Source organism: Meriones unguiculatus, chromosome X (genome assembly GCF_030254825.1).
Source record: "Meriones unguiculatus strain TT.TT164.6M chromosome X, Bangor_MerUng_6.1, whole genome shotgun sequence".
NCBI classification, from domain to species: domain Eukaryota; kingdom Metazoa; phylum Chordata; class Mammalia; order Rodentia; family Muridae; genus Meriones; species Meriones unguiculatus.
The window spans coordinates 49638226-49710314 of record NC_083369.1 but is presented as its reverse complement, the minus strand read 5'-3'; positions in this window follow the sequence as shown (position 1 = coordinate 49710314).

Here is a 72089-nt window from a genome sequence, read left to right as displayed (position 1 = left end):
CTGATGTGGTTATATCCTATGAAGCAGGATAATGTGTGATTGGATGATAAAAGCCATCTCCTGATCATCTTGAATTTTGATGGCTTCATCAAAAACTACATCATTTTGATGTAGTTTTTCTAACACAAATTAAAAAGTTTACCCTTCTGAGACAATCCCTGTTCCCCTAACTAAAGAACCCACTTGGATACTGAATTTTGATGGGCTATATCCAGGCAGGGGTTCTAGGTTATATCCGTTCATGGTCCTTGGTTGGAGAAACAGTCTCAGAAAAGACCCCTGGGCCCAGATATATTTGGTCCTTGTGGAGCTCCTGTCCTCTCCAGGTCATACTAACTCTCCCTTCTTTCATATGATTCCATGCATTCTGCCCAAGGTTTGGTTATGAGTCGCAGCATCTGTTTTGATACACTGCTAGGTATAATCTTTCAGGGGCCCTATGTGGTAGGTTACTGTCCTGTTACTTGTTTTCTCCTATTTCCAATGTCTATTCCATTTGTCTTTCTAAGTGAGAATTGATCATCTTACCCCAGGTTCTCTTTCTTCTTTATCTTCTTTACGTGTACAGATTTTAGTATGTTTATCGTATCTTATAGGTCTAGTACCCACTTATAATGGCAGCCTCTTTGACCTCCCCCCTCCCCCTGCGGGAATAGCATCCTTGCTAGGCCACAGAAGAGGACATTGCAGCCAGTCCTGAAGAGACCTGATAAGCTAGGATCAGATGGAAGGGGAGGAGGACCTCCCCCATCAGTGGACTTAGAGATGGGCAGGAAGGAGATGAGGGAGGGAGAGTGGTATTGGGAAGGAATAAGAGAGGGGGCTACAGCTGGGATACAAATTAAATAAAATGTAATTAATATAAAAAATAATAAATATTTTTTTTAATTTTTTTGTTTATTTTTTTAATTTTTGATTAATTACACATTATTCATTTTGTATCCCCCATAAGCCCCTCCCTCCTCCCCTCCCGATCCCACCCTCCCTCCCCTTTCTGCATGCATGCCACTCCCCAAGTCCACTGATAGGGGAGGTTCTCCTCTCCTTTCTGATCTTAGTCTATCAGTTCACATCAAAAGTGGCTGCATTGTCCTCTACTGTGGCCTGGTAAGGCTGCTCCCCCCTCAGGGGGAGGTGATCAAAGAGTAGGCCAATCAGATTATGTCAGAGGCAGTCCGTCTTCACATTACTATGTAACCCATTTGGACACTGAACTGCCATGGGCTACATCTGTGCAGGGGTTCTAGGTTATCTCCATGAATAGTCCTTGGTTGGAATATGAGTCTCTGGGAAGTTCCCTGTGTTCAAATTTTCTTGTTCTGTTGCTCTCCTTGTGGAGACCCTGAAGTTTACCTTTTCTTAAAGTCTTCCCCTATGGGATTTTCATCCAACAGAGAAATTTGTTTTCTGCCTACATGCTGTTCAAGCAACTGTGTCCAGCTAATATGTGGATAAATGAAACCAGGCATAGCCAGATTTTATGTAAATGAGTAACCATCCCCTTGATCCTTCTTGCTTGGTATATGAGCTGAAGAAGACCCCAGTGAGCTCCTTAAGGCTGCTGGAAGACTTAAGAGCATTTCTTTACTGCAATGGTTACACACTATGCTAAGGGCTGAACACCAAACCACTCAAATTCCAAGGACTCAGAGAAGTGAATTAAGACTTTAGAGTCAGGCTTATGCTAAGTGAAACTAAGTAGATTTTTATTTCTTAAGTTCTTGTAGTATTTCTCCTTAGTTAGAAAAATGGTTTTTCTAAATGGGATAGAATATATTTTCTTTCTAAAACTTAATCATTGTATTAATCTGATTTTTTTATTATTATAACAAAATGAAGCTGGTAACTTTATAAACCTAAATAAAAGGTTTACCTAAGCTCTGAGTTCTAGATGTTTAAGAATTCACAACTGGTGATAGTATTTTTTTTTTATGTCAGAGTCTTTAGGTAAAATAGCATAACATGGTAAGATAAAGGGAGAATATATGTCCTCTCTCTATCTTACATTATGAAGCCATCATTATTTAGTTACATGGGCTCCAATGACATTGATTCCTCCTAATCACCATTTGAAAGCTTTGAATCTATATATCATAGATTAATTGTTTACCCTCATGTTACTTCACAGACATAAAACTTGGAGGATCTAATTAATCCATACCCAGACTATGCAGTTTCTTGAATTCTTGGAATGTTTCTAGGTATGTGCAGTGGGGTAGCTTTCTAGTGGTAATATTTTCGTATATGATATGAGGCATTTAAAAAATTCATGACTTTAAAGATGTTAAATTTTAAATACAGGTTCCTCTCATTTTTGACTATGGAAAAGTGAATGTGTTGTAGAATTAGTAAAGCATGAACAGGTCTAACAGGTGGGAAAGCAATTTAGACATGTTAAAAGTGAGGTCCTCCCCTATCAGTGGACTTGGAGAGGGGCATGGGAGGAGATGAAGGAGGGAGGGTGGGATTGGGAGGGAATGATGGAGGGGGCTAAAGGTGGAATACAAAATGAATAAACTATAATTAATATAAAACATAAAAATTTAATTTAAAAAGTTAGATGCTTACATTTCAACCAATTTGATAAAACTCAGCTATTGGGTATTTTGAGAGTGGTCAAAATGTACAGGTCATGCTATCAATGTGAAGAGGAATCCAAATTTTATTGCAAAGGACACCTAGGTAATAGCAGTAAGTTTTCACTCAATTCACTTTCAAATTCTAATAAATTCATTTACTTATAGTAGCACAGAACATTATATTTCATTCTAGAATGTTATTTTTACACTTCACTCTTACTAGTGATAACATTTTCCAACACAAAGAAAATCCCATGTTTACATTAAAACACACCATTTAAAGTTCAATTTACATCACTCACACCAAGGCCCGGAGGGACTTTTTCTTGTGAGAATTTACAAATGTCACAGTTTTTTTTTTTTTTTTTTTTTTTTATGTCCCTCTATCAACCTTTCAAGGACAAAATTCCTCTTAATTAAGAGTTTAAGTTGTGAGGTAGTATGTTTCAGTGGTCTGAAATAAGGTCAATGTGCCATAGTATGCCAGGACATCTGTTTGGAACATGGCTCACCTTCACATCCAGTTAATTTATACTGCTAGTCATAGCTTTCACTTTCCTAAAGAGGTCATACGTGCCTGCAGGCAAACTTACCAGTTGAGAATATACTTTCATTATGCCTGTCTCCACATTGCTTCCCTAGTATTTTTCAGTTCAAAAAAAGAGTGAACAAGTACAACTAGTTCAAGGTTAATAAACTTCCTTGAGAAAGTGCTGTATCTTCTGGTCCATGGCCTGTCTTCTAAGAAGATTCCTGAGCAACTCAATTCTTCTGGAAGTGTGCTGTTTACATTGAATAACATTGTCCCAACATTCCTTCTGTTACATAATTTATTGTTTTGTATTTCAAGATTTAAGTTCTAGAAAGATTGTTAAAATGCAAATACCCTAAGGACATGGGTCAGAATTGTCATCTAATAATGTAGCAGATTTGAGTTTGGTTTTTTCCTCTCTCTCTCTCTCTCTCTCTCTCTCTCTCTCTCTTTCTCTCTCTTTTAATAAGACCAAGCTGGCCTCGAACTCAGAGAGATCTACTTGCCTCTGCCTTGCAAGTGCTGGGATTAAAGATATGTACCACCATGCCCAGCCTGAGTTTGATCTCTTGCAAGTTGGAATGTGTCCTGGAATTGTAGCCCTTAGACATACAGTTTAAGTAAGAACTTTTAGGAATAATAATATTTACCATTGAAAAGTTAAGTAAATGTTTTGGGGGGAGGAATATGACAAATTTCAGGCCCTAAAATTTTACTAGTCTCATAATCAGTCTTCCTCTGGTCTGCAACAGTGATTATCCATCTTTAGAGAGACTAATCAGAAATATGTAAGTAGTTTGTTAAACATCAGTTTCTCTATGTCCAACCTATAAGATTACATTTCAACAAATCTGAGTTGAAGCACTGGGACCCCAGGGTCCAGGTGAATCACAGGTATACTTGGATTTTATTTATTTATTTTTTCAATGCAGTTTATTCAGGAACCTTGAACAATCATCAGACCCTGGGGAAAGCCAGCCCACAGTTTATATAGCCTCTGGGTAGCCAACCCCAGTGTGCCACGTGGGCAATGCAGATAGGTCCACATACATGGAAGCAAGCCAGATCCTCAGCCTTAGCCAAATGTGGAGTTGTTTGTGACAGAGAGCACTCACCATCGGGAAGGTGGAAGGCGAAACCAGCTCCATCTTTAAGGCATGGCATTACGCAGCTCTCTACAATTCCCCCTTTTTATTTTAGACACATCAGGCAAGAGTAGAGGTCTGATCTCTGATATTAGAAATAAATTGGGACTTTGTACAGATGTTCATTTAGGTGTCATCCACCCAAAGAGCATGAGACCTGTCCGATACCTTTTTCTCAGAGGCGGGACCTGGGGCATAAACCCGCATGCAATCAGACTTGCTCCTCTCTGGGTCGAAAGCGGCTGTCCCTGAGTGCAGTGCTTAGCCTCGCATCCTGAGCATAACATTTTAGCTTTTTATGGTAGCCAACCATGCTTGGGGAGACTGTCCTGCTTCGATGGCTGTAAAGGCCTGAATGATCATGGCTGCATTACGCTGTTGTGAGACTCTAATCTTGCAAAAACACCACAGGCAAACCAAGGAGACCAACACCAGAAGGCATGCTAATGCTCCCATAACCGCCCATTCCTTCAGATGATTCATGGCTGCAGCAATCCATGGTGATAATCTTGTGGCTAGTACTGTGTCCACTCTGGTAGAATTTACTGTGATAATGGCCACTCTCAGCTGCTCCATCGTAGTATCCGTAGTATCAAATTCTGAAGTCCAATTACCTAAAATGTAGGTAGACAATTGTTTACACAGATTTGCAGCACAGGAAAAATTCTCATGTTGTATGCTAGTGACACAAAGTCCAGCATACTTTCATTGACAGCCAGGTTGAGCGATTTACCATAGGGTATCAATTTGCTCCTGCACGAGGTCAATCCTGTGATTGAACGCCATCAAGCCTCCTTTTAGTTGAGCATTAATTCCTTTTTGTACATCTAAGGCATGAGCTACATTGGCTAAAAGATTATTCAGGGTCTCAGCAGTCTGCACAGTATGACTCACGGCTAATGCCACGGTGGTACCTCCAACAGCCGCCAATGAGATGGCAGTAACAGTGGCGGCTGTAGTTCCAAGATCCCTTTTCTGTCTGAAGAGAGTCATAGAGTGAGGGGCATCAATGGGCACAGGCAACCAACAAGGCATGCGATTAAGCAGGGCATACCTAAATTCACTAGCATTCCAGCATTGGGCAAAAAAGCAAGTATCATCACCACAATTACTTGGCTCTATCTGGCTAATAATGAATAAAAATGGGGGATATAAACAAACAGGTGTGGGCTTATAGGAAATATTATGAGTAGCCTTAACCCGTTCATTGGAACATCTTGCATCAGTTCTAGAACTAGCAGTGCTGGTGTCTGAGGTCTGAGTAGGTACAGGAGACCATTGCCCCCAGGGGGAGACGTGCTCCATGTAAATTGACTAACTCCATGTTTTGCTCCACTTTTGAAAGTCATTTAAGGTTCTTAAATTATTTTTTTCCCATTTTTTAAAAATTTTCCTCAATTACACTTTATTCATTCTGCATCCCCCTATAAGCCCCTCCCTCCTCCCCTCCCAATCCTACCCTCTCTCCTCCCTCTGCATGCATGCCACGCTCCAAGTCCACTGATATGGGAGGTTCTCCTCTCCTTTCTGATCTTAGTCAATCAGTCCACATCAAAAATGGCTGCATTGTCCTCTACTATGGCCTGGTAAGGCTGCTCCCCCCCAGGGGGAGGTGATCAAAGAGCAGGCCAATCAGATTATGTCAGAGGCAGTCCCTCTTCACATTACTATGTAACCCAATTGGACTCTGAACTGCCCTGGGCTACATCTGTGCAGGGGTTCTGGGTTATCTCTATGAATAGTCCTTGGTTGGAGTATGAGTCTCTGGGAAGTTCACTGTGTTCAAATTTTCTTGTTCTGTTGCTCTCCTTGTGGAGAGCCTGTCCTCTCCAGGTCTTACTATTTCCCAGTCCTTACATAAAATTCCATTTACTCTGCCCAACAGTTGCCCATCAGGCTCAACATCTGCTTTGATAGTCTGTGGGGCAGAGGGTTTCAGAGGCCCTCTGTGGTAGGTTCCTAGGTTGTTTCCTGTTTTCTTCTTCTTCTGATGTCCATCCTCTTTGCCTTTCCGGATGGGGATTGGACATTTTAGTTTGGGTCCTCTCTCTTGCTTAGTTTCTTTAAATGCACAGGTTATAGTGGGTTTGTCCTATATTGTATGACTATATGAGTGAGTATATACCATGTGTGTCTTTTTGCTTCTGGAACAACTCACTCAGGATGATCCTTTCCAGATCCCACCATTTACCTGCAAATTTCATGATTTCCTTATTTTTCATTGCTGAGTAATAGTCCATTGTGTAGATGTACCACAATTTCTGCATCCATTCTTCAGTTGAGGGGCATCTGGGTTGTTTCCAGCTTCTGGCTATTACAAATAAAGCTGCTACAAACATGGTTGAGCAAATGTCCTTTTTGTGTACCTGAGCCTCTTTTGGATATATGCCTAGGAGTGGTATGGCTGGATCTTGGGGAAGCACTATTCCTAGTTGTCTGAGAAAGCAACAAATTGATTTCCAGAGTGGTTGTACAAGTTTACAATCCCACCAGCAGTGGAGAAGGGTTCCCCTTTCTCCACAACCTCTCCAGCATGTGTTGTCACTTGAGTTTTTGATCTTGGCCATTCTCATGGGTGTAAGATGAAATCTCAGGGTTGTTTTGATTTGCATTTCCCTAATGGCTAGTGAGGTGGAGCATTTCTTTAAGTGCTTCTCTGCCATTCCGTATTCCTCTACAGAGAATTCTCTGTTTAGCTCTGTTCCCCTTTTTTTAAGTGGATTACTTGGTTTGCTGCTTTTCAGCTTCTTTAGTTCTTTATATATACTGGATATGAGTCCTCTGTCAGATAAAGGGTTGGTGAAGATTCTTTCCCAATCTGTAGGCGGTCGCTTTGTTTTGATGATGGTGTCCTTTGCTTTGCAGAAGCTTTTCAGTTTCATGAGGTCCCACTTATTGATTGTTGCTCTTAGAGCCTGTGCTGTTGGTGTTCTGTTCAGGAAGTTTTCTCCTGTACCAGTGAGTTCTAGGGTATTCCCCACTTTTTTTTATAACCGATTTAATGTGTCTGGTTTTATGTTGAGGTCTTTGATCCACTTGGACTTCAGTTTTGTGCAGGGTGACAAGTATGGATCTATTTTCATTTTTCTACATGTAGACATCCAGTTGGAACAGCACCATTTGTTGAAGATGCTACCTTTTTTCCATTGTATGGTTTTGGTTCCTTTGTCAAAGATCAGGTGTCCATAAGTGTGTGGGTTTATTTCTGGGTCCTCTGTTCAGTTCCATTGATCCACTATTCTGTTATTATGCCAGTACCATGCAGTTTTTAAAACTGTTGCTCTATAGTACAAATTAAGATCAGGGATGGAGATACCTCCAGAAGATCTTTTATTGTAGAGGATTGTTTTAGCAATTATGGGTTTCTTGTTATTCCATATGAAGTTGAGAATTTTTCTTTCCAGGTGTGTAAAGAATTGTGTTGGTAATTTGATGGGAATTGCATTGAATCTGTAGATTGCTTTTGGTAAAATGGCCATTTTTACTATGTTAATCCTGCCAAGCCATGAACATGGGAGATCTTTCCATCTTCTCATATCTTCTTCTAATTCTTTCTTCAGAGACTTGAAAATTTTTTCATACAAGTCTTTGATTTCCTTGGTTAGGGTTACTCCGAGGTACCTTATGTCATTTGTGGCTATTGTCAAGGGTGTTGTTTCCCTAATTTCTTTCTCAGCCCTTTTGTCTTTTGTATAAAGGAGGGCTACTGATTTTTTTGAGTTAATTTTGTATCCGGCCACTTTGCTGAAGGTGTTTATCAGCTGTAGGAGTTCCCTGGTAGAGTTTTTGGGGTCACTCACATATACTATCATATCAGATATACTATATCTGCAAATAGTGATAATTTGACTTCTTCCTTTCCAATTTGTATCCCCTTGATTTCCTTCAACTGTCTTATTGCTCTAGCAAGGACTTCCACAACTATGTTGAAGAGATACGGAGAAAGTGGGCAGCCTTGTCTTGTCCCTGATTTCAGTGGGATTGCTTTAAATTTCTCTCCGTTCAGTTTGATGTTGGCTATAGGTTTGCTGTATATTGCCTTTACTATGTTTAGATATGTGCCTTGTATCCCTGATCTCTCCAAGACTTTAATCATGAATGGATGTTGGATTTTGTCAAATGCTTTTTCAGCATCTAGGGAGATTATCATGTGGTTTTTTTCTTTCAGTTTGTTAATATGGTGGATCACCTTGATGGATTTCCGTATTTTGAACCACCCCTGCATACCTGGAATGAAGCCTACTTGGTCATGGTGGATTATATCTTTGATGTGTTCTTGTATTCCTTTTGCGAGTATTTTGTTGAGTATTTTTGCATCAATGTTCATAAAGGAGATTGGCCTGAAGTTCTTTTTTTTTTTGTTGGGTCTTTGTGAGGTTTAGGTACCAAGGTGACTGTGGCTTCATAGAATGAGTTTGGTAATTTTGCTTCTGTTTCGATTTTGTGGAATAGTTTGAAGAGAACTGGAGTTAGCTCTTGTTTGAATGTTTGGTAGAATTCTACACTGAAACAATCAGGTCCTGGGCTTTTTTTGAGTGGGAGACTTTCGATGACTGCTTCTATTTACTTGGGGGATATAGTAATATTTAATTGATTTACCTGGCCCTGATTTAGCTTTGGTAAGTGGAATCGATCAAGAAAATTGTCCATTTCATTTAAATTTTCAAATTTTGTTGCATATAGACTTTTGAAGTAAGTCCTAATGATTGCTTGGATTTCCTCAGTGTCTGTAGTTATGTCCCCCTTTTCATTTCTGATATTGTTGATTTGGATGGTGTCTAGCTGCCTTTTAGTTAGCTTGGCTAAGGGTTTGTCTATCTTGTTGGTTTTCTCAAAGAAACAGCTCTTGGTTTCATTGATTCTTTGAATTGTTTTATTTGTTTCTAATTGATTGATTTCAGCCCTGAGTTTGATTATTTCCAGCCATCTACTCCTTCTTGGTGTGTCTGCTTCTTCTTTTTCTAGGGTTTTTAAGTGAGCCATTAAGTTGCTTGAATGTGCTGTCTCAAATTTCTTCTTGAAGGCACTTAGTGCTATGAACTTTCCTCTTAGCACTGCTTTCATTGTGTCCCACAAGTTTGGGTATGTTGTGTCTTCATTTTCATTGAGTTCTAGGAAGATTTTAATTTCTTTCTTTATTTCTTCCCTGACCCAGCTGTCTTTTAGTAGCAAGTTGTTCAGTTTCCATGTATGTGTAGGCTTTTTGCTATTTTTGTTGTTACTGAAGTCCAGGTTTATTCCATGGTGATAAGACAGGATACAAGGGATTATTTCAATCTTCTTGTATTTGTTGAGGCTTGCTTTGTGACCAACTGTGTGGTCTATTTTGGAGAAGGTTCCACGAGGTGCTTTGAAGAAGGTAAATTTGTTTGTGTTTGGGTGTAAGGTTCTGTAAATGTCTGTTAGGTCCATTTGATTCATGACCTCTGTTAGAGATATTGTTTCTTTGTTTAATTTCTCTTTAGTTGACCTGTCCTTTGTTGAGAGTGGGGTGTTGAAGTCTCCCTCTATTAGTGGTGGGGATCTATGTGTGGTTTAAGTTTTATCAATGATTCTTTCACAAATGTGGGTGCCCTTGTATTTGGGGCATAGATGTTCAGGATTGTGATGTCTTCTTGGTGGAATTTTCCGTTGATGAGTATGAAGTGTCCTTCCCCATCTCTTTTGATTAATTTTGGTTGAAAGATTATTTTATCAGACATTAGAATGGCTACTCCTGCTTGCTTCTCGTGTCCATTTGCTTGAAAAGCCGTGTTCCATCCCTTTACCCTCAGGTAATGTCTATCTTTGTGACTTAGGTGTGTTTCTTGTATACAACAGATTGCTGGGTTTTGTTTACGCATCCATTCTGTTAGTCTGTGTTTTTATTGGAGAATTAAGTCCATTGATATTGAGAGAGATTAATGACCAGTGGCTGTTAGATCCTTTGTATTTGATGTTTCCTGTGGTCTTATGGTTGTGTGCTTGATTGCTTTTTGTTTTACTGTAGTGGGGTTATTTATTTCCTGTGTTTTCTTGAATGTAGCTAGCTTTCTTGTGTTGTATTTTCCCTTCCAGTGTCTTCTGTAATGCTGGATTTGTTTGTAGGTATTGTTGAAATTTGTTTTTGTCATTGAATATCTTGTTTTCTCCGTCTATGAGGACTGAGAGTTTTGCAGGGTAGAGTAGCCTGGGATGACATTTGTGTTCTCTTAGGGTCTGCATGGTATCTGTCCAGGCCCTTCTGGCTTTCATAGTCTCTGTTGAAAAGTCAGGTGTGATTCTATTGATTTGCCATTATATGTTACTTGGCCTTTTTCTCTTGCAGCTTTTAGTATTTTTTCTTTGTTCTGTATACTTACTGTTTTGATTATTATGTGGCGGGAGGATTTTCTTTTCTGGTCCAATTTATTGGGTATTCTATAGGCCTCTTGTATTCTTATTGGTGTCTCCTTTAAGTTGGGGAAATTTTCTTCAATGATTTTGTTGAAAATATTTTCTGGGCCTTGGTACAGGGAATCTTCTTTTTCCTCTATTCCTATTATTCTTAGGTTTTGTCTTTTTATGTTTTCTTGGATTTCTTGGACGGTCTGTGTCAGGAATCTTTTAGATTCAACATTTTCTTTGACAGATACATCTATTTCTTCCATTGTATCTTCCACACCTGAGATTCTTTCTTCCATTTCTTGTAACCTATTGGTTATGCTAACCTCTGTAGTTCCTGCTTTCTTCCCTAAGTTCTTTCTCTCCACAATTTCTTCCATTTGTTTTTTTTTTTTTTTTTTTTTTTAATTTTTCCAATTCTATCTTCAGGTCTTGAGCTATTTTGTTGGTTTCCTTCCCCTGTCTGACTGTATTTTCATGTTTTTCCATCAATTCCTTCAGCTGTTTGTTTGAACAATCCACTGTTTCTTTTATTTCATTCAGTGATTTAAGCATTTCCTCTCTAAAGGCCACAGACTGTTTGGCTGCAGCTTCCCATATTTCTTCACGGATGGCCATAATCTCCTTGTCTTTAATTTCCTCCATTTCTTTACAGATAGCCATGATCTGTTTATTTTTATCTTCCTCTAATTCTTTTAGTATTTTATTTGTTTCCTCTGTTATCTTCTTCATGAGCATAGATGTTAGGTCATCTCCTTGAATTTCAGTTATGCTGGGGTGTCTAGGGCTTTTTGCCCCTGGATAACTGGGTTCTGGAGATGCCATATTGCTCTGGCTTTTGTTGGTTGAACTTTTATGCTGTCCTCTACCCATTGGGTTATCTTAGTTGTTTGAATTTAGTTTCTGGTTGTTCCTTGACTCTTGTAGTGGAGAGAATTCCTTTGGCAGGAAGATGGTTTTTCCTGAAGGAAGCCTTTCCAGCTTTTTGGGTATAGTCACTGGATGTCCGGTGTTTTTCAGGAGTTGCTACAGCTCACCTCAGGCATAGAGACCTGGGTAGTATCTGTGGTCCTGATTAGTCGAGAGGGCTCTCCTCTCACTGGGAGAAGTCCTGGAGACAGCTGCCCTCCTTCTGGGTTTCTTGCTGTAAATTTAGTGATCAACTGCTGTAACCTGTGTGCCCTGTGGTTTGGTCGGTTTTGTTAGGGATAACTGGTTGCCCCTTGGAGCAGTACCTGTGGGGTTCATCTCAGGGTTCCCAGTCTTTTGTAGGTCTAAGGTTGGGGCTCTGTGCCCCAAAACCCAAGAGGTAATCTGTGACGGGTGAGTACTGCTCTGGTGTCTTGGGGTGCACAGTTCTGCCTGTAAGGTGTATTTGGTACAATGCAGGCCTCTGAGCTGGTGGAGCGTGCGCCCGCCTGCTAGTCTGCAGGAGCTGAGTTTCCGATCACTCTGTGTTCCTTCTTTGGGCCTAGATCTGTGATGGCTGGGTGTACTCACCTGTCTGCGATCTGCAGGCTGCTAGACTTTCCCTAGGTGACCCCAGCAGCACGGTTTCTTTCTTCCATGTGGGGTCCTCTCTGGACAGGGGTTCCCAGTCCCTGTTGTACTGGGGCCCGCAGCTTGTCTGTACTGCTGAGCTGAGCGTGTAGCTCTTTGCGTGGCAGGAGCTCAGTTGTGTTGGCGGTGGGTACCTGCTGTTCTAGAGACCTTCTGGGGAAAGACTGGGTGACCCGTGATCAGTCTGGCAACTTTGCTTCCCTGTGGGGTCCTCCGTGACTGGGACTCCCAGCCTCAGGCACCCTTGTGCTCAAGGATCAGCCTGGGAAAGTGATTGGGACAAGGACGTTTGCGGCTCCAGCTGGGAGACACAAAGCCCGCGTTACCCGGGATTTCTTCCGGGTTCTGGCTGGGTAGCCGTGAGTGGACCCGACCAATTCCCACATTGTGGGAGCCTCCCCTCACCTGGGAAACACGATTGATGTAGTTTCAGGGCCCAGAGTTCAGTCTCCTGGTCTCTGCACGGCGAGTGCTGTCCTGCTTCTCAAATGTGGTGCTCTACTGCGCCGCCATCTTGGCTCCTCCCTATACTTTGATTTTAAACACTCCAAGAGAACACAGCACAGGAAAGATATCTGATAGAAGAAGTAGGACCTCACCCTGCAATATCAAAGAACATGAAGTTTCAGTTATAAATCCAAAGTTCTGGAAGCCTACCATGTACCATGATTCCTAAAGCTGATAACATTTTATGGTATATTTAAAATTTGCTAAGACTGTACTTCTTTGTTAAATGTTCATAGTGCAAAGATAGCCCCTCTCCAAAAATAAACAAGGAATAATAACTCAACATCATTTATAGTAAAAAAGATAGGAAGAAATTTGGGAAAGTGATGGATCTATTTATAGCTTTGATGGTTGTGATGGTTTCATGAATATGTACTTACCCACAAACTCATTGAGATGTGGACAATAAATATAACAATTATGCTTCACTGATGGTGCTTCATAGTAAGACATCTAAGGCACTCCTATCACTAATCTCTTCCTTCCTTCCTTCCTTCCTTCCTTCTTTTCTTCTTGTTTGAGCAACATCTCACTATGCAGTCTAGACTGGCATGAACCTGTGGCAATCCTCGAAACTCAGCCTCCTGATTGCTGACAGAACAGGCATATTCCACTACAAAAAATTCACCAATAACTTTAATTTAAAAAAAACTGAAAATCTCATATATGTGCAATGAAATATGATATCTATCTTTATTTCCCCTCCAACTCCCTTACACTATATTTTCTCCAAAATTATTCCCCTTCCCAACTTTATTGGTTTTGTGTGTGTGTGTGTGTGTGTGTGTTGGTTTTTAAACAGCCAACAATGGCCAGTCAGTTATGTGTGTATATACATAGGTTTGGGTTCATCTACTGGAACATGGGAAGTTAAGTGGTTGCCACATCCTGAAAAAGCAATGAACCTCTTTCTCCTAGCAGCTAGTTACCCACTGTCAATAGCTCCCAAGTAAGGAGCTATATTTAAAAGGTAGTTTAACAGCATGGCCATTTGGCAAACTAACAACAGTAAGCCATACCCTAGGATCTAGGATCTATGAACTTCCAGCCATGGCCTTTCAAATGACATTATGGTATCAGGCTTGGAGTTCCTTCCTGTAGAGAAAGTTGTGCCACAAGGGAAACTCTTAAATACTGATAGCAGGAATATATAATAGTGCAGTCACTTTTGGTTTCTCATGAACTATTTTTAAATAGAACAGTCCTATGACCTAGTAATAGCACTCATGAACACGTAGACAAGAAGCTTGTGTCCTACTGTAGAAACACTTGTATATCTTTTTTTTTTCTTTCTTTAGAGAGATTATAATATAAAAATTTACTACCAATAAGACAACTTTTAGCAATGAAAATGAAGGAAAGTCTGGCACATATCAAATAATAGAAAAAAAAGAAAAGAGAAAAAGAAACTGGTATTTGTGCTCGCTTCCACTTCTAGATTTTATCTGGTTTGAACTTGTGCATGTCTTACTGGTACTGGCTCATTCTGTGAGTTTGTATGTATCTCAGTCCAGTTGTGTCTGGAATACATTACTACCTTGGAGTCAGACAAGATTTACAATTTCGAGAAAACCTTCTATAACATGGCATATTAATGCCATAACATAATAATGTAAGATTATTAACTTTGCAGGAAATTCAGAATGCTCACATTTATCCTATATCTTTCAGGCATGAGAGGTTGACATCACATTAAACACACAAAATTACTCACTTAAAAGAAAGTTACACCAATAAATCTATGTCTTATTTAATTTGTTTACAAGTCTTTTAGACTTATTCCCAATGTATGCAGTTCATACAAATGATGTTATTGCTTTACACTAATAAAAAAATCAATTGATCAATAAACTAATATTTATTTGTAATGAAAAACACTACAGTGGTGTTCATACACTTATTTAAAATACTTCAGTTAAAATTAAAAGGTAGACGATGACAGAAAACTAATGTCCATTTAAAACAAAACAAAACAAAAAAGATCATGATTGAAAATTATCTCAAACTAAATGCAAACACGGTAATATTGATTGCTAGTAACTAGTGTATCTTTTTCCATTGTTCTGTTCATAGTAGCTAGGAAATGGGACCAAAGTGTACATGATTAATGCATCGGATTAATGGATAAGAAAAATGTGGTACATATATACATAATGGACTATCACTCACCTGTAAAGGAAAAATGCGAACAGAATAAAACAGAATTTTCAGGTAAATGAGCAGAAATGAGATCCGCTCCAAGAAATCTGGCACCCTATTCTGGCATCAAAAGAAACAGTTTTATTATTTTACGGAGTATCACCATTTTGATATGTACTATCTACTTTTTTGTATTAGGGAAATTCTTCTTTTTAAATTTATTTATTTATTTATTTATTCACTTATTTATTTCAATTTATTCACTTTGTGTCCCCTATGCAGCCCCATTTCTCATCTCCTTCTAGTCCCACCTATGCTCCCTTTTCTCCCACTATACCCCTTCCCTTCTCCCCTGAAAAAGAGGTCCTCCCCCCTTCTATCTGACCCTAGCCTATCAGGTCCCTTCAAGGCTGGCTGCTTCATCTTTTTCTGAGGCTTGGTAAGGCTGCATCCCCAGGGAGAGATGATCAAAGAGCCAGTCACTGAGTTCATTTCAGAGATACCCCTTACTAGGGAACCCACTTGGAAACTGAGCAGCCTATGGGTTTCCTCTGAGCAGGGGGCCTAAGTTCTCTCCATGCATGGTCCTTGGTTTGAGTATTGGTCTTTGCAGGCCCCCCTGGCCCAGGTAGTTTGGCTCTGCTGTTCTCCTTGTGGAGTTCCTGACCACTCCAGGTCTTTGTATTTACCTCTCCTTCCATAAGGATTCTGGCATTCGGCCCAAATTTTGGCTGAGTCTCAGGATCGCCTTCCATACTCTAGTGGGCTTTCTTTTCCTTTATTTCTTTTTAGATTCATCTATATAATACTCTGTCTGCAGGTATGCATTTATGCCAGAAGAGAGCACTAGATCTCATTACAGATGATCCACCATGTGGGTGTTAGAAATTGAACTCATGAACTTTTGGAAGAGTAGACAGTGCTCTTAACCACTGAGCAATCTCTCCAGTCCACTATCTACTTTTCTTAAAGAACTATGATAAAGATAAGTGAAATCTCTAATGTTATGCCCTAAACGGGTAGTTATTTGCCTGAATATAAAGCAAAGATAAACACTCAGGAAAATGGATAAAAGAGCCATATGGTTGACATATGGATCAAGTTACATTCTCCCAATCTTAGAAAACTAAGATAAATATAGGACAACCAGGAAATTTTTTCTAGCATTTCAGGCTGGCAGTAACAATATAAGATATAAATGACAGGCTGTAGTGATGCATACTTGTAGTGCCAGTATTTAGAATACAGAGATAGGAAGATCACAATTGTGAGGCTAGAGATAGCTCCATTGAGAGATATTTATAGCATGTAGAAGTATGGTCAGTTTATAATAAAGAATGTCATTAAGATATTAAACATTTGATAGAAATTATTTATGCAATGTAGAAGCTAATAGTTTTGTATGTTCTTTAAAATTGTATCACATATTTTATTATTAAAATTTATTTATTTTTTATTAATTACAGTTTATTCGCTTTGTAGCCCAAACTGTAGCTCCTTCCTTTTGCTCCCCCATCCTCCCTCCCTCATCTCTTTCCATGCCCTTCCCCAAGTCCACTGATAGGAGAGGTCCACCTCCCCTTCCGATCTTAGCCCATCAGGTCTCATCAGGACAGGCTACATTTTCTTCCTCTGTGGCCTTTCTCCCTCTGAGGGAGGAACAAGGACGTTCCTCCCTCAGAGGGAGTGATCAAAGAGCCAGCCACTGAGTTCATCTCAGGGACGGTCCTTGTTCCCATTACTAGAGTTACGATTGGAGACTGAACTGCCATGTATTACATCTGTGCAGGGGTTCTAGGTTATCTCCATACATTGTACTTGGTTGGATTTTCAGTTTCAGAAAACACCCCTGTGCCCAGGTTATTTTTTTGGTTCTGTTGCTCTTCTAGTAGAGCTCCTGTCCCCTCCAGTTCTTTCTATCTCTCCCTTCTTTCATAAGATTCCCTGCATTCTGTCCAAAGTTTGGTTATGATTCTCAGCATCTGCTTTGATACCTTGCTGGGTAGAGTCCTTCAGAAGCCATCTGTGTTAGGTTTCTGTCCTGTTCCCTATTTCGCTCTTCTGATGTCCATCCTGTTTGCTTTTCTGAATGAGGATTGATCATCTTCCCTAGTCATCATGGAGATGCAAATCAAAACAACCCTGAAATTTCACATTACACCTGTCATAATGGCTAAGATCAAAAACTCAAGTGACAACACATGTTGGAGAGGATGTGGAGAAAGAGGAACCCTCCTCCATTGCGGGTGGGAATGCAAACTTGTACAACTACTTTGGAAATCAATCTATTGGTTCTTCAGACAATTAGGAATAGTGCTTCCTTAAGATCCAGCTATACCACTCCTAGGTATATATCTAAAAAATTCTCAAGTATTCAGCAAGGACATTTGCTCAACCATGGTCATAGCAGCTATCCTTGTAATAACCAGAATCTGGAAACAACTCAGATTTCCCTCAACAGAGGAATGAATACAGAAATTGTGGTACATTTACACAGCGGAATACTACTCAGCAATTAAAAACAAGGAAATCATGAAATTTTCAGGCAAATGGTGGGAACTTGAAAAGACTATGCTGAGTGAGATATCCCAGAAGCAGAAAGACACACAGGGTATATATTCACTTATAAGTGGATATTAGACATTTAATATAGTATAAATATACTAAAATCTATACACCTAAAGAAGTAAAGCAAGGGGGACTCTGGGTAAGAAACCAATAGTTTCAAAACACAGATGTAGTAATTACATATTGGTGAAATTTGCCTAAATATACACAGATAATAAACAGTTGAATACTAATGTGAACTTCAGTTTATCTGACTCTCCAAACTCATTGTATGTGAATAGTGTTAGTACCTAATAGACCCTTATATTGTCCTAGAGACTGCGCTTAATGCAGTTGAAAACACAATTGTATATCATTAAGGAAATATTTTTGTCTAGCTGATACCAGAAAAAGATACTTATGATTAAAAGTACAGAGTGGTTTATGCACTATAAGTACTTATTATTATAAGTACTTCTACAAACAAATTTATATAATTTAAAATATTTTTATTACTTACAGTATATTTACTTTGCGTCCCACCTGTTGCTCCCTCCCTCCTCCCCTCCCTATCTCACCCTCCGTCCCTTTGCCCTACCCATATCCCTCCCCCAGTCCACTGATAGGGGAGGTCTTCCTCCCATTTCTTCTGATTCCAGTCTATCAGGACTCACCAGGAGTGGCTATATTGTCTTCCTCTGTGGCCTGGTAAGGCTGCTGTCTCCTCAGCGGGGAGGTGATCAAAGAGCAGGGCAATCAGTTCATGTCAGAGACAGTCCCTGTTCCCATTACTAGGGAACCTACTTGGACAGCAAACTGTTAAGGGCTAAATCTGTGCAGGGGTTCTAGGTTATCTCCATGAATGGCCCTTGTTTGGGATTTCAGTTTCAGAAAAGACCCCTGTGCCCAGATTTTTTGGTTCTGTTTCTCTCCTTGTGGAGCTCCTGTCCTCTCCAGGTCTTACTATTTCCCACTTCATTCATAAGATTCCCTGCATTCTGCCCAAAATTTGGCTATAGTTCTGAGCATCTGCTTTGATATCACGTAGGGTATAGACTTTCAGAGGTCCTTGTGGTAGGCTCCTGTTCTGTTTTCTGTTTTCTCCCTCTTCTGATGCTTTTCTGAAGGAAGATTGAACATCTTACCCAGAGTCCTCCTTCTTGATTAGTTTCTGTAGGGATACAAATTTTAGTATGTTTATCTCATATTGCATGTCTAATATCCATATATGAGTGAGTATATTCCCTGTGTGTCTTGCTTCTTCTGGGACACCTCACTCAGGATGCTCTTTTCCAGTTCTCACCATTTGCCTGCAAATTTCATGATTTCCTTGTTTTTAATTACTGAGTACTATTCCATTGTGTAAACGTACTAAAATTACTGTATCCATTCCTCAGTTGAGGGGCATCTGGGTTATTTCCAGCTTCTGGCTATTACAAATAAAGCTGCTACAAACATGGTTACATCAGCATATTTTGGATATGTACTTAGGAGTGGTATAGCTGGACTTTGAGGTAACACTATTCCTAATTGTTTGAGAACGTACCAGCTTGATTTCCAAAGTGGTTGTATATGTTAACATTCCCACCAGCATTGGAGGAGGGTTCCCCTTTCTCCACATCCTCTCAGGTATGTGTTGTCACTTGAGTTTTTGACCTTAGCTATTTTGAAGGGTATAAGGTGAAATCTCAGGGTCGTTTTGATTTGCATTTCCCTGATGACTAAGGATGTTGAACATTTCTTTAAGTGTTTCTCTGCCATTTGATATTCCTCTCTTGAGAATTCTCTGTTTAGCTCTGTACCCCATTTTCTTTGATTATTTTATTTTAAATTTTATCAATTATACTTTATCCACTTTTTATTCCCCCATAATCCCCTCTCTCCTCCCCTCCTAATCACACCTTCCTTCTTCCTTCTCCACACATGCTCTGCCCCAAGTCAACTGATAGAGGAGATCTTCCCCTCGTTCCTTCTGATCCTAGTCTATCAGATCTCATCAGGAGTGGCTGCATTGTCATCTTCTGTGGCCTGGTAAGGCTGCTCCCCTCTCAGCGGGAGGTAACCAAAGAGCAGGCCAATCAGTTCATGTCAGAGGTGGTCCCTGTTCCCATTACTATGGAACCCACTGGGACACTGGACTGCCATGGGCTACATCTGTGTAGGATAACTCCATGCATGGTACTTGGTTGGGGTGTGAGTCTCTGGAAAGACCCCTGTGTTCAAATTTTTTGGTTCTGTTGTTCTTCCAGTGGAGCGCCTGTCCTCTCCAGATCTTACTATTTCCCACTTCTTTCATTAGATTCCCTGCACTCTGCCCAACATATGGCCATAAGTCTTAGCATCTGCTTTGATAGTCTGCAGGACAGAGCCTTTCAGAATTCTTCTGTGGCAGGTTCTTAACTTGTTCCCTGTTATCTTCTTCTGATGATGTCCATCCTCTTTGCCTTTCGGGATGGGTTTGAGCATTTTAGCAAGAGTCCTCCTTCTTGATTAGTTTCTTTTGGTGTACAGATTTTAGTAGGTTTATCTTATATTATATGTCTATATGAGTAAGTATATACCATGTGCGTCTTTCTGCTTCTGGAATGGCTTACTCAAAGAGCTCAACATAAAACCAGACACATTAAATCAGTGAGAATAAAAATTGGGAAGAGTCTTGAACTCATTAGCACAGGAGACAACTCCCTGAACAGAACACCAACAGCACAGGCTCTAAGAACAACAATTAATAAATGGGACCTCATGAAACTGAAAAACTTCTGTAGAGCAAAAGACACTGTCCTCAGAACAAAATGACTGCCTACAGACTGGGAAAGAATCTTCACCAACCTTCTATCTGACAGAGGTCTAATATCCAGTGTACCCCATTTTGAATTGGATTACTTTATTTGTTGCTGTTTAACTTGTTCTGTTCTGTTATATACTGGATATTAGCCCTCTGTCAGATATTGGGTTGGTGAAGTTTCGTTCCTAGTCTGTAGGCAGGTGTTTTGTTCTGACAACAGAGTTCTTTGTTTTGCAGAAGCTTTTCAGGGTGACTGTGGCTTCATAGAATGAGTTTGGTAGTGTTCCTCCCGTTTCTATTTTGTGGAGTAGTTTAAATAATATTGGTGTTAGCTCTTCTTTGAAGGTCTGGTAGAATTCTGCACTGAAACCATCTGGCCCTGGGCTTTTTTTTTTTTTTTTTTGGATGGGAGATTTTGATGACCACTTCTATTTCCTTAGGGTATATAGGACTATTTAAATGATTTACCTGGTCTTGATTCAGCTTTGGCAAGTGGAATCGATCAAGAAAATTGTCCATTTCTGGATATTAGTCCTCTGTCAGACATAGGGTTGGTGAAGATCATTTCCTAATCTGTAGGCAGTCATTTTGTTCTGAAGACAGCATCCTTTGCTTTACAGAAGCTTTTCAGTTTCATGAGGTCCCATTTATTGTTTCTCTTAGAGCATGTGCTGTTGGTGTTCTGTTCAGGAAGTAGTCACCAGTGCCAATGAGTTCAAGGCTCTTCCCCACCTTTTCTTCTAAGCGGTTTAGTGAGTCTGGTTTCATATGGAAGTGTTTGATCCACTTGGACTTTAGTTTTGTGCAGGGTGATAAGTATGGATCTATTTGCATTTTTCTACACGTAGATTGGGAAAGTTCTTCATTAACCCTATATCTGACAGAGAGCTAACATCCAGTATATATAAAGAACTCAAGAAGTTAAACAGCAACAAATCAAGTAATCCAATTTAAAAAAAATGGAGTACAGAGCTAAACAGAGAATTCTCAATAGAAGAATATAGAATGTCAGAGAAATACTTAAAGAAATGTTCAACGTCCTTAGTCATAAGGGAAATACAAATCAAAATGACCCTATGATTTCACCTTATACCCATCAGAATGGCTAAGATCAAACATTCAAGTGACAACGCATGCTGGAGAAGTTGTGGAGAAAGGGGAACCCTCCTCCACTGCTGGTGGGAATGTAAACTTGTGGTACATCTACACAATGGAATATTACTCAGCAATGAAAAACAAGGAAATCATGAAATTTGCAGGTAAATGGTGGGATCTGGAAAAGATCATGCTGAGTGAGCTATCCAAGAAGCAGAAAGATACACACAGTGTATACTCACTCATATAGACATATAATATAAGATAAACCTACTAAAATCTATACACCTAAAGAAACAAATCAAGAGGGAGAACTCTTGCTAAAATGCTCAATTCCTATCCAGAAAGGCAAAGAGGATGGACATCAAAAGAAGGGGGAAAGAGGGAACAAGTCAGGAGCCTGACACAGAGGACCTCTGAAAGGCTTTGCCCTATCAATGCATGATGCTGAGACTTATGGGCAACCTTTGAGCAGAGTGCAGGGAATCTTATGAAAGAAGTGGGAAACAGTAAGATCTGGAGAGGACAGGAACTCCACAAGGAGAGCAACAGAACTAAAAAATCTGAGCACAGGGGTCTTTCCTGAGATTGATACTCCAACCAAGGACCATACATGGAGATAACCTAAGACCCCTGCACAGATGTAGCACATGGCAGTTCAGTGTCTAAGTGGCTTCCATTCTAATAGGAACAGGGACTGTCTCTGACATGAACTGATTGGCCTGTTCTTTAATTACCTCCCCCTGAGGGGGAAGCAGCATTACCTGGCCACAGAAAAAGACAATGCGGCCACTCCTGATGAGACCTATTTGACTATGATCAGAAGGAAGAAGAGGAAGACCTCCCCTATCAGTAGACTGGGGGAGGGGCATGCATGCAGAGAGTGGAGGAATGGAGGGTTTGGGAGGGGAGGACGGAGGGAACCACAGGGGGGATACAAAGTAAATAAAGTGTAATTAATAAAGAATTTAAAATACACAAAAAGCAGAAAATTGTCCATTTCTTTTAGATTTACAAATTTGGTGTATATAGGCTTTTGAAATAAGACCTAATTATTGTATGGATTTCTTCAGTGTCTGTGGTTATGTCCCCGTTTTCGTTTCTAATTTTGTTGATTTGGATAGTGTTTCTCTGCCTTTTAGTTAGTTTGGGTAAGGGTTTGTCTATCTTATTGATTTTCTCAAAAAAACCAGCTCTTGGTTTCATTGATTCTTTGAATTGTTTTATTTGTTTCTAATTGATTAATTTCAGCCCTGAGTTTGATTCTTTCCAGGTGTCTACTCCTCTTTGGTGTGTCTGCTTCTTTTTTTTCCTAGTGCTTTTAAGTGAGCCACTAATTTGCTTGAATGAGATGTTTCGAATTTCTTCTTGATGGTGCTTAGTGCTATGAACTTTCCTCTTAGCACTGCTTTCATTGTGTCCCCACAAGTTTGGGTATGTTGTGTCTTCATTTTCATTGAATTCTAGGAAGACTTTAATTTCTTTATTTCTTCTCTGACCCAGCTGTCATTTAGTAGTAAGTTGTTCAGTTTCCATGTGTGTGTAAGCTTTTTGCAATTTTTTCATTGAGGTCCACCTTTAGTCCATGGTAATCAAGGATTATTTCAACCTTCTTGTATCTGTTGAGGCTTGCTTTGTGACCAAGTATATGGTCTATTTTGGAGAAGGTTCCTTGAGGTGCTGAGAAGAAGGTAAATTCGTTGTGTTTGGGTGAAAGGTTCTGTAGATGTCAGTGAGCTCCATTTGATTCATCACCTCTGTTTGAGACATTGTTTCTTTTTTAATTTCTGTTTTGTTGACCTGTACTTTGTTGACAATGGGGTGTTTAAGTCTCCCACTATTATTTTGTGGGGATCTATGTGTGGTGTAAGTTTCATCAATGTTTCTTTTACAAATGTGGGTGCCCTTGAATTTGGGGCATATATGTTCAGGACTGTAATATATTCCTGGTGGATTTTTCCCTTGATGAGTATAGAGTGTTCTTCTCTGCCTCTTTTGATTAATTTTGGTTGAAAGTCTATTTTATTAGACATTAGAATGGCTACTCCTGCTTGCTTCTTGGGTCCATTTGCTTGGAAAACTGTCTTCCAGCCCTTTATTCTGAGGTAATGTCTATCTTTGTGACTTAGGTGTGGTTCTTTTATGCAACAGATAGTTGGGTCTTGTTTTTGCATCCATTATGTTAGTCTGTGTATTTTATTGGAGAACTGAGTCCATTGATGTTGAGGGAGATTACAGTGGCTGTTAGATCCTTTGATATTGATGTTGGATGTGGTAGTGTGTTTGGCTACTTTTTGTTTTGCTGTAGTGAGGTTATTTATTTCCTGTGATTTCTTGAAAGTAGTTTTCTTGGGTTGTATTTTTCCTCCTAGTATCTTCTGTAATGCTGGACTTGTGTGTAGGTATTGTTGAAATTTGTTTTTGATATTGAATATCAGGTTTTCTCCGTCTATGAGAACTGAGAGTTTTACTTGGTATAGTAGACTAGGCTGACATCTGTGTTCTCTTACGGTCTGCATGATATCTATCCAGGCCCTTCTGGCTTTCATAGTTTCTGTTTTGAAGTCAGGTGTGATTTTGATGGGTTTGCAGTTATATATTACTTGGCCTTTTTCCCCTTGCAGATTTTAGTATTTTTTCTTTTTTTTTTTTTTTTTTCTGTATACTTACTGTTTTGATTATTATATGTCAGGAAGATTTTCTTTTCTGGTCTAATTTATTAGGTATTCTGTAGACCTCTAGTAGTCTTATAGGTCTCTCCTTTAAGTTAGGGAAATTTTCTTCAATGATTTTATTGAAAATATTATCTGGGCCTTGGAGGAGGAAATCTTTTTCCTCTATTCCTTTTATTTCTTAGGTTTTGTCTTTTTATGGTGTCTTGGATTTCTTGGATGTTTTGTGTCAGGAATTTTTTTAGATTTTTATTTTCTTTGATGGATACCTCAATTTCTTCCATTGTATCTTCCACACCTGAGATTCTTTATTCCATCTCTTGTAGTCTATTGGTTATGCTTACCTGTGTAGTTCCTGTTTTTTCCCTAAGTTCTTTCTCTACATAATTTCTTCCGTTTGTGTTTTCTTTAATTGTTTCAATTCTATCTTCACATGTTGAGCCGTTTTGTTGATTTCCTTCACCTGTCTGAATGTATTTTCCTTCAATTCCTTCAGCTGTTTCTTTGAACATTCCTCTGTTTCTTTTATATCTTTTAGTGATTTAGTCATTTCCTCTCTGAAAGCCACAAACTGTTTGGCTGCATCTTCCTGTATTTCTTTACGGATGTCCATAATCTGTTTGTTTTATCTTCCTCTAATTCTTTATGCATTTTATTTGTTTCCTCTATTAACCTCTTCATAAGCATAGATGTAAGGTCATCTTCCTGAATTTCACTTATGTTAGGGTGTCCAGGGTTATTTGCCCCTCGATACTGGGTTCTGGGGATCCCATCCTGCTTTGCCTTTTGTTGGTTGTGCTTTTTTGCTGGCTTCTACCCATCTCGTTGTCTTAGGTGTTGTCTGTTAGTTCCTGGTGCCTGCTGGGTCCTGGGGTAGGCAGAATCCACTTGGCGGGGTTCTGAAGGAGATCTCCTCAGCTTTTTGGATATGGTCAACTGAATATGATATGGTCAACTGTGGTGCTTCTTAGGAATTGTCACAGTTCACTTCAGGCATATGAACCTGTGTGGTAACTCTCCTGTTCAGGAAGGCTCTCCTCTCATCAGGAGAGGTCCTGGTGATGGCTGCCCTGCTGCTGGTTATCTTGCTCTGTATTTAGTGAGCAGCAGCTGTTGCTCTTAAGGTGTAATTGTTAGGTGCAGCCCTAACCAGGCAGTCTCACAGTTTTGTCAGTTTACTTAGGAATAACTGGTCGAACCTTGGAGCAGTATCTGAAGGCTGCTGTAATGGCGCTCTGGCTTTGGTAGGTCTGAGGATACAGCTTTGTGCCCCAGTGCCCTAGTGGTACTCAGCAATAGCAGGTCAGCCTGGTGCTCATGCCTGCAGTAGAAGGACAGAGCCTAGATCTTGTGTGAATCTAGAAAGTCTTCTGGAGCTGGGTGTCCTGAGCGTTGGATCTGATGATCCCCCTGCTGTGGGGTTTTCTCCTGACAGATACACAGAGACTATGCTTTGGGGACCACAGTGCTGTCTTGGATGGAGAGTAGAACTCGAAGGCACAGACGTGTATGGCTCTGCCTTTCTGGCCATTGGGCACCTGTGTGTCTCCTGAAACTGGGTAATTTTTCCTAAGACCTTTTCGGGGTGGTGGTATCAGCTGAGTGCTCCGAGATCAGACCTGCTGTTCCCCTCCCTGTGGGTTTGCACCCAACAGAGAAACTCAGTCTCTGGTGCCCTGGGGTCCACAGCTCTATCTGGGGCAGCAAGTCAGGCATGCAGGCTGGACTCTGTGCTGACACTTGTGTGCTTGGCTCAGCTCTGGGCTGTGGTGCCTGCGGAACCCAGGTCTTTTCCAGGGATTGTATGTGTGACCTAAGGTCTGTCCCAATTTTTCCCTGTACTGTGGGGTTATGTCTGGAAACAGAGACTGGAAGTCCCAGTCTGTGATGTCATGGGGCCCATAGTTCATTCTGGGATAGTGCTCAGAGCACACTGGCGTGTGGCTCTGGGCTGATGCCCAAGTTTCTGGTGGAACCGGGACCTCTTCCACGGTTTAGCTGGGTGAGTTCAAGCTGATTGAATCCCTGACCGTGGGGTATCCTCTTACCTGGGAAACACAATCGCTTGTGTTTTAGGGCCGAGAGTTCTGACTGCTGGTCACTATGCCGATCCTGCTCTGCTGCTGGTCAGAACGAGAATAGTTCTGGCGCTGCCATCTTGGATCACCCTCCTTAGATGAGTGTGTTTTTTATATTGAGGTCTTTGATCCTCTTGTACTTTAATTTTGTGCAGGGTGATAAGTATGGTTCTATTTGCATTTTTTTTTTTTTTACATGTAGACATCCAGTTAGACCAGCATCATTTGTTGAAGATGCTATCTTTTTTCCATTGTATGGTTTTGGCATCTTTGTCAAAAATCAGGTGTCCAAAATTCTGTGGGTTTATTTCAGTTCTTCAAGTTGACTCCACTGATAGATCAGTCAGTTTCTGTGCCAGTACCATGCAATTTTTAGTACTGTTGCTCTATAGTATAGCTTGAGATCAGGGATGGAGATACCACCAGAAGATCTTTTATTGTAAAGGACTGTTTTAGCAATTCTGCTTTTTTGTTGTTGTTGTTGTTATTCCATATGAAGTTGAGAATTTTTCTTTCAAGTCTGTAAAGAATTGTGTTGGTAATTTGATGGGAACTGCACTGAATCTGTAGATTGCTTTTGGTAAGATGGCCATTTTTACTATGTTAATCCTGCCAATCCATGATCATGGGAGATCTTTCCATCTTCTGATACTTCTTCTATTTCTTTCTTAAGAGACTGGAATTTTTTTTTTCATATAAGTTTTTGACTTACCTGGTTAGAGTCACACAAATGTACTTTATGTCCTTTGTGGCTATTGCAAAGGGTGTTGTTGACCTAATTTCTTCCTTAACCATTTTGTCTTCTGTATACAAGAAGGCTACTGATTTTTTTTAGTTAATTTTGTATCCAGCCACTTGGCTGTAGGTGTTTATCAGCTGTAGGAGTTTCCTGGTAGAATTTTTGGGCTCACTTAGGTATACTATTATATCATCTGTGTTGTATTATAATATTAATATTTACTATTGATATATCTTTTAGTAAAGCTGTGGTTAATCCTAAACAGTTGTATAACGGAATTATCACACAGAGAGTAAGATTTTTTTATTTAGTTAAACTAGAACACAATGCTTGGCAATAGTTATTCCATCCTAAACCTCCAAGTCCCCATAGTTTCCTACAATTCAGATTTTTCCCATTATAGTTGCTTTTAGTGATATCTTAGGTCTGATTCATTCCTTCACGTTGTTCCAAGTCCTCTCCTCAAGCTTCTGTTCTCCTAGCTTCTACTCCTGCCACTTCTCCTCCTCCTCTGCTCTCACTCCTTCTTCTCCTTTGGCTCCTCCCCTCTCCCTCCTACTCCTTTCTCTCCATTGCTCAACATAGTGGCTGGTTGTTTTATTTTGGCATGTTTACACAAAGTTGAAGCAGGTAATGCTTAGATTAAGTATCACAATGCAATGGCTGGATTGAAACCAGATAGTGGGTAAGAGAAATCAGCATTTGAATGAGCAAGGGCAAGGCATATACATTCCAAAAGAACATTATACCAACATTTCCCCCTTTAAGTCCAATAAAAGGCTCCTTTTCTTTCAATACAATAGTAATTATGAAATTATGAAAACTGTTAGTTAAAATCTGCATGTGCAATGTCCAGTCCATGTGTATTTAACAACTTAGGAGAGAGTATCTGATTATCCTATCTATCTTGACAAGTTTAAAGTTCTATACCTAAATTAACTTTTATCCCTATTGATATTACCTATATGAAAGCATTTCTTAACTTCTAAACAACTTAAGCTTAATTGTGGCACTATGACTATTTGGTCTTCAACCCCATCAGAGACTTGAGAAAGAATAAAATTTATTATTAGAGTAAATAGGAAGGCATGTTAGCAGCTTCCAAAAAATAAAAAATTGACAGAGACAGTTTGCTGCCTGAACAGTCACCCATAACTCTCTATAAAATTGGAGCATCATCTTCAGCCTTCTGGCTCAGAATATTTGACAGGCATACATGTGAAGCTGGAACTATTTAGGACTTGCTTACCCTGTCTTGGCATAGTTCGGCCAAATCAACTTGTCCTGCATTTAAGCTTGCCCTTTTTTAGGCGATTGGCTCATTTGCCACATTTGAAGCCATGTCAGTATGGAGGTTCATCCAAGCTCATCATGTTCTTTGAGGTAGGTAGGGTGCTGCCAGGAGATGACCTGTCTTATTGTCAAAGAATCTTTAAAACAATAAAGACAATTTTAAATGGCATATTCTGTAGGTCTCTGAAGTTTTTGAAGACTACCTATCTTTATGTAATTGATCTGTGTACAAAATCATATCTATCTGTTAAACCTAAGATGTATATATATATATATATATATATATATATATATTCCTGTGATAAATTACACTATTGTCTGACATGATTATGAGTTGATTAACTAGGAATTATTTGTACTACCTAATATCCTAACCAGTTTTTAATAACAGTTTAAAAGTATTGGAAGTAACCTTGACTTTGTATCAAAAAGCTTTGTATACTAAAGCTTATACCAATGTATCAAAAATAGACTTGTTTTTGCATCAATTTGCAAAATCCTATACCAGAGTTCAAATTAACCTTATTTGAGAATAACAAATAAAACCCTAAGTTGAGTAGATTCAATAATCTACCTTTTGTCTTATTTCTATAAGATATTCCTGTATACTCCTTTCTTTCTTTTTAACCACTTTTCTCCTTATCTAAGAAAGAAAGATAGAAAAAACGAAAAAGGAAAGGTGAAAAATCTCTGAATATAACCTTGTTTCACTCTGAATAAGACCATTAATAATTTATAAACATTTCCCAATGACTATAAAAATACGTAGCCATAGAAAACAACGAAAAACCTACCCAATCCTCTTTAAGGAAAATTGGATGTCATTCTCATGGATTTCTTCTAGCTGACATTTTTGGACAGGCAGAAATCCTGTTAGGATCCCCCTAAAAATTGGGGAAAATTGGTTAATTAAGGAAGCAATAACATTTGTGGTCCAGTCTTTGAATGTTGAGAAATTTCAGGCTTAATAAAAATTCTGTTTGGAACAGTCTAAAATGCTGGACCAATTAAGATTAGTAGCTTTCTTCAAAGATCTCTTGGGATCAGGCTTTAATCAGAAACAGCAATTGAAGCAGTTGAGGCAGGAATAAGCAGAATGCTGGAACATGCAAGATGCTAGAACAGATGTGTCAATGTCTCAGCATGCTGAAGAATGAATCCTGTCGGGTTTGATCCAGTATCTCTGGTGTCCAGTTCTTTTTTACTGCAAACATATAATTTCTTGCAAGCATTATAGAGTTCTAAAATTAGAAATATATGAGATGTGCAGTATGAAGCTAAACTTTATCTATGCCAATCAATAGATAAAAACTAAATTTTATCTATGTCATTTAAAAGAATAGCATAATAATTTTTGAGGATATTATAGCCAAGGATTTATTGGCCATGTATTGTTGCAGTATTGGCTAGAGACATATTTTTGTGTCTCAGTCAGTTTCAGAGTTGTTCCCATGTAAAGGGATCATCAATATAAGTTACCATTATTATTGAACATACAATTATCATGTTGAAATCAATGCAAGGTTGTATATATCAAAGTATCTTTTTTGGGCTCTTGTTGTATTAGGCCAAGCTGTCACATATCTCCTGAAAGAAGGCTTCCCATTAAAGAGACAAGCTGGTTGCCTTGAGCAATAGAAAAGGTATGTTTTGAGTAAACTTTATATAAACTCCTTTTTAATTTAGAATTTAAGCATACTTTAGGCATCTTGTACCTGTTTAGAGGTTTAGGCCTATGTTTTTATATATGTTGTAGCTATTTTTCCTGTCCCCTTTTTTATATAGAATGGGCAGTTACGCTTTTATGGCCAAAGTTTATTTAAACTCCATTTTACCTTTAGCATTTAAGCATACCCTAGGCATCTTATACCTGGGTTTTACATTGGTTGTAGCTATTCTTTGGCTTGCCCCTTTTTATACAGGATGGGCAGGTATGCCTTTCTAGCCAAACTTTATATAAACTCTCTTTTAGCATTTAAATATATTGTAGGCATCTTGTACCTGGGTTTTTACATTGGTTTTGGCTATCTTTGGCTTGCCCCCTTTTTGATATGAGATGAACAGTTTTGCTTTTAAACATATGAATTATAACTTTTGAGTTTTTAGGACTTAACTAGGCTGGCATGTACTTTTCTGTCTGTAAACCTCCTGTGTTTTTTTTGCATCAGGAATGACCAACATTTGTCCCCGGGAAAATGTCTCACGTTCAAAAGGATAAGGCAGTTTCCAGAGTAGTGTGAAATTATCTCTCCTTATGTAAACCTAAAACTGACGTTAATCCAACCTTTAGAGCAGTAAGGACATAACATCTATTATTATGGTAATCTTAATGAACATTTTGTCATTTTGAATCTTAGACTCTCTCTGTAAATGGCTAAACAGCAGGAGTTGCCATCCTGGCTTTTATTATGTAAATTAGCTTGATCCAGAGCTCAGAGATCTGCCTATTTCTTAGTTTGTGTTGGGAATAAAGGCATGTGCCTTCAACAACTTGTTTAAATATTTTTTCTCTAATCCATATTACTGTAACTCAAAGCCTTTAAATGGAAATCAAGCAAAGAGACAAGAAAATTTTAAGTTTGGGATCAGTTGTGCCAATTTACAGCGTAACAAGCAAAGCCCAGTTGGTTATTTTTAGTTGATGTTTCAGTGAATTGGCAGACCATTACCAGAAAGAGCTGACAAGTATCTTGCAGCCAGAGAGCTTTGAAATTTACCCGATATTAATCTAATTATTAGGAAGAGTGCCTTTTTTTTAAAATTTTGTCTGTATCTCAGTATTCCAATCCTTGGCTTTTCCCCCATTTTTTCCTTGAACTATCTTGGAGAAGGCATGGAGAAGAGCCATCACCATTAAACATATGGCAACCAGATCCATGACTATGACAACCAAAACAAAGCCAAACGGGATTAAAACATCCTCTGCGGGCGGAGCCAAGATGGCGACTAGCACACACAGTTTTTGAGTTTTGGGATCTTCTGAGTTGGAGAATGGAAGGACCCCCAACCCAGGAAAACCACAGCAAGGCTTTCTGAACAACAGGGAACATCCCAGGAGGTGAAAACTTTGGTCTCTGGTCACCTGGAGACTTCCTTGGGGAAGGAGAGAAACGATCCTTTGTTCTTGTGGCACTCCCTTCCCCCAGACCTCCTTCCTCCTTGGCACAGTGGCACAGAGGACTCATCTTTCTCAGCGCAGACCTAACTGCCTGGGGTATACAGCTGCTGAGACGGAGCCCCAAGCACTTTAGCGGCAGACAAAAGCCAGCAGTACGTGTCCCGGAGTCCCAGATTCGCACAGCAGCTGCACCATCCTCCCAGGGCGCGAATCTGCTAGACACCATACTAGCTCCACAGGATCCCCATCACTGACGGTACGGCCCGCCCAATCCCACAGTGACAGAGAATACGCTATATACTCACCAAAACCAGGCAGAAACGTCATACAACCTAGACACACCAGGCGCTGGGCCTCCCAAGCTTGGAGAGCACAACTAAAAGACCCGAGGACTTCCCAGAAAGCATTGGGACTAGCAACCCAGTCTCCAGTTACAGCAGGACGTGGCGGCGGAGCAGCACTGAACTGGCGGGGCACCACAGCCCTCCAGTTTAAGACTAACCAGGGCCAAACCAGAGAACAGAGAGCCTGGTTACCCCATCCCTGCTAAAGTGACTACCCTGAAATCTCCAGCTGCAGCAAGACCTCAGAACCTGGCAGTGACAGCAGCACAGAACTGGCGGAGCACATCAAAGAAGCAGGGCCAAACCAGAGAACAGAGAGCCCCAGATACCAAGATCTCTGCCAAGAGACCTGCCTGTAAGTGAGTGCACACTTGAGAATCTGCAGTTCCCCAGATCCTGGGTCCTTCTAAATCAGAAGCCAGGCATCGAACCCCCCTCCCACCCACATACTCACTTTGGGAAACAGAGGGGCACTAGGGACATTGAAGTTCCTGCCCTGTGGGCCTGATTGAGGAGTTAAGACAGTTAATGCCAGAAATTGCGCTGCAATCATCATTAGCGCCTGTGACATATACAGTGCAGAGCCCCTCCCACACACTCAAGGGTTCAACATTAGCCATCACTCTGTCCCTCGAGAAACTCATCCACGCACACTTACACACACAGACACACACACGCTTGCATTTGCCCCGTTTGCGCCTGCGTAGTTCCTCCCACAGGTACAGCTAGTCCTCAGCACACGCTGAGAGTGCTCAGCTTCCTGAAGAACTCTCCAGATACCAGAGAGAGACAGCACCAGTCTGATCTGCAGAATCCAAAAACAAACAGGGAAGGTTTCAGATAAGCCAATGGCCAGGGGTATGCGAAAGAACACTTCCAACATAAATCAGGACATCATGACTTCACCAGCAAACCCCAAAATCAATGGATACTCCAATTCAGCAGAAGCACAGGAAAATGATTTTAAAGCCATGCTTGCCCAATTATTTGAGGCTCATAAGGAGGAAATGAACAAGTCTTTCAAAGAGATGGCCAGTCAATTGGAGGCAAAGAAAGAAGAAATAGACAATATCCTTAAAGAAACACAGGCAAAAATAGCCAAACAAATAGATACACAAGTAGAGGAAAAATTAGTGGCATATAAGAAGGAAATGAAAAAAGAAATGGAGGTCATCGTAGAGAGACAGGAATCCAAATTCAAACACATGAAAGAAATGGTGCAAGGCATGAAAACAGAATTAGAATCAATAAAGCAAACACAAAATGAGAAAACCCTTGAGCTGGAGAACTTGGAGAAAAGATCAGGAACCACAAAAGTAAGCATCACCAACAGAATACAAGAGATGGAAGAGAGAATCTCTGGAGCTGAAGACACACTTGCATAAATGGATACTTCTCTCAAAGAAAAAGTAAAATCAGAAAAGTTCCAATCACAAAATATCCAAGAAATCAAGGATGCTATGAAAAGACAAAAATCTAAGAACAATAGGAATTCACAAAAAAGACTCCAGGCTCCAAGGTCCAGAAAATATTTTCAAGAAAATCATAGAAGAAAATTTTCCCAACTTAAAGAAAGAGATGTCCATAAATATACAAGAGGCCTACAGAACTCCAAATAGACTAGACCAGAAAAGAAACACATCATGTCACATCATAGTCAAAACACTAAATCTACAGAACAAAGAAAATATATTAAAAGCAGCAAGGGAAAAAGGCCAAGTAACATATGAAGGTAGACCTATCAGAATCACACTGGACTTCTCATCAGAAACTATGAAAGCCAGAAGGGCCTGGGCAAGTATCATGGAGACTCTAAGAGATCACAAATGTCAACCCAGACTACTATACCCTGCAAAGCTTTCTATCAACATAGATGGAGAAAACAAAATATTCCATGACAAAATTAAATTTACACAATATCTACACAGCAAACCATCCCTACAGAAGATACTAGAAGGAAAACTCCAATCCAATGAAAACAAATTCACCCAAGAAAACAGGGCATACAGATAATGTCCCAACAAAAATGAAAAGAAAACAAGCAATGAAACAGGGTTAGATCACCGACTCCATTACAAAAGGAACTAACATGCATTGGTCACTATTATCTATCAATATCAATGGACTCAACTCACCAATAAAAAGACACAGGCTAACAGAATGGTTAAGGAAACAGGATCCAACATTCTGCTGCATCCAAGAAACACACCTATGCAACAAAGACAAACACTACCTCAGAGTAAAGGGCTGGAAAACTGTTTTTCAAGCAAATGGTTCCAGAAAAGAAGCTGGAGTAGCCATCCTAATATCTAAAAAAATAGACTTTCAACCCAAGTTAATCAAAAAAGATAAGGAGGGCCACTATATTCTCATCAAAGGAAAAATCCACCAAGAGGACATCACAATCTTGAATATCTATGCCCCAAATACAAGAGCACCAACATTCGTAAATGAAACATTATTAAAGCTTAAATCATACATTGATCCTAATACCTTAAGAGTGGGAGACTTCAACACTCCACTCTCACCAAGGGACAGATCAACTAGACAGACACCAAATAGGGACATAAAAGCACTCACAGAATCCCTAAATCAAATGGATGTAATAGACGTCTACAGATCATTTCATCCAAACTCAAAAGAGTACACCTTCTTTTCAGCACCACATGGAACCTTTTCCAAAATAGACCATATAGTGGGTCACAAAGCAAGCCTCAACAGATACAAAAGGATTGAAATAATCCCTTGTATACTATCTGACCACCATGGACTAAAGCTAGATATCAACAACAACAGAAACAACAAAAAGCTGACACGCACATGCAAACTGAACAACTTACTACTCAATGACAGCTGGGTTAAGGAAGAAATAAAAAAAGAAATTAAAGACTTCCTAGAATTCAATGAAAAGGAAGGCACAACATACCCAAATTTATGGGACACATTGAAAGCAGTGCTCAGAGGAAAATTTATAGCACTAAGTGCCTTCAAGAAGAAATTTGTAACATCACATACAAGCAACTTAATGGCCCAACTGAAAACCCTAGAAAAGAAAAGAAGCAGATACACCCAAGAGGAGCAGACGGCTGGGAATAATCAAACTAAGGGCTGAAACCAATCAACTAGAAACAAATAAAACTATCCAAAGAATCAATGAAACAAAAAGCTGGTTCTTTGAGAAAATCAACAAGATAGACAAACCCTTAGCCAAACTAACTAAAAAGCAGAGAGAAACTATACAAATCAGCAAAATCAGAAATGAAAATGGGGACATAGCCACAGACACTGAGGAAATCCAAACAATTATTAGGTCATACTACAAAAGCCTATATGCCACAAAATTTGAAAATCTAAATGAAATGGATAATTTTCTTGAAAGATTCCATCTACCAAAACTAAGTCAAGATCAGGTAGAAAGACTGAATAGCCCTATATCTCCCAAGGAAATCGAAGCAGTCATTAACAGTCTCCCCTCCAATAAAAGCCCTGGACCAGATGGCTTCAACGCAGAATTGTATAAGACCTTCAAAGAAGTGCTAACTCCAATTCTCCTCAAACTATTCCACAAAATAGAAACAGAAGAAACACTACCAAACTCATTCTATGAAGCCACAGTCACCTTAATACCTAAACCACACAAAGACCCAAAAAAAAAAAAAAAAGAGAACTTCAGGCCTATCTCTCTAATGAACATTGACGAAAAAATACTCAATAAAATACTTGCAAACCGAATCCAAGAACATATCAAAGATATCATCCACCATGACCAAGTAGGCTTCATCCCAGGCATGCAAGGGTGGTTCAACATACGGAAATCCATCAATGTAATCCACTACATAAACAAACTGAAGGAGAAAAACCACATGATCATCTCCTTAGATGCCAAAAAAGCATTTGACAAAGTCCAACACCCATTCATGTTTAAAGTCTTGGAGAGATCAGGGATACAAGGCACATACCTAAACATAGTAAAGGCAATATATAGCAAGCCTATAGCTAACATCAAACTCAATGGAGAGAAACTTAAATCAATCCCACTGAAATCAGGGACAAGACAAGGCTGTCCATTGTCCCCATATCTCTTCAACATAGTACTTGAAGTCCTAGCCAGAGCAATAAGACAAATAAAGGAGATCAAGGGGATACAAATCGGAAAGGAAGAGGTCAAAGTGTCACTATTTGCAGATGATATGATAGTATACATGAGCGACCCCAAAAAATTCAACCAGAGAACTCCTTCAGCTGATAAACACCTTCAGCAAAGTGGCAGGATACAAATAAACTCAAAAAAATCAGAAGCCGTCCTATATACTAAAAACAAAAAGGCTGAGAAAGAAATTAGGGAGACAACACCTTCACAATAGCCACTAATAACATAAAGTACCTTGGTGTGACTCTAACCAAGCAAGTGAAAGACCTGTTTGAGAAAAACTTCAAGTCTCTGAAGAAAGAAATCAAAGAAGATATCAGAAGATGGAAAGATCTCCCGTGCTCATGGATTGGTAGGATTAACATTGTGAAAATGGCCATACTGCCAAAAGCAATCTACAGATTCAATGCAATTCCCATCAAAATACCAACTCAATTCTTTACAGACCTCGAAAAAAAGATTCTCAGCTTCATATGGAGAAACAAAAAACCCAGAATCTCCAAAACGATCCTGTACAACAACAGATCATCTGGAGGTATCTCCATTCCTGATCTCAAGCTGTACTACAGGGCAACAGTAATAAAAACTGCATGGTATTGGCATAGAAACAGAAAGGAGGATCAATGGAACCGCATAGAAGACCCAGAAATAAATCCACACACCTATGAATACTCGATATTTGACAAAGAAGCCAAATCCATTCAATGGAAAAAAGACAGCATCTTCAACAAATGGTGCTGGACCAACTGGATGTCTACATGCAGAAAAATGAAAATAGATCCATATTTATCACCCTGCACAAAACTAAAGTCAAAGTGGATCAAGGACCTCAACATAAAACCAGATACCCTAAATCAACTGGAAACAAAAGTGGGTAACAGCCTAGAACTCATTGGCACAGGAGACAACTTCCTGAACAGAACACCAACAGCACAGGCTCTAAGAGCAACAATCAATAAATGGGACGTCATGAAACTGAAAAGTTAATGTAAAGCAAAGGATACTGTCATCAAAACAAAACGACCGCCTACAGATTGGGAAAGAATCTTCACTAACCCTTTATCTGACAGAGGACTAATATCCAGTATATACAGAGAACTAAAGAAGCTGAAAAGCAGCAAACCAAGTAATCCAATTAAAAAATGGGGAACAGAGCTAAACAGAGAATTCTCGACAGAGGAATATCGAATGGCAGAGAAACACTTAAAGAAATGCTCATCCTCATTAGCCATCAGGGAAATGCAAATCAAAATGACCCTGAGGTATCACCTTATACCCATCAGAATGGCCAAGATGAAAAACTCAAGCGATAACACATGCTGGAGAGGTTGTGGAGAAAGGGGAACCCTTCTCCACTGCTGGTGGGAATGTAAACTGGTACAACCACTCTGGAAAGCTATCTGACGCTTTCTAAGTCAATTAGGAATAGAGCTTCCTCAAGACCCAGCTATACCACTGCTAGGTATATACCCAAAGTTTGTTCAAGTACACAAAAGGGATACTTGCTCAACCATGTTTATAGCAGCTTTATAGCCAGAACCTGGAAACAACCCAGATGTCCATCAACGGAGGAATGGGTACAGAAATTGTGGTATTTTTATACAATGGAATACTACTCAGCAATCAAAAAGGAGGAAATCATGAAATTTGCAGGCAAATGGTGGGATCTAGAAAAGATCATTCTGAGTGAAATATCCCAGAAGGAGAAAGACAAACATGGGATATACTCACTTATATAGACCTATAAGATATGATAAACATAATGAAATCTATACACCTAAAAAAGATAATCAATTGAGCGCACATGGGTTAAGATGATCAATCCTCGTTTAGAAAGACAGATGGGATGTACATTGAACGTATGACAGGAGTCTACTGAACGCATCTGAAAGACGCTAACTAGCAGTGTTTTCAAAGCAAAGACTCATGACCAAACCTTTGGCAGAGTATAGGGAATCATAAGAAAGAAGGGGAGTTAGTCTGATGGGGAAAGGATAGGAGCTCCACAAGGACCAAATATATCTGGGCACAGGGTCTTTTCTGAGACTGACATTCAACCCAGGACCATGTATGGATATAACCTAGAACCTCCACTCAGATGTAGCCTGTGGTAGCTCAGTAACCAATTGGTTTCCCAAAGCGAGGGGAACAAGGACTATTTCTAACAGGAACTCAATGACTGGCTCTTTGGTCTCCCCACCGCTGAAGGGAGGAGCAGTCCTGTTAGGCCACAGAGGAAGGCTTTACAGCCAGTCCTGAAGATACCTGATAAAACAGGATCAGATGAATGGGGAGGAGGTCCCCCCTATCAGTGGACTTGGAAAGGGGCACGGTGGAGATGAGGGAGGGAGGGAGGGACTGGGAGGGAATGAGGGATCGGGACACGGCTGGGATACAGAATTAATAAAATGTAACTGATAAAAAAATAATAATAATAAAATAATTTTAAAAAAAACATCCTCTGCCATGGCATTTTTTATTTAGATGCAATTTTAGGCCAAACTCTGTCTAGAGGTTTGTCTGCCTCCAGTTTCTTTCTTTCCTGCCATGGCTACTGAGCTAAGCAAGCTGAGCCAGCCACAGTATAAAGGAGCCATGCTTGTGTACCCCTCAGTTAGACTGCAGCAGCATCCCATTTTGTTAAGTCCCAGGTCTGCCCACAGTAGACTGACTTTTGCTCCTGGGACTGTTTAAGAGTCTCTCTTAAAGAGACAGTAATTGGCCTGGGAGTTTTTAGGTTTTAATTTTGGGTTGTATTACTGGGAGCTTATTCCCCCCACCAAATTACAATAAAGTATGATTTAAAGGGTGTGAATACTTACATTAATTGGGTACCATTTGTTGTATTATAACATTAATATTTACTATTGATATATCTTTTACTAAAGCTGTGGTTAATCCTAAACAGCTATATAACCAAATCACCACACAGAGACTAGGATTTATTTAGTTAACCTGGAACACAATGCTGGGCAATAGTTATTCCATCCTAAACCTCCAAGCCCACACAGTTTTACTACTATTCAGATTTTTCCCATTATAGTTGCTTTTAGTGATATCTTAGGTCCGATTCATTCCTCCATGTTGTTCCAAAACCTTTCCTCCAGCTTCTGTTCTCCCAGCTTCTGCTCCTACCACTTCTCCTCTTCCTCTGCCTCCCACTCCTTCCTCTCCTTTGGCTCCTCCCTTCTCCCTCCTACTCCTTTCTCACCATTGCTCAACATTGTGGCTGGTTGTTTTATTTTGGCATGTTTACACAAAGTTGAAGCAGGTAATGCTTAGATTAAGTATCACAATGCAATGGCCGGATTGAAACCAGAGAGTGAGGAAGAGAAATCAGCATTTGAATGAGCAAGAGCAAAGTGTATACATTCTAAAAGAATAGTATGCCAACACATTTGCAAATAGTGATACTTTGACTTCTTCATTTCCAATTTGTATCCACTTGATATCCTTTCATTGTCTTATTGCTCTAGCAAGGACTTCAAGAACTGTGTTGAAGAGATATGGATAGAGTGGACAATCTTGTCTTGTCCTTTATTTCAGTGGGTTTGCTTTAAATTTCTCTTTAGTTTGATGTTGGCTATAAGCTTGCTGTATATTGCCTTTACTATGTTTAAATATGTGCCTGGTATCTCTGATCTCTCCAAGACTTTAAACATGAATGGGTGTTGGATTTTATCAAATGCTTTTTCAACATCTAAGAAGATGATCATGTGGTTTTTTTCTTTCAGTTTGTTTATATGGTGGATCACATTGATGGATTTCCATATATTGAACCACCCCTGCATGCCTGGGGATGAAGCCCACATGGTCATAGTGGATGATATCTTTGATGTGTTCTTGTATTCGGTTTGCAAGTATTTTGTTGAGTGTTTTTGCATCAATATTCATAAGGATGATTGGCCTGAAATTCTCTATCTTTGTTGGGTCTTTGTGAGGTTTAGGTATAAAGGTGACTGTGGCTTCATAGAATCAGTTTGTTAGTGTTCCTTCTGTTTCTATTTTGTGGAAAAGTTTGAAGAATATTGGTTTTAGCTCATCTTTGAAGGTCTGGTAGAATCCTGTGCCTTGGCTATGGGTTTGTCGATTTACTTGATTTTCTCGAAGAACCAGCTCTTGGTTTCATCGATTCTTTGAATAGTTTTATTTGTTTCTAATTTATTGATTTCAGCCCTGAATTTGATTATTTCCAGCTGTCTACTCCTCTTTGGTATGTCTGCTTCTTTTTTTTCCCCCTAGGGCTTTTAAGGAAGGCATTAAGTTGCTTGGATGAGATATTTCAAATTTCTTCTAGAAGGCACTAAGTGCTATGAACTTTCTTCTTAGCACTGCTTTCATTGTGTCCCATAAGTTTGGGTATGTTGTGCCTTCATTTTCGTTGAATTCTAGGAAGTCTATAATTTCTTTTTTTATTTCTTCCCTGTCTCAGCTGTCATTTGGTAGTAAGTTGTTCAGTTGTTCAGTTTCCATGTGTGTGTAGGCTTTTTGCTATTTCTGTTGTTGTTGAGGTCCAGCTTTAGTTCATAGTGATCAAATAGGATACAAGGGATTTTTTACTCTTCTTGTTTCTGTTGAGGCTTGCTTTGTGACTCACTGTATGGTCTATTTTGGAGAAGGTTACACAGACATTATACTGTGTGTGTCATGCACACAGTCAGAGTAGTAGCCAAGGCTACTCAGGGCATCAGAAACAGAAGAATGTGAATATATCCAGAAAGAAATTTGTTACACAAAGTTGGGTTATGTGATTGTATAAAATAGTGGGTTCAAAATTTGTACCTGCAGCTTGCTTTAGACCTGGGAAACCCCAAATTCCAGTTCTAGCTGAAAGCCCAGAAGCTTGGAGAGTCGGAAGAACCTGGTGAGTCAAAGATAGGCAAACCTTTAGCTCAATTCAGCCTTCTACCAGCTCTACCCACATTATGGAGGGCTGGCTTCAATACTTGAAAAAGTTTGCAATTCACATGTTAATCTGATATAGAAAAGTTCTGCAGGATGTGTGGGTGATCTGATTGCAACATCTATAACCCCTTTGATCACCATGGATAATATAGCTGATCTAGCTGGCTGATCAGCTGTCACACTTGACCCTCTTTGTTCCTTGCGTCCCTCTTGAAGCCAAGTCCTCTCTGAACCATGATGACTTTACCCAAGAGAGGTGTGCTTTTCAGGTGTGCTTTTCTTTGGTCAAGAGTATGCAAGTAGCTGTGCACCCTCACTAGGCCCTCCAAACAATCTGCAGTAAATGTCCTCAAAGTGATACTTAGAATTAAACATATAAATCTTAACCTTCCTCTTTCTAGTATGAAAGATCAACTTTATGTGAAACAATAGGCCTCCTGTCATATCTATGGTTTCTAGGTACATGGCATAGGGATGTTCTGTGTAGTTTGCAGCCATCAACTTCTATTCTGGGTGATTGAAACTACCCAGTCAAAACAAATACTATTATAAGATCTCCTTAGTAAGCTTGCTATGCTTCCTGTCAGTCAAGTGCTGATGCTCCTGTAAGAATGTTTCATAAGTCCTGCTTCTTCTCCCATCCAGGTAAGATTTATTCTTCCTATAAATATAATAGCACTATGTTCACATTTGCTGTTGTGTACATTATAATAATACCTGCTCTCATATAAGTACTTCAGAAGACTTTTGTTCATTTGTTCCTACTAGTTTTGTCTATTAATTTCTGAACCACTTAAGAGCAGGGGTTGTGTCATTTATCTATACATCTGGCAATGAACCTTGCTCATAGTAGGTGCTCCAATAATATTGGTTGAAACTAACCAAAAATGTGATCGTGAAGCTGCACAGGCCTCCCTAGGGCAAATTAAGAGATAAACTGTTCACAAGCATTCACATGACAAATAAAGTTCTGGAATTTTAAATCTTGATACCTGTGTTCTTGCAGCGCCTCCTAGTGGAACGGTAGCAAAATATCTTGGGTGCAGGTTTCTTTTCACTCCATGATTTCCAGAAACAACAGAAACCCTGCCAAACTGAATGAATACCAGTTCTTCTTAATTTATTTATTTCACAAGCAGAGTTTGTTATGTAGCTCAGGTCGGAGTGGAACTCAGAATCCTCGTGCTTCTTCCTTTTGAGTTTTGAGATTACAGGTGAGATTACAGATTATCAATATGCATTATCTATATTTACCTTTTTACCTTTTTAAACTTTGCAGCTGATCTCATGTTTCTTAAAGCTCTCTCCAGACTGAAGACAGAATTATTTTCTGAGGAGATTTAATCTGTGGGTATAGAGCATGGAAACAGATAGGACCGAGAAGAGAACCAATTGACTACTTCTTAGAACTCACCTATGTGAATAATGGATACTTTTTCATCTCTCTGAATTCTACTACTGCAATTGTCCAGCAGTGTGACAATGCAGTTGCTGTGGAACGCTGCTAGCTAACCCTGAATGTTTTCTCACAATAAGTGTCCCCCATAGACCTCAGCAGCACCTCCTGCTTTGGTCTTCACAGATAGGTCAGATGGCATCAGTCAGCTTGCCTAGTTTATGCTGCTTTACACTCCCTTAAGTTTATGCTTCAGGTAGCCTGTACTTCTGATAAAAAAAAAATCAGTGCTTTGATTTTTACATTTCTCTGTAGAATCATGGCCTCTTTCCTTTAATACCAATGTTTTGAGGGGTTATCTGGATTTCATGTATGCATGTTTAATGATTTGTACTCCTAGGGTTTTGAATGTAGTCTTAAACTGTATTTGTTTACTTATAGAATTTTGGAATTATTAAAGGCAATATAATAGACCTGTGCCCTCCCTTATTTTTAAAAAGGTGTATTGCAATACATATTTTAAAAGCAGACTAGTGGACTGTACCACACATTGCCCAAATCTGCTTTATATAGGATAAAAATCTTCAAATGGAAAAAAATCTTCCTACTTTGCTGTGGGGAAAATAATTAATTGTTTAGCTACTGATCCATACCAGTGAATGACCCTTAGCCTTTCTGAGGTTATGCATAACTCTTGTGTATCCAGCTTCATAAACCATGGAAAGCTTTCTGGAGACAAAAATCTGAGAGTGAACACTCTAACATGAATCAGCCCTCGCTACAAATTTGGTGTAGTGTTTGCTGGAACTGATGGCAAAAGGCAACATTAATCCATATACTAGTGCAGCAGTGCTTTCATTTCATCCCTTTGCAACTACGTGACTTGGAATATATTTGTGTTTTCATTTTATTTCAGTGACTGAGCAGACACTATGGCACCTTTTTGAGATACAGCATACATTTGAAGCAATGCAATTTACACCTACAAAGTGCTACTCATTAGAGAAGCACTTGCAGGTTAGGACTGATCAGCTTCCTAAGTGGGGGGAAAACATTCTATGGTAAGGATAAAGATTATTCATGTTCAGGTGGCCTAGCTCATGGCAACTTCTGCTTTCCCTTTCCTAGATATACTTTGCCTTGTTGGCACATATTCTGTGATCTTGGACATGGTACATGATTTCATTTTCTATTCTCAGATTAATTATGTGGAATTTGATTTTACATTTCTAAATTTACCCTGGAGTTAAGTACATGTTCTCTTTTTCATTTAATTTAGTGATTTACATTTGATTACCATAAGATAATTGGAGATGAAAGTTCTATGCTTGGTGAGGAATACAATCAACAGCTTAAATTTTTTCTTACTGAGTATTATATGTATACACATACACACACATACACTCACATGAATGATGCAAATTATAGATTTTTTCCCCAGGGCAAACAACAAACATTTTGGCTAACCTTCTTTTAAAAATTCTCATTTGTAAACTGTGGAAGAAGAAAGTATATTTACAAACCATGTGTGTATTCCAGAAACAAGTCTTTTTTTCCCTCAATGATTATATGTGGTTCATACTGAATATTTTTTCTTGTGTATGTACTTTTCAGCTTTTTAATAATTATTTTAACAAAGACTGTGTGCACATCTGCACATGGAATTATTAGTTGGTGTTAAAGATAAGTAGGTGACATGGCTTAGCAGGTAAAAGTGTTGGCCAGGCAAGCTCCACTATCTAGTTTAATCCCTGAAACCTATGGTAGAATGAGAGAATTGACCCCTAAAAGTTGCTCTCTGACCTGTACATATGTGTGGTGGCAAGCATGTGCCCATACTCACATATTCATCACACAGATGCATGTACATACATATATTGTCATCATCATTATCATCATCATAGAACATACTCTTCTAATAGATCTTTAATCTTATATTGGATAATGAGAGTTATGCTTTGAGATTAGAATAAGTCTTATAACATGTACAACCTGTACAAGTGATTAAAAACAAGAAAATAAAAAAATTAACACACTTTTCTTTTATAGCCAAAATGATTCAAGTATATGTAATAATCCTTCTGTTTCTTCCCACCATGGTGAAGTTACTTCTCAACACTCTCTGTTTTGTATCAGTTAACAATGTTTAATAAAATAACTTGCCACCAAGCCGTTTGGTATCCCTGCTGATTTAGTATAATCTTTCTCTTTCTTGCCAACTGATTGAAGCTCCCTCCCTCTACAATTTAATTGCAGTTTTTCAGTAATTAAAAAAGACAGAATGTTCTCTAAATTACCTCCACTTTAATGAAAAAAGAACTGAAATATTTTGGCCCAATTTTGGATTGGAAAAAAAGGATTTTCTCTTTCCAAAATCTAGAATCTAGAATCACCACATTCCTTAGTGTTTCTTCCTTCATTTTTGTACCTCATTTTCTTATACATTTATTCATTCTTTCCTTCAGTAATGATTTTTTAATCAAATGTGGCAATTGGTATTCAAGGAACAAGAATAAGCATAGAGAACAAAAATCCTTGATCAGATGGCATTTACATTTTAGTAGGGAATACAAACAATAAAGCCTGACACATGCACATAGACACATAAATGCAAATTAGCTTCTATGTAGCTATAAGTGCTAAGCAGAGAAAATAAAGCAGCAAAGAAGAACATTATAAAATCAGGAAAAAGGTGAATCCAAACTTTCAATGAGATTTGCATACAGATTCAGTGTAAAGGTGACACATGAGAAAACACCTCAGAAACCTGAGGTCAAACTCAAGAAGCTGTTTTAGAAAGAAGTTTGCACAAAGAGAAAGACCAGCTAATGACAACTTTTTATTTTTTTTTTTCGCTCCCAGAATAATTCCTTTATTGCATTAAAGATGGAGAGCCATGATTAAAATAGAATTTACCGGCTAACAAATAGTGTACTAGCCTGTTGAACTGACAGTGACACATGTTTGTCCAAACTCCTCCTAGAGTAGTGGTAACCTTTTAACGTTTGTATCATATGGAGTCATCCTACCCACCCACCCCAACTCCCAATACTGCTAAACACACATCTAGACAAGGAGGAAGATCACTTGTCTGACTTTCCATTGGTTTTCTAGTGTTTTTCAGCCTATAGTTTTATCTGTTATGTACAGTAGTAGACAGTTCTTATTCAAGGAAAAACTTTAACTTGCATTTGCTCAAAAATGGAGTAAGTATCTCTACCAAAATCTTAGCATTGCCACAGCTAGCAAAGGGCAGGTTTAGCTCCCCTGCTCTAATGCCCTAAAGGCTGGTTCACTAGAGCCCACTCCATCTGGGCAAGTTCTACTGTGCTGCCAAGGATAGGCGCAGGAACCATTCTCCTGAGTGCTGTAGCCAATGAGAGCCTGGGACTGCTCTCCTACTTTCAAACCCTGGACAACATCTCCTCTATCTATGAACTGCTGGAAGCTGTAGTGTGTTACAATGTGTTACATAGTACATTCTTTTGCCTAAAAAGTTTTACCTGTAAATATTCATTGCAGTGAGGCATTGGTCTGGTTGAGGCCTCTGGTTTCTACTATGCTAACAATACTGGATCCTCACCACAACTCCTCTCTGATATCCTGTTGCTGCCCTGTGTCATGGAGAACCTTCAGCTTTGGATCTGCAGGATGGCCTCTTCCAGAATGAGATTTTTGTTGTTGGTGGTGGTGGGTTTGGTTTGGTTTTTAAATTATTTTAAACTTTGTTTTTTATTTTATTTTATTTTATTTTTGTGGGGAGGTTGCAAGGGCAGAGGGCAGATGCAAAGGAACAGAGAGATGAGTAGGATTGGGTTGCATGATGTGAAATTCAAAAAGAATCAATAAAAACTTAAAAAGAGAATACTAAGAACTGAACTACAGTAAGAACAGCAAGAACACTTAACCACTGAGCCACTTCTCTAGCACTTAAATTTTCGTCAACAAAGTAGGATGGCCATCCTTAGCAATCATATTTTTTTGTTGAGCCTTTGCAACTCAAAATATTGAAACTATTTCTGGTGATGGATATGCTAATTGCCCTCATTTGATTATTATGCACGGTGTACATATATTGAAACATTATAGGATATCTTGTAAATATGTATAATTAATGTTCAATTAAAAGTAAAATAACAATGAGAAAAAACACAATAAAGGAACAATTGTGTGTATGATTGATTTTATTCCCTAAATAGTGCTGTAAATGAGAATTATTAAAGTTAAATTTAATTTTCCTAATCAAATAATAAGGTCTTCCTATTGGCAAGTAGTCAGGCAGATATTATCAGGCTTAGAGGCCATTGAGGATAGGACTCTCCCCAGAATCAGCTGTGTTCTCCTTCACTTAAAAGAGTAGTTCTCAACATTCCTAATACTGCAATCCTTCAATAAACTTCCTCATGTTGTGATGACTTACAACCATAAAATTATTCTTATTGCTACTTCATGACTGTAATTTTGCTACTCTTTTTTAATTTTTATTAATTATAGTTTATTCACCCTTTATCCCTCTGCAACCCCCTCCCCAATCCCCTTCTAATCCCATAAATATCTGTGTTTTCCAATAGTCTTATGCGACCCCTGTGAAAGGATTATTAGACTCCCAAAGAAGTCATGAGCCCAGAGTTGAGAACCACTGCCTTAAGATTTAAACTATTATATGAAACAGTGGACATTTCAGGGCTTTGTTGAGTCCTGTTGAGAGCAACCTACTTCTTCCTGGTCAGAAGAAAGAATTTGAGTTCTACGCCTGGTCTTATATAGAAACATAATATTATAAATTGCTCAAAAATTATATACCATTGTGCCTTGAATTAAGAATTAATCCAGAACACATTGGCACAGGAGACAACTTCCTGAATAGAACACCAAAAGCACAGACTCTAAGATCAACAATCAATAAATGGGACCTCTTGAAACTGAAAAGCTTATGTAAAGCAAAGGACACTGTTGTCAGAACAAAACGACAGTCTACAGACTGGGAAAGGATCTTTACCAACACTATATCTGACAGAGGACTAATATGAAGAATATATAAAGAACTCAAGTAGTTAAAAGGCAACAAATCAAATAATCCAATTAAAAAATGGGGTACAGAGCTAAACAGAGAATTCTCAATAGAGGAACATCAAATGGCAGAGAAACATTTAAATAAATGCTCAAGGTCCTTAGTCAAATCACAATGACCTTGAGATTTCACCTTACACCCATCAGAATGACTAAGATAAAAATCTCAAGTGACTTATTTCAAGGTCTTCTATTCCATTTCATTGATCCACCAGTAAGTTTCTATACCGGTACCATGAAGTTTTTACTATTGTTGCTCTATAGTACAGCTTGAGATCAGGGATGGAGATAGATACCTCCAGGAGATCTTTTATTGCAGAGGTTTGTTTTAGCAATTCTGGGTTTCTTGTTATTCCATATGTAGTTAAGAATTTTTCTATCAAGGTCCTTAAGGAATTCTGTTGGTGATTTGATGCGAATTGAATTGAATCTGTAGATTGCTTTTGGTAAGATGGCCATTTTTACTATGTTAATCTTGCCAATCCATGAGCATGGGAGATCTTTCCATCATCACATATCTTCATCTAGACCCTGAAATAAACCCACACACTTATCGACACCTGATTTTTTTACAAATATGCCAAAACTATACAATGGAAAAAAGATAGCCTCTTCAACAAAAGATGCTGCTCTAACTGGATGTTTACATGTAGAAAAATGCAAATAGATCCATACTTATCACTCTGCACAAAACTAAAGTCCAAGTGGATCAAAGACCTCAATATAAAAAACAGACACACAAAACCTGTTAGAAGAAAAAGTGGGGAAGAGCCTTGAACTCAATAGTACAGGAGACAACTTCTTGAACAGAAGACCAATATCACAGAGTTTAAAATCAACAATCAATCAATAAATGGGACCTCATGAAACTGAAAAGCTTCCGCAAAGCAAAGGACACTGTTGTCAGAACAAAACGACTGCCTTCAGATTGGGAAGGGATCTTCCCAATATAGGACCAACCCTATATCTGACAGAGGGCTAATATCCAGAATATATAAAGAACTTAAGAAGTTAAAAGGCAACAAATGAAGTAATCCAATTAAAAAGGGGGAAAGAGCTAAGCTCAACAGAGAAATATCAAATGGCAGAGAAACACATAAAGAAATGCTCATCATCCTTAGTCATCAGGGAAATGCATATCAAAATGACCCTGAGATATCACCTTACACCTTCAGAATGGCTAAGTTCAAAAACTCAACTGACAACACGTGCTGGAGCAGATATGGAGAAAGAAGAACCCTACTCCATTGCTGGTGGTAATGGAAGCTTGTACAACCACTTTGGAAATCAATCTGGCGCTTTTTCAGACAATTAGGACTAGTGCTTCCTCAAGATCCAGCTGTACCACTCCTAGGCATTTATTCAAAAGATGGTCAAATACACAACAAAGACATTTGCTCAACCATGTTTGTAGCAGCTTTATTTGTAATAGCCAGAAGCTGGAAACAACCAAGATGTCCCTCAATGGAGGAATGGATACAGAAATTTTGGTACATTTACACAATGGAATACTCCTCAGCAATTAAAATCAAGGAAATCATGAAATTTGAGGGCAAATGGTAGGATATAGAAAAGATCATCCTGAGTGAGGTATCCCAGAAGCATAAAGACTCATATGGTATATATTCACTTATGAGTGGATATTAGACATATAATATACAATAAACATACTAAAATCTGTACATCTCAAGAAGCTAATCAAGAAGGAGAACCATGGGTAAGATGATCAATCCTCACTCAGATAGACAAACGGGATGGACATCAGAAGAGGGAGAAAACAGGAAACAGGACAGGAGCCTACCACAGAGTGCCTCTAAATGACTGTACCCAATGTGGTATAAAAGCAGATGCTAAGACTCATAACCAATCTTTGGGCAAAGTGCAGGGAATCTTATGAAAGAAGGGAGAGATTGAAATACCTAGAGGAGACAGGAGCTCCACAAGGAGAACAACAGAACCAAGAAATCTAGGCCCAGGAGGTCTGTTCTGAGAATGATACTCAAACCAAGGACCAAGCATGATAACCTAGAACCCCTGCTCAGATGTAGCCCATGGCAGCTCAGTGTTCAAGTGGGTTCCCTAGTAAGGGCAACAGTGACTGTTTCTGACATGAACTCAGCAGCTGGCTCTTTGATCATTTTCCCCTGATGGGGGAATAGCCTTACCAGGCCACAGAGGAAGACAATGTAGACAGTCCTGATGAGATCTGATAGGCTAGGGTCAGATGGAGGGGACTATCAGTGGACTTGGAGAGGGGCATGAGCGGAGATGAGGGAGGAGGGAGGGAATGTGGGAGAGGGCTACAGCTGGGATACAAAGTGAATACACTAATTAATTTAAAAAATAATCAAAATTTAAAAAAGTAATATTCCTATGCTGGTGACATTTACAAGATGATTGATAAACTAAAATTAAACAAACAAAAAAGATATCTCAAGAAGCAAGGAAACACAAGAAGTCATTTCAGTCCTTGGTCAAAAGATTGTTCTTGAGATACTATCAGCCTTGTGTGATCCAAACCAACTTATAGAAGTAAATAATTCTCTTGATTCAAGTTGAGCTTTCTGCTTCCACCTATTTTGTACAACAGTTCTTTCTATTCCCATTGCTGCTGAATGCTCTTGGTGCTTGCCTTAACAGTCTTCTATTGTCTTACACATTTTGCACATAGCCTTTCATCTTCATGGGTCTGTCAACTTTGTCTCTGAACTATTATCTTTCAACCTTTCCCATGGTGATTAGGGGTCCAAGTTCTCATGCAAGGGTAATGGCTTTACCTCATCCATGAACCACAAAGGCACTTAAGATGGGGATACCATTTCAAAAAATACTCTCTGATACGCCAGATTCTCTTGGCTCGATGCTCTAAGGTTGCTTTTATGCCTCTATAGCTGTGTACCTACTTTTTCATTGGGTCCATAATTTTATCAGTCTTTGGGGTTATGGTGTACTGTCACATACCACATAATATGGAGACCTGGTCATAAGAAACCCCTTTGAGATGTTTTGTTCAGACGCTGACTATATGCGCAGAAACTTCAGAATGTCATGGCTTGCTTAGAAATAATAATCATAAAAAAATTCTTTTCCCAGAACTAGTGACCTCTCTTAAAGACACACTTTTATCTTCAATATGGTATCATAATATATTCTTTCACTACAACTTCTTTTTAGTTTTTTATATTTTTCATTTTAGGGTGGCAACTTACTATCATATGTCTAGTGACCTGCTTACTCAGATCTCCCTTACTATCTTGATTCCATGAATCAATACCACACCATACTTTCCCCCGTTTTTCTATTTTGATCATGACCAACTCTACTTTCTTCAAAAAGTAATAAAGGGACAATTCTGATTAACCATGGAACAGACTTATAGGTGCATCATTATAGGAAAGATTTGGCACTCAGTAATTGTTGAAGCCCAGTAATTTATGTGGTAGAAGAATGGTACTGTTAAAGCCAGCTATCATTTCTAAGTAATTTTCTGTAAAAAAAGTTAAATAACAATATGATTATTTAGATATTATTCTTGGTGATTATGATGATTTTTCCTCTCAAAATTTGTATATCTAGTGCTGAGTAACAAATGAAGTTCATTTTCTTTAAGAGCAGTCAAAATATATTCAAAGTGTTATTAGTAACATTATTCTGCTTTTAGCCCCTTTCTTAGAACACTGAATTTTTCATTTCTGTTAAAAAACAAATGAAAGGGAACAAAAGAAATCAAGGGAAATAGTTTAGCTTAGTTCTTTTTTTGCTAGTATCTCTGATTTTCTTTTTTTTACTTCCATTAGCTTCCTGAAAATACCAGGTTCTGAAATGAACAAATACTTTCTAGAGGAGTATGCACTTTAAGTTAATTAAAGCACCCAATATTGTAATTAAAAAATTTTACAATGCTAAAGGGCTAATCACAGATATACAAATTGTTTATAGAAAATTAATGTTTAAGGAAAAGGCTTTATACTCATGAAACATGTGTGATAGTCATGATAATTTGTAAGACAAAGAAAGGGATGCAACTAAGACCACTTATAAGTAAAGCAATATCAGTGTTAAATCTGTTCCAAGTTAAATACACAGTTTATTTACAAGCTCATTCCTCTTTATTTATTCTTTCAAATGTATTCTGATGTCTATCACTGAGACAGATGTAGGTCTTGAATCACATTACTGAAGTTGCTTTTCCAATTGCCTAAGATAATTGTCTATCTTGATAATTTTCTCAAAGAAACAGTTTCTTTGATTATTTGAATTGTTTTATTTGTTTCTAATTTATTGATTTCAGCCCTGATTTGATTATTTCTAGCCATCTACTCCTCTTGGGAGTGTCAGCTTCATTTTTTCCTATGGCTTTCAGGTGAGTATGTAAGTTGCTGAAATGAGATTTTTCAAATTTCTTCTTGAAGGAATGAATTTAGTGCTATGAATTTTCCTCTTAGCACTGCTTTCATTGTGTCCCATTAGTTTGGGTATATTGTGCTTTCATTTTCTTTGAATTCTGGGATGTCTTTAATTTCTTTATTTCTTCCCTGACTCAGCTGTCATTGAGTAGCGAGTTGTTCAGTTTCCATGTGTGTGTAGCCTTTTTCTATTTGTGTTGTTGAGATCAAGTGTAAGTCCATGGTGGTCAGGTAGGATACAAGGGATTATTTCAATCTTCTGTTGAGGCTTGCTTTGTGACCAACTATATGGTCTGTTTTGGAGAAGGTTCCATGAGGTGCTGAAAAGAAGGTATACTCTTTTGTGTTTGGGTGAAAGTTTCTGTAGATGCCTGTTAGGTCCATTTGATTCATGACTTTTGTTAGAGTCATTGTTTCTTTGTTTAATTTCTGTTTTCTTGACCTGCCTTTTGTTAAGAGTGGGGTATTGAAGTCTCCCACTGCTAATGTGTAGGGATCTATGTGTGGTTTAAGATTTATTAGTGTTTCTTTTACAAATGTGGGTACTCATGTATTTGGGGCATAGATGTTCAGAATTGTGGTGTCTTCTTGGTGTAGTTTTCCTTTAATGAGTATGATTAATTTTGGTTGAAAATCTATTTTATTAGATATTTGAATGGCTACTCCTGCTTACTTCTTGGGTCCATTTGCTTAGAAAACTGTCTTCCTTTACTCTCAGGTAATGTGACTAGGTGTGTTTCTTTTCTTTTCTTTTTTAATTTTTAATTATTTTTATTAATTACACTTTATTTACTTTATATCCCCCCTGTAGCTCCCTTCCCTCCTCCCCTCCCAATCCCTCTCTTCCTCACCCTTCTCCACACATACCCCTCCCCATGTCCACTGATAGGGGAGGTCTTCTTTTCCTTCCTTCTGATCCTAGTCTATTAGGTCTCATCAGGAGTGGCTGCAGTCTTCCTCTCTGGCTTTGTAAGGCTGCCCCCTCTCAGGGTGAAGTGATCATAGAGCAGGCCTTGTATGCAACAGATTTTGAATCTAATTTACGTATCCATTCTGTTAGTCTGTGTCTTTTTATTGGAGAGTTGAGTCCATTGATGTTAAGGGAGATTAATGACCAGTGGCTGTTAGATGCTTTGATTTTGCTCTCAACTATGGTAGTGTGTTTGTGTGCTTGGCTACTTTTTGTTTTGCTTTAGTGAGGTTATTGGTGTCCTGAATGTAGTTAGTTTTCCTGGGTGTATTTTTTCCTTCTAGTATCTTCTGTAACACTGGATTTGTGGGTAGGTATTGTTGAAATTTGTTTTTGTCATTGAATATCTTGCTTTCTCCATTTATGATGACTGAGAGTTTTGCTGCATATATGAGACTGGTCTGACATCTGTGTTCTCTTAGGGTCTGCATGATATCTGTCCAGGCCCTTCTGGCTTTCATAGTCTCTGTTGAGAAGTCAGGTATGATTCTAATGGGTTTGCCATTATATGTTACTTGGCTTTTTTTCCCTATAAGCTTTTACTATTTTTTTCTTTGTTCTGTATACTTACTGTTTTGATTATTATATGGTGGGAAGATTTTCTTTTCTGGTCTAATTTATTAGGTGTTCTGTAGGCCTTTTATATTCTTATAGGCCTGTCCTTTAAGTTGGGGAAATTGTCTTCAATGATTTTGTTTAAATATTTTCTGGGCCTTGGAGGAAGGAATCTTCTTATTCTTCTATTCCTATTATTCTTAGGTTTTTGTCTTTTCATATTGTCTTGGATTTCTTGGATGATTTGTGTCAGGAATTTTTTGTATTTAACATTTTCTTTGAAGGATACATGGATTTCTTCCATTGTATCTTCTACACCTTAGATTCTTTCTTCCATCTTTTATAGTCTATTGGTTATGCTTACCTTTGTAGTTCTGTTTTCTTCCCCAAATTCTTCCTTTCCATGATTTCCTCCATTTGTGTTTTCTTTAATTTTTCCAACTCTATCTTCAGATCTTGAGCTGTTTTGTTGATTTCCTTCAACTGTCTGATTGTATTTTCTTGTTTCTCTTTTAGTTCCTTCAGCTGTTTGTTTGAACATTTCTCTGTTTCTTTTATTTCTTTCAGTGATTTAATTATTTCCTTTCTGAAGGCCATAATCTGTTTGTCTTTAACATTCTCCATTTCTTTATGGATAGCCATGATCTGTTTGATTTTATCTTCCTCTAATTCTTTATGTATTTTATTTGTTTCCTCTATTATCCTCTTCATCAGCATAGATGTATGGTCATCTTCTTGAATTTGAATTATGCTGTGGTGTCCAGGGTTGCTTGCCCCTGGATGACTGGGTTCTGGGGATGCCATATTATTCTGTCTTTTGTTGGTTGAGCTTTTTCACTGACCTCTACCCATTGGACTATCTTATGTGTTGGCTTTTAGTTTCTGGTGCTTCCTGGAATCCTGGGGTGGGGAGAATCCCCTTGGCAGGAAGATGATTTTTCCTGAAGAAAGCCTCCTTTGTTTTTTGGGTGCGGTCACTGAATGGCCAGTGTTTCTCAGGATTTGCCACTGCTCACCTCAGGCTGAGTGGTAATTGTGGTCTTTGTTAGGCAGGGGGCTCTCCTCTCATCGTAGAAGTTCTGGAGACAGCTGCCTTGTTACTGGGTTTCTAGCTTTGTATTTAGTGAACTTCTGCTATTGTTATACTGTTCTCCAGGCACAGCCCTCTTGAAGAACCTGCTGATTTCCTAGCTGCGGGGTTATCTCCCGAAAGGGAAACTCAGTCTCTGGTGCCCTGAGGCCCACAGTTCTTTCTGGGAAGGTGAGTTGGGCATGCAGCAGGTCTCTGGGCTGGCAGCTTAAGGCCTCGCTCTGAGCCAGAAGCTGTGTGACCCACTCTGGACCAGCAACTGAGAGCTCTGCTCTGGTTTGGAGGCTGGGCACCTTGCTCTGGGCCAGAGGTTGTATGCCCGCTGGTCCCCCAGACCTTTTCCAGGGATTGACTGGGTGACCTGAGGTCAGTCCCAATTGATTTCTACACTGTAAGGTTTCCTCTCACCTAGGAATCACATTCGCTGGTGTTTTAGGTCCTAGAGTTCAGTCTTCTGGTCGCTGTGCCAACAGTGCTGTCCTGCTCCTCAGACACAGTGTTCTCCCAGGGCTGCCATCTTGGATCTCTCCCTTCAAATGATTGTTACCTGATTCCCCCTGAGCAAGGATGATGGGTATGTTCCATGGGGCTAACACCTTGCATACATCCCAAAGTGCTAAATCAGACTATAGGATACTGCATATTGGTACAGCTCATCCCTAGAATTACTTATCATACAGATGACAAGATGAGTACAAGCTCTATTTTGGAGCGGCAATAATGGGAATGAGGAGGCCAAAAAGAGAGCCATCACCTTGACAATGTTACTAGGATTAGAACTAGCAGGCACGGGTACTGGAATCTCTGCATAGATGACTCAGAGTCATAGCTACAATAGCCTCAGAATAGCTATAGATGCAGATATTCAAAATTTGGAAAACCCATCTCTCACTTGCAGGAATCTTTGACTTTACTGGCAGAAGTTGTGTTGTAAAATAGGAGAGGTTTGAACTTGATATTTTTCCAACAAGGAGTACTCTGTGTGGGCCTCAAAGAAGAATATTGTTTCTACACAGATCATTCCGGAATCGTTAGAGTCCTTGGCAACTGTTAAGGAAAACTTGGTTAAATGTGAGAGAGAGTACAAAGCAGAACAAGGTTGGTTTGAATCTTCCTTTAATGCTTCCCCTTAGTTCACTACTTTATTATCTGCTTTAATAGGACTGTTGCTGATATTGTTACTCATGTTAACCCTAGGTCCCTGCATATTAAATATATTAATTGCATTTATCAGACAGAGATTAGAGAAATCCAGCTGATGGTTAGGAGAACTCAATATAAGACACTCTATCCCATCCCTTAGGTAGGGGAGCCTATGCTCCAGGAAGCCCCAAGATTGGGTCTTCGATAAACCCAATCAGAGGGGAGAATGAAGGAATTGAGGATAACAGGGTTGGCTCTGTTTTGTTTCTCAGACTCTATCTTAAGTGGACTGTCCTTGGAGTGACTTGGCCCCCACTTTCGGGTTTTTAGAAGGGCGCCCTGGCCCTCCACTCTTCAGGTTGTCATAAATACCACAGAATGTGTTAATGGGTCCTCGGCCCAGTAGGCTATCATACAGATACCTTGTGGTTTAGACAGGAGGCTTGGAACAATTAGCCTACAGTCACCTAGCTTGCTGAAAACCCCCATCTTACCCTTCCCTGTAATGCCAAGACTTGGAATTCCCCACTTGCTGTTTGCCCTTTAAAAACTCTGCCCCCTAAGACTCTGTGCCGCACTTTCTAACCTGCTGCATCAGGGAAGATTGGCAGCCTGAACTTAAGCTTGAATAAAGATATCTCCTAGCGTGATTTGCAACAGACTCAACTCTTGATGGTGTTTTGGGGTCTTGCTAATCAGGGCACAGCAGTGTTTTAGGGCCCAGAATTCAGTCTGTAGTTTGCTGTGCAGTCACTACTGTCCTGCTTGTCAGACACAGTGTCCTCTCAGGGCCACCATCTTGGATAGATAATTACCTTTGTATGAGTGAGTTTTAAAAAGTCAATTTGTGCTCTTGGCATTATTTGGTAAAATCTACTTAATAATATAACTCATGTTAACTGTTACTATCCTTTGCAAAAGTAACCATACTTTCAATTTCTAGTAAGAAAATCACCTTGAATAAAGCATATTTTTGACCAATTTTTAATCATTTTAAAGAACTGCTCATTTTTTAGTAGAGTTGAGAACCAATTCCACAAACACTTTCAGTGACTTCAACTGACAGTATCAATGGAGTTGTTATTGATTAACTTAGTATCAGAGTGTCTTTAAGTACTCTTACACGTCTTTAGCCTGTGTAAATTCTTGACTACTTTATCTTGTCTGTCGCTAGATTCTTCCAGCACCAAGAATGTTATCAAATAGGACAAGTAGGACTTAGATTCCAAGTAGAGACTGTGTCAGGCATCATAAATTAATTTCCTGTCATTTGACTCGCAGTGATTTGACTAATAATTTGTCATAATCAAATTTGTGTGAAAGTGATACAAATTTGGTAGAAACCATAATTTGAGTTTTGAATTTTAATCCTTCCCCAGGTTAGTGATATGAAGTATGATATTCCTGTAATGTTGAGCAGTAGCTGTGACCTATACTTCCCAGTTAGCTGCATGAGCCCAGGGTAAACAATCCATAACTCTACAGTGTGTGTTTCTGCCAACATTTGGGAAAGATTTGCCTTTGTATCCCATCATATCTATAAAATGCCCACCAGTGAATGTATGTGAGTTATTCACCACTTAGTTATAGAGTAGGCTTTGCATTAGCTTTTCTTTGTTTTAATATGTTTTATTTTAATTTTTATTAATTATACTTTACTCACTTTGTATCCCCCATAAGCACCTCCCTCCTCCCCTCTCACCCTGACCTTCCCTCCCCCTTCTCCATGCATGCCCCTCCCCAAGTCCACTGATAGGGGAGGTCTTCCTCTCCTTCCTTCTGATCCTAGTCTTCCTCTGTGGCCTGGTAAGGCTGCTCCCCATCAGGGGGATGTGATCAAAGAGCAGGCCAATCAGTTCATGTCAGAAGCAGTCACTGTTCCCATTACTATGGAACCTACTTGGACATTGAACTGCCATAGGCGACATCTGTGCAGGGGTCCTAGGTTATCTCCATGCATGGTACTTGGTTGGAGTATCAGTCTCAGGAAATACCTCTGTGCTCAGATTTTTTTAGTTCTGTTGCTCTCCTTGTGGAGCTCCTGCCCTCTCCAGATCCTACTATTTCCCACTTCTTTCATAAGAGTCCATGCACTCTGCCCAAAAGTTGACCATAAGTCTCAGCATCTGCTTTGATAGTCTGCAGGGCAGAGCCTTTCAGAGGCCTTCTGTGGTAGGCTCCTAACTTTCCTGTTTTCCTGTTTCCTGTTTCCTGTTTCCTGTTTTCTTCTTCTTCTTCTGATGTCCATCCTCTTTGCCTTTCTGAATGGGGATTGAGCATTTTAGCAAGAGTCCTCCCTCTTGATTAGTTTATTTAGGTACACAGATTTTAGTAGGTTTATCCTATATTATATATCTATATGAGTGAGTATATACTGTGTGTGTCTTTCTGCTTCTGGGATACTTCACTCAGGATGATCCTTTCCAGTTCCAACCATTTACCTGCAAATTTCATGATTTCCTTATTTTTTAATTACTGAGTAATATTCCATTGTGTAGATATACTACATTTTCTGTATCCATTCTTCAGTTGAGGGGCATCCGGGTTGTTTCCAGCTTCTGGCTATTACAAATAAAGCTGCTACAAACATGGTTGAGCTAATGTCCTTACTGTGTACTTGAGAAGCTTTTGGGTATATGCCTAGGAGTTGTATAGCTGGATCTTGAGGAAGCGCTATTTCTAGCTGTCTGAGAAAGCACCAGATTAATTTCCAGAGTGGTTGTACAAGTTTACATTCCCACTAGCAATGGAGGAGGGTTCCCCTTTCTCCACAACCTCTCCAACATGTGTTGTCACTTGAATTTTTGATCTTGGCCATTCTAATGGGTGTAAGGTGAAATCTGAGGGTCGTTTTGATTTGCATTTCCCTGATGGCTAGTGAAGTTAATCATTTCGTTAAGTATTTCTCTGCCATTCGATATTCCTCTATCGAGAATTCTCTGTTTAACTCTGTTCCCCATTTTTAAATTGGATTACTTGAATTGTTGCTTTTCAACTTCTCGAGTTCTTTATATATACTGGATATTAGCTCTCTGTCAGATGTAGGGTTGATGAAGATCCTTTCCCAGTCTGTAGGCTGTTGTTTTGTTTTGATGACAGTGTCCTTTGCTTTACAGAAGATTTTCAGTTTCATGAGGTTCCATTTATTGATTGTTGCTCTTAGAGCCTGTGTTGTTGGTATTCTGTTCATTAGCTATTCTTAAACATAGGCTAATGTAGATATACTGAGCATGTTTAGGATAAGCTGAACTTACTACATTGGTTGTGGATTATTTAATCCATTTTTAACATACTAATATTTTCAATCTTAGGAAAAGTTATCAAGCCATAATCATGTTGTGAGTTAATGTGCTCTGATACAAGAAACCACGATCTTGCTTTCAGCTGCACTTCTTGCAAAACTATTATCCTACCTGGACTTGCTGTGTTTTTGCATACCTTCATGGAGGTCAGAAGACTCTACATGAATATCTAGCTGCTCCCTAACACATGTTGTATGCAGCTCTGCCTAAATTGCACTCAGCCTTGGAAAAGGGCTAGAGTACACAGGCTGATTGAGACAAGGAAAGGGTGGCTCCATCTATTCAGCTCTAAGTATAAGGGAAGCCCTTATACTTGTTGGGTAAAGGTTTTCACAGACAGCCTGCTTGTGGTGTTTTAAGATAACACCTCACCCATGCTTTGTAAGGAAGCTTCATTTGTTCTAGAATGAACTGTGGAGGAACAATGCCTCATTTTGTCACTGTTGCTTATGTTTCCTCTTGGGAATAAATTTTAGCAACAAACTCTGCAGTAAGGTGAGCAGCATCTGTAATGTGGTATACTAATTGTAATGATGTAATTACTTTCATTTCTTCTCATTTCCATCCACATTTTTTAATGATAACCTGCTAATAAATTGGCAAAAAACCTCTATATATCTACCACTATTCTTTAGTATCTTTTGTTTGCTTGTTTCTGATGTATTATTGGGTGGCTCTGAATGGCCTGAAACTCACTATGTAGAACAAAACTGATTGATCTCATAGATATTCACTTGCCTTTGCTTCCCAAGTGCTGTGATTAAAGGCATGTGTGAGCATGCCAGGTGGTCTTAAGTTTTTCATCCGTAGAATGAAGAGAAATATCAAAGCCCTAATTGGATTGATTTCTGGGGTAACTAATACAAATTAATTGCTACAAGATTTGCAAATATGAAAATTCTATAACTGATATTAATAATCAGATTATTCAGACACTAATTTTGGGTGATTATTTCCTGGGTTGATTCTTTCTTTACATTTGAGTTTGTTCCGATAATTTCAAAACAGTTCACTGACATCTTTAATTCTATTTGACAGAAAAAGTCAAAACCTTTCCTTCAATAGAATATTCAATAACCTTCACTAAATAACCATTCATTAAGCAATTACAGTAAATTTAAGGGAAAACATGTTTTGAAAGGAGAATAGAATTAACTCAAAAGATAGTTTAAAATAAATTTATAGCTGTACAGTCACTGGCCAAAAACTTCCTAGGGGATATTAACAATGCATTTGATAGTTGCCAAGGAAACCTTAACCTTTCTTGAGAATGTGTCTGCCCTTCTGCATTGTACCTGATTGTCAGAGTAAGTTCAGCAACTGATTATAACTGAGTCATTCTCAATATCAGGCTTTTTCTTGTCAATTCCTTTTCACAGTCTAAGCTTTAGTAGTCAGAATATCTTGTTCTGCATCTGTATTTATATTTTCAAGGACATATGTTTCAGATACAGAAATTTTTTATAAGAATTTCTTTTCCAAACAGTTCTTACCACCGTTAGAGATAAATCAACAGTACTTTACAGACAAGGAAACTGAAGCACCAAAACATGTATTCATTTTTTGAAAATAGGCCTGCTATAAAACTTACTGGCTTTCTATGTTCTGAGTACAACTGAACAAATAGGTAACACTATTTTCAAAGTCTATGTTTGTGTGTGTGTGTATATATATATATATATATATATATATATATATATATATATCCATGAGCAGAGACAAGTCTCTTAAAAAAAAAACACCATAAAAGAGTTCAGGATACCTGTCCAAGTATATTACTTCAGTCAACCTAGTTGATCTATAATTTAAAGTATATTTATGGTGATGATCTTATAATAAGCACCAGGAATTAGGGCCCCTGAATGAAATCCCATGCTGAGAATGTTAGTGGTTCATCCAAACAGGCCTGGTGTCAGGACACAGTCTTTTATTTTTTTTCACTCAATGTATTTTATTAACAATATATTTACTTGGTGCCTACATTTTACTACACAGAGATGAAATGGCATATTTGTCCTCACAGAGCCTCCAGTCCTCCTGGGGGTAAAGATAGGAATTCAATAATATCTATCATATGCTAAACACCAGCAATGACCACTCATAATAAGAAATAAATATCTAAAAACAATAACCTGAGGGACAGACGGTCTTAGAGTGCCTGTTCTGTAGAAAAGGAAACTGGGGCACACAGAATTTAAGCTATTCTGCTTAAGTCACAAGGTACTAAAGATTAAAATCCAGGCATTCTGATTCCCAGTCCTCTGGACTCTCCTAGCTTATACTGCCTCTATTTATTGTGACATGCCAAATAGCCATATGAAATTTAATTTATTAGATTTTGATGAGATAGCATCTAAGATAGGAGAACAGAGATGGTCACATTAAGATACCTCTCTCATAAACACATATTAGCGTTTACAGCCATTTGGGGTTATCAGGAAAACCAAGGAACAGGTAATGCAATAACCCTACAATCCTGTTCCACACATTGGCAGCTGCCCTCACTACTGAGCTCCACATGGGAATGATGACCATGCTATAATAAACAAGCCCCAAGCCCACCTTGTCATATTCTTATCATCCCAAATACACAGCCAACGCTATTGCTCACTCTTGGTAGTGTACATTCTAAACTTCTCTAAAGGTTCCTAGCATCGTGTTTACATCAGTATCACACCCTACAGTGTAGTTTAACTATCCTAAGAATCCTTTACACATCTATTTACAGTTCCATTTCCCCAAACTCTCTAATATCCAGGACACATTCTTTACTTCCAAACTATAAGACTATCTCCTAGCTAATACTAAGGCCTAATCCCCATATGTATATACTCTGGCTTTTGTTTCATTTTGTATCCCATAACTTGTAACACTATTACACTATAGGCAGGTTAGAGACAATTTCTCCGAAGTTTTTTTTATTTTTTATTTTTTATTTTTATTGACTACAGTTTATTCACTTTGTATCCCCCCTTGTATCTCCCTCTCTCCTCCTCTTCCACCCTCCCTGTGTCTTCCCCACCCATGCCCCTTCCCCAGTCCAGTGATAAGGAAGGTCCTCCTCCCCTTCCCTCTGATCCTAGTCTATCAGGTCTCATCAGGAGTGGCTGCCTTGTCTGGTAAGGTTGCTCCCCCCCTCAGGGGGAGGTGATCAAAGAGCAGGCCAATCAGTTCCTGTCAGCGACAGTCCCTGTTCCCATTACTATGGAACCCACTTGGACACTGAATTGCCATGGACTACCTCTGTGCAGGAGTTCCAAGCCATCTCCATGAGTGGTCCATGGCTGGAGTATCAGTCTCAGAAAAGACCTCTGTGCCCATATATTTTGGATCAGTTTCTATCCTTGTGGAGCTCCTGTCCTCTCCAAGTCTTACTATCTCCCACTTCTTTTCATAAGATTCCCTGCACTCTGCCCAAAGGTTGGCTATGAGTCTCAGCATCTGCCTCCATACCCTGCAAGGTACAGCCTTTCAGAGGCCCTCTGTGGTAGGACCCTGTCCTGTTCCCTGTTTTCTCCCTCCTCCGATGTCCATCCTCTTTTCCTTTCTGAATGGGGATTGAGCATCTTAGCCAGAGTCCTCCTTCCTAATTAGCTTCCTTAGGTGTACAGATTTTAGTATGTTTATCCTATATTATATGTCTAGTATCAACTGATGAGTGAGTATATAACTTGTGTGACTTTCTACTTCTTGGATACCTCACTCAGGATGATCCTTTCCAGTTCCCACCACTTGACTGCAAATTTCATGATTTCCTTGTTTTTTATTACTGAGAAATAGTCCATTGTGTAGATGTGCTACAATTTCTGTACCCATTCTTCAACTGAAGAGCATCTGGGCTGTTTCCAGCTTTTGGTTATTACGAATAAAGTTGCTACAAAAATGATTAAGCAAATTTCTATGTTGTATACTTCAGCATCTTTCAGATATATGCATAGGAGTGGTATAGCTGGATGTTGAGGAAGCGCTATTCCTAATTGTCTGAAAAAGCACCAGACTGATTTCCAGAGTGGTTGTACAAGTTTACATTCCCAGCAAGAGTGGAGGAGGGTTCCCCTTACTCCACATCCTCTCTAGCATGTGTTGTCACTTGAGTTTTTCATCTTAACCATTCTGATAGGTGGAAGGTGAAATCTCAGGGTCAGTTTGATTTGCATTTCCCTGATGACTAAGGATGAACATTTAAGTGTTTCTCTGGCATTCAATATTCCTCTATCAAGAATTCTCTGTTTAGCTCTGTAGCCCATTTTTTAATTGGATTACTTGATTTGTTGCTGTTTTACTTCCTAAAATCTTTATGTATACTGGATATTAGTCCTCTGTCAAATATGGGGTTGGTGAAGATCCTTTCCCAATCTGTAGGCTGTTGTTTTGTTTATTTCTGGGTCTTCTTTCTGATTCCATTGATCCACCAGTCTGTTTCTATGGCAGTACCATGCAGTTTTTATAACTTTTGCTCTGTAGTACAGCTTCGATCAGGGATGAATGTACCTCCAAAAGATCTTTTATTGTAGGAGATTGTTTTAGCAATTCTGGGTTTCTTGTTATTCCATATGAAGCTGAGAATTTTTCTTTTAAGATCTGTAAAGAATTGTGTTGGTAATTTGATGGGAATTGCATAGAATCTCTAGATTGCTTTTGGTAAGATGGCCAGTTTTTCTATATTAATCCTGCCAAGCCATGAGCATAGGAGATCTTTCTATCTTCTGATGTCTTCTTCTAATTCTTTATTCAGGGAATTACAAATTTTTTTTTCATACAAGTCTTTGACTTGCTTGGTTAGAGTTATAGCAAGGTACTTTATGTCCTTTGTGGCTATTGTGAAGGGTGTTGTTTCCCCAATTTCTTTCTCAGCCCTTTTGTCTTTTGTATACAGGAGTGCTACTGATTTTTTTTTGAGTTAATTTTGTATCTGGCCACTTTTGTGAAGGTGTTTATCAGCTGTAGGAGTTCCCTGGTAGAAATTTTGGGGTCACTCATGTATACTATCATATCATCTGCAAATAGTGGTAATTTGACTTCTTCCTTTCCAATCTGTATCCCCTTGATCTCCTTCAACTGTCTTACTGTTCTAGCAAGGACTTCCAGCACTACGTTGAAGAGATATGGAGAGAGTGGGCAGCCTTGCCTTGTCCTTGATTTCAGTGGGATTGCTTTAAGTTTCTCTCCGTTCAGTTTGATGTTGGCTATGGGCTTGCTGTATATCGCCTTTACTATGTTTAGATATGTGCGTTGTATCCCTGATCTCTCCAAGACTTTAAAGATGAATGGATGTTGGATTCTGACAAATGCTTTTTCAACATCTAGGGAGATTATCATGTGTTTTTTTTTCTTTCAGTTTGTTAATATGGTGGATCACATTGATGGATTTCCGTATATTGAACCACCCCTGCATAACTGGGATGAAGCCTACTTGGTCATAGTGGATAATATCTTTGATGTGTTCTTGTATTCAGTTTGCAAGTATTTTGTTGAGTACTTTTGCATCAATGTTCATAAGGGAGATAGGCCTGAAATTCGCTTTCTTTGTTGAGTCTTTGTGAGGTTTAGGTACCAAGGTTACTGTGGCTTCATTGAATGAGTTTGGTAATGTTCCTTCTGTTTCTATTTTGTGGAATAGTTTGAAGAGAATTGGTGTTAGCTCTTCTTTGAAGGTCTTTTAGAATTCTGCACTGAAGCTATCTGTTCCTGGGCTTTTTTGGATAGGAGACTTTTGATGACCACTTCTATTTCTTTGGAGGTATAGGACTATTTAATTGATTTACCTGGTCCTGATTCAGCTTTGGTAATTCAAATCGATCAAGAAAATTGTCCATTTTATTTAGATTTTCAAATTTTGTGGCACATTGACTTTTGAAGTAAGTCCTAATGATTGTTTGGATTTCTCAGTGTCTGTAGTTATGTCCCCCTTTTCATTTCTGATTTTGTTGATTTGGATGGTGTCTCTCTGCCTTTTAGTTAGTTTGGCTAAGGGTTTGTCTATCTTGTTGATTTTCTCAAAGACTGGCTCTTGGTTTCATTGATTCTTTGAATTGTTTTATTTGTTTCTAATTGATTGATTTCAGCCCTGAGTTTGATTATTTCCAGCCATCTACTCCTTTTTGGTGTGCCTGCTTCTTCTTTTTCTAGGGTATTTAAGTGCGCCATTAAGTTGCTTGAATGAGCTGTCTCGATTTTCTTCTTGAAGGCATTTAGTGCTATGAACTTCCGTCTTAGCATTGCTTTCACTGTGTCCCACATGTTTGGGTATGTTGTGTCTTCATTTTCATTGATTTCTAGAAAGACTTTAATTTCTTTCCTTGTTTCTTCCCTGACCCAGCTGTCATTTAGTAACAAGTTGTTCAGTTTCCATGTGTGTGTAGGCTTTTTGCTATTTCTGTTATTGTTGAGGTCCAGCTTTATTCCATGGTGATCAGACAAGATACAAGGGTTTATTTCAATCTTCTTGTATCTGTTGAGTCTTGCTTTGTGACCAACTTTATGGTCTATTTTGGAGAAGGTTCCATGAGGTGCTGAGAAGAAAGTAAATTCTTTTGTGTTTCGGTACAAAGTTCTGTAAATGTCTGTTAGGTCCATTTGATTCATGACCTCTGTTAGAGACATTGTTTCTTTATTTAATTTCTGTTTTGTTGACCTGTCCTTTGTTGACAATGGGGTGTTGAAGTCTCCCACTATTAATGTATGGGGATCTATATGTGGTTTAAATTTTATCAATGTTTCTTTAACAAATGTGGGTGCTCTTATATTTGGGGCATAGATGTTCAGGATTGTGATGTCTTCCTGGTGGTATTTTCCTTTTATGAGTATGAAGTGTCATTCCCCATCTCTTTTTATTAATTTTGGTTGAAAGTCTACTTTATCATATATTAGAATGGCTACTCCTACTTGCTTCTTGGGTCCATTTGCTTGGAAAGTCATCTTCAAATCCTTTACCCTCAGGTAATATCAATCTTTGTGCGTTTAGATGTGTTTCTTATATGCAACAGATTGCTGGGTTTTGTTTACATATCCATTCTGATAATCTGTGTCTTTTTATCGAAGAGTTGAGTCCATTGATGTTGAGACAGAGTAAAGACCAGTGGCTGTTAGATCCCTTGATTTTGATGTTGGCTGTGTTCACCAGGTTGTGTGCTTGGTTGCTTTTTGTTTTACTGTAGTAAGGTTAATTATTTCCTGTGTTTTCTTGAAAGAAGCTGATTTTTGGGGGTTGTATTTTCCCTTCCAGTGCCTTCTGTAATGCTGGATTTGTGTGTAGGTATTGTTGAAATTTGTTTTTGTCATTGAATATCTTGTTTTCTCCCTCTATGAGGACTAAGAGCTTTGTAGGGTATCGTAGCCTGGGCTGACATCTGTGTTCTCTTAGGGTCTGCATGATATCTGTCCAGGCCCTTCTGGCTTTCATAGTCTCTGTTGAAAAGTCAGGTGTGATTCTAATGGATTTGCCATTATATGTTACTTGGCATTTTTCTCTTGCAGCTTTTAGTATTTTTTCTTTGTTCTGTATACTTACTGTTTTGATTATTATGTGGCGGGAGGATTTTCTTTTCTGGTCAAATTTGTTGGGTGTTCTGTAGGCCTCATGTATTCTTATTGGCCTCTCCTTTAACTTGGGGAAATTTTCTTCAATGATTTTTTGAAAATATTTTCTGGGCCTTGGAGAAGGGAGTCTTCTTTTTCATCCACTCTTATTATTCTTAGGTTTTGTCCTTTCATATTGTCTTGGATTTCTTGGATGGTCTGTGTCAGGAATTTTTTGGATTTAACATTTTCTTTGACAGATACATCGATTTCTTCCATTTTATCTTCTACACCTGAGATTCTTCTTCCATCTCTTGTAGTCTGTTGATTATGCTTACCTCTGTAGTTCCTGTTTCTTCCCTAGATTCTTCCTCTCCATTATTTCCTCCATTTGTGTTTTCTTTAATTTTTCGAATTCTATCTTCAGGTCTTGAGTTGTTTTGTTTACTTCCTTCACCTGTCTGATTGTACTTTCCTATTTTTCTTTTAGTTCCTTCAACTCTGTTTCTTTTATTTCATTCAGTGCTTTAAGCATTTCCTTTCTAATGGCCATAAACGTTTGGCTTCAACTTCCTCTATTTCTTTACGGATGGCAATATTCTGTTTGAGTTTATTATTCCTCTATGTCTTTACGTATCTTATTTGTTTCCTCTGTTATCTTCATGAGCATAGTTGTTAGGTCATCTTCTTGGATTTCATTTATGCTGATATGTCCTTGGCTACTTGCCCCTGGATAACTGGGTTCTGGAGATGCCATATTGCTCTGTGTTTTGTTTCTTGAGCTTTTACACTGGCCTCTACCTATTGTGCTATCTTTGGTGTTTGGGGTTATTTTCTGGTGTTTCCCACTGGGGATCCTGTGGTGGAGAGTTTCCCGTTTGCAGAAAGCTGGTTTTTCCTGAAGGAAATCTTCTCAGCGTTTTGCGTATAGTCCCTGGATGGCTGGCGTTTTTTCAAGAGTTGCTGCTGCTCACCTCAGGGATAGAGACATGAGTGGTAACTGTGGTCTTTGTTAGTCGAGAGGGTTCTTCTCTAACCCAGGGAAATCCTGAAGACAGCTGCCCCGTTTCTGGGTTTCTTGCTGTAAATTTAATGATCAGCTGCTGTGACCCAGTTGGACATCTGGCACGCAGCAACTGTTTGTGTCTGTGTCTAGAGCACAGCTGAGTGATGGTGGCTCAGCCTCACTCGTCTGGGACACTTTTTCCAGGGAAGGATTGGGTGATTTAAGTCAGTACAGTTTCCTTCCTTCCTTGTGGATTCTCTGGAGACAGGGACTCCCAGTCTCTTTTTTTGTCCTGGTGCGCACTGCTCAGTCTCTGCCAGCTAGCTGGTGCTCAGAAACTGCCTGTGTCTGGAGCACAGCTGAGTGATGGCGGCTCAGGCCCACCGGTGTGCAAGACATTTTTCAGGGAAGGACTGGGTGATTTAAGTCAGTATAGTTTCCTTCCTTCCCTGTGGATTCTCTGGAGACAGGAACTCCCAGTCTCTTTTTTGCCCTGGGGTGCACTGTTCAGTCCCTGCCAGTTTGCTGGCATGTAGAAACTGCCTGTGTCTGCCTTTCCTGCCTTTGGGAGCCTGGGTGTCTGCCAAAACTAGGTAATTTTCCGAGACCTTTTTGGGGTGGGGGTGTCGGCTGAGTGTTCTGAGATCAGACCAGCCATTTCCCTCCCTGTGTGTTTGCACTGGACAGTGAAACTCAGTCTCTGCTGTCCTGGTGCCCACAGTTCTATCTGAGGCGGCGAATCAGGTGCACAGGCAGGGCTCTGTGCAGGTGCCTGGGTTCCCGGCTCTGGCTCCGGGCTGGTTCCTGGGGTGCCCTCGGAACCCGAGTCTTTTCCACAGGATGTCTGGGTGACCTAAGGCAGGTCCTAATCATTTCCTGCACCATTGGGTTATCTCTTGACTGAAAATTTCAGTCTCTGATAATGTGGTGCGTACGGTTCAGTCTGCGACCGTGACCAGAGACACTGGTGTGTGGCTTTGTGCTGGGGTTGGGGGCCAAGCATCTGGCGGAACCGGGGATCTTTTCCTTGGTTTAGCCAGGTGAGTTAAAAGCTGATTGAATCCCCCACTGTGGGGTATCCTCTCACCTGGGAAATACAATCGTCTGTGTTTTATGGCTGAGAGTTCTGATTGCTGGTCACTGTGCCAATCCTGCTGTGTCAGAATGAGAGTCCTCCCGGCGCCGCCATCTTGCCCTGCATCCTTATTCTTAGGTTTTTGTCTTTTCATGTTGTCTTGGTTTTCTTGGATGGTTTGTGTGAGGAATTTTTTAGGTTTATTATTTTCTTTGATAGATATATAGATTCCTTCTGTCGTATCTTCTACACCTGAGATTCTTTCTTCTTTTCTTGTAGTTTGTTGCTTATGCTTACCTCTGAAGTTCCTGTTTACTTTCCTAAGTTCTCCCTCTCCCTGATTTCCTCTGTACATTCTTTAATATTTCCAATTCAATCTTCAGATCTTGAACTTGATGGGGGAACAGCCTTACCAGTTCACAGATGAAGATAAAGAAGCCAGTCCTGATGAGACCTGTTAGACTATGGTCAGGTGGAAGGGGAGGAGGACCTCCCCTATCATTGAACTGAGGGAGGGTCTTGGAGAAGAAGAGGGAGAGAGGGTGGGATTGGTAGAGGATGGGGAAGGGGCCTACAGCTCTGATACAAAGTGAATAAACTGTAACTTATAAATATTTAAATTAAAAAAATTAAAATGGAAATAATAAAAAGATCACAAAACACCTAGTCAACCAACTAAACAAACAAACGAAAAAAAAATAACTTAAGAAATCCATAAATTTACATAAAAACATGGTTGTAAAATATGACTATAAGTGCCAGTGGATATTTACTAATTAACTATTTTTAAATTGTATGAAAGAGCCATTTCTAACCAACATATATCAAGGTCAAAATAAGTTGAATACTATTTAATGAAAAAAATTTAACCATGTCTTAACCCATTTTTCTGGAATGTGATATGTTTTGTGCCCTATACTCTGAACATACCCTGACCTCTACCCAGATAAGTTGTACTGCCAAATACTTTTGAAATATTCGGCCAATTTTATTTTCATTTATTTATTTATTTATTTATTTTTATTCTTAGTTACATTTTATTAACTTTGTGTCCCAGCTGTATCCTGCTCCTTCATTCCCTCCCAATCCCATCCTCCCTCCCTCATCTCCTTCCTGCCCCTTTCCAAGTCCACTGATAGGAGAGGACCTCCTCCCCTTTCATGTGACTCTGTTTTATCAGGTATCTTAAGGACTGGCTGTAAAGTCCTCCTCTGTGGCCTAGCAGAGCTGCTCCTCCCTTGGGGATTGGGGAGGATATCTGGGCACCGGGGTCTTATATGACTGTTTCTCCAACCAAGGACCATGTATGGATATAACCTAGAACATCTCAGATATAGCCCATGGTAGCTCAGTATCCAAGTGTGTACTCTAGTAAGGGGAACAGGGACTATTTCTGGCATGAACTTAATGGCAAGCCAAATTCTTATGTAACAAAAATTTTCTCCAATCCTTGCAGTTGTCAAGCAATATAAACCCCACTCTTTTCTATATTCAGTGCTGTTATCTCAAACTTTACTTTAAGGAGACAGCCCTCACTGACAGAAAATGAAGCTTGCTTTATTTGGCAAAAAAAATGGGTTATGGTCTTTACTCTTGTTCATGAGATTAACAATTATAATGGTGATAAAAACAGGAATAATATATATGTAACCTAGGATGTTCAGAGTCTGAAAATACATCAAGTGTGGAGAGACCTTAACACTTCTTCCTTTGAGTAGACCTTCTGGTCCTTATATCATTCATTGTAGTATAAGAATTAAATTTGATTTCCTTGTTTTTAATTGCTGAGTAGTATTCTATTGTGTAAAAATACTACAATTTCTGTGTCCATTCCTCTGTTGAGGGACATCTGGGTTATTTTCACGTTCTGGCTATTACAATTAAAGCTGCTACAAACATGTTTGAACAAATGTCCTTGTAGTGTACTTGAGCATATTTTGGATATATGCCTAGGAGAGCTATACCTGAATCTCGACTAAGTGCTATTCCTAATTGCCTGAGAAAGTGCCAGATTGATTTCTAAAGTGGTTGTACAAGTTTACATTCCCACCAGCAATGGAATAGGGTGCCCTTTCCCACATTCTGTCCAACCTGTATTGTCACTTGAGTTTTTTTTTTTTTAATTTTATTTTTTTCTTATCCGTTACATTTTATTAACCCTGTATCCCAGCTGTATCCTGCTCCCTCATTCCCTCCCAATCCCACCCTCCCTCCCTCATCTCCACCCTACCCCTTTCCAAGTTCACTGATGGGGGGGGCTCCTCCCCATTCATCTGATCCTGTTTTATCAGGTATCTTCAGGACTGGCTGCAAAGTCCTCCTCTGTGGCCTAACAGGACGGCTCCTCTCTTGGGGAGTGGGAGGTCCAAGAGCCAGCCATTTAGTTCCTGTTGGAAATAGTCTTTGTTCCCCCTTACTATGAGAAACCAATTGGTTACTGAGATACCACGGGCTACATCTGAGCAGAGGTTCTAGGTTATATCCATACATGGTCTTTGGTTGAATGTCAGTCTCAGAAAAGACCCTGTGCCCAGATATATTTGGTCATTTGAGTTTTTGATGTTAGCCATTCTAATGGGTGTAAGGAAAAATCTCAGGGTCAATTTGATTTGCATATCCCTGATGACTAAGGTTATTGAGCATTTCTTTAAGTGTTTGTCTGCCATTCTATAATCCTCTACAGAGAATTCTCAGCAATTAAAATAAGGAAATCATGAAATATACAGGCAAATTGTGGGAACTAGAAACAATCATCCTGAGTGAGGTATCCCAGAAACAGAAAGACAAACGTTATATACTCACTTATAAGTGGACATTAGACATATAATATAGGATAAACCTACAAAAATATGCACACCTAAAAAAGCTAAGCAAAAAGGAGGACCCTGGGTAAAATTATCAATCCTCACTCAGAAAGGTAAACTGGACGAACAGCTGGAAGAAGGAGAAAACAGGAAACAGGACAACAGCCTACCATGTAGGGCCTCTGAAAGACTCTATGAGCATTTTGTAAAAGCAGATACTGAGTACTGAGACTCAAACAAATTTTGGGCAGAGTGCAGGGAATCTTAGGAAAGAAGGGGGAAATAGTAAGACCTGGAGAGGACAGGAGCTCAACAAGGGTAGCAAAAGAACAAAAATATCTGGGCACAGTGTTTTTTTTTTTTTTTTTTTTTTTTTTTTTTTCTGAGGCCTGATACTCTAACCAAGGAGGATTCATGGATATAACCTAGAAGCCCTGCGCAGATGCAACCCATGGAAGTTCAGTATCTATGTAGGTTCCCTAGCAAAGGAACAGGTACAGTCTCTTACATGAACTCAGTGGCTGGCCCTTTGACTGCCTCCCTTGGATGGAGGAACAGCTTTGTCAGGTCTTAGATGAGGACAGTGCAGCCAGTTCGTATGAGACCTCATCAGATAGGGTTAGATGGAACGGGAGGAGGACCTTCCCTATCTGTAGACTTGCAGAGAGGGGCATAGGAGGAGATGAGAAAGGGAGGGTGGGAATAGGAAGTGAAGGAGAGAGGGGGCTACAATTGGGATACAAGTGAATAAACTGTCATTAATATAAAAAATTAAAAAAACAATTAAATTTAAACTTCTGTGTAGAACTTGTTCATTTACATATTTATCCATAAAGGCAGCTGTAACCAGTAGCATATAAAATAAAAATAATGCATATTAAATAGATAAGAATGTGTATCAAAAAGGCTGGAGAGATGTCTCCACTGTTACAAACAATTCCTGCTTTTTTAGAGGACAAGGGTTTGAGTTCCAGCTTCCACATTGCAACTTACAATTAAGTGTAACTACAGTTCTAGGGGATATGAAGTCTTCTTCTGGCTCCCACAAGTCCCTGATTTCAGTAGGATTGATTTAAGTTTCTCTCCATTCAGTTTGATATTGGCTATAGGCTTGCTGTATATTGCCTTTACTATGTTTAGATATGTGCCTTGTATCCCTGATCTCTCCAACTCTTTAAACATGAGTGGATGTTGGATTTTGTC